The 72,089-nt window shown below is 38.4% G+C and overlaps 1 protein-coding gene across 3 annotated transcripts; it reads right to left on the minus strand.

The window, feature by feature from the left end:
* Nucleotides 1-1,518: 1,518 nt before the first annotated feature.
* On the minus strand, nt 1,519-59,967 carry LOC121517581 (neural cell adhesion molecule L1-like protein). Of its 3 annotated transcripts, XM_041799462.1 has the most exons (27): nt 59,852-59,967; nt 57,624-57,799; nt 56,938-57,046; nt 56,631-56,806; nt 56,397-56,519; nt 48,983-49,153; nt 48,620-48,658; nt 48,322-48,433; nt 48,044-48,225; nt 47,773-47,907; nt 46,930-47,070; nt 44,745-44,856; nt 43,727-43,893; nt 41,779-41,944; nt 41,163-41,293; nt 40,830-40,934; nt 36,514-36,711; nt 36,155-36,225; nt 35,839-36,061; nt 34,731-34,846; nt 27,390-27,594; nt 26,296-26,418; nt 24,438-24,620; nt 10,190-10,351; nt 9,677-9,808; nt 8,393-8,465; nt 1,519-2,029 (listed from the first exon to the last, which is right to left on the minus strand). In XM_041799462.1, exons 2-27 carry the CDS (start codon nt 57,769-57,771, stop codon nt 1,816-1,818), a joined length of 3,717 nt encoding a protein of 1,238 aa, XP_041655396.1. In that variant the 5' UTR covers nt 57,772-57,799; nt 59,852-59,967; the 3' UTR covers nt 1,519-1,815. The 3 variants fall into 3 exon arrangements, with proteins under 3 accessions (XP_041655396.1, XP_041655399.1, XP_041655398.1); XM_041799465.1 differs by lacking the exon at nt 10,190-10,351; XM_041799464.1 differs by lacking the exon at nt 10,190-10,351 and having other exon boundaries at nt 9,629-9,808.
* Nucleotides 59,968-72,089: the final 12,122 nt, after the last annotated feature.

Genomic DNA, 72,089 nt, shown 5'->3' on the forward strand with positions numbered 1-72,089 from the left:
ATCACCGTCTGGATCCAGGAATTTTTCAAAGGATTCTTTAGGGCTAATGGCGGAGGTCTGCGCTCTCCAAGTGCTTTTCTAGTTCTCATTCTGTATTTAACTCTTAAGGTTTTCTTACATTTTCATTTTCTGAATGATTTGATATTATCTTTCCCCTCCTTCATTACATCTGTGTTGTCAAGTTGCTGATAAAAAGACCATTTCTTGATGTTGCTCTTCAAAATAAAAGTCTTCAAAAATGTTTAGAATCAGAGACTGTATTGTGACAGACTTGACAGGAATCAGAAACTTTACTGATCTTTAGCATTGTGAAGCTAACAGACAGGAAGGATTGAACTGTTGCTGTTTGAGAGAGACAAAGCCACAGTCGGCTGCTTTTAATCATCCGGGACAAAAGATGAGTGAAGAATGGATTAAAACACACCTTCAGCAGGTTAGATGTTTGCTCTTGCTGAGACTTGTTCAAGTGAAAAATACATAAGTACTCCAGCTATTAGTCTGCTCCCTGACTTTAGGGTGAACAATGGGCCAGAGCAACTGGGCCAGAACAGAGAAAGAAGTCTGTTTTCTGTTACAAACCCGCTATTCTGATGCCTTTAATGACCTGGAGGCCACCATGGCTGATAGATTTGGCAAATATACCTCACAATGAACACAAACACAGCATTTATCTGGCTGTTAGTTTTCAATGAAGGCAGTGACATCAGCTAACAACAGACTGTATTTAGATAAACTGCTCATTGTAGCATTGGGGGGGTGGGGTAATTCTATATAACACCCCGTGATGTCATGGGTCCCTATATTTGCCCTGTCCAAATTAAATCTAGCCATGAAAAAGGTGAAAAAAATTTCTAATGGTTTAAATCCAAACTTTAATCTCACATGTTTACAGCAACCTTTTTCCAACATATCTAGCATGTGTAGACACAATTTTTGGATTTGACTCTACAGGGACTTTAATGGAAAGCTATGATGTTTTTAAGACAGTCAGTCACTGAGCATATTTGGTTTTACTGCCTCCAATAAACTAAAGGTTGGGTAAAAAAGTGTCCCCGCCATCCTTTATTATTTTGTATGTGGCTCTTGGTGAGCGAGCGAACATTTGGGCACCCCAGGTTTAAACCTTTGAATGGTTTTATGTCATGTCTATCTGCTATTGAAGCTGAGAAGTGAAGATTTGAGTAAATAATGCTTTTTCAGGTTTTGGGAGGTTGTTTTTTAAAAAAAAAATCTTAGATATTGGAAGGTGTATTGTTTTGTTCTAAACGGGTTAATGGATAAGATGGTATTATACACATATACATGTTCCCTTTTATGGTGGTGGTTATGTCTTCCAGGAAAAAATATGCTTTAATGTGATAAATGAATTAAAATGTTGTCAGTGTACATGTACAGTAAGTTTTTCTTGTATTTATTTCCTCATCTGAAGTATTCATTTGTATTTGAAGTATTTTTCCTGTTGTACAAAACTATTCTGAGGGATTCAAATCAATGTATTCAGCTGATAATTGTCTCTGATAGGTACAAAAACATTTTATTATCAATAATAAAATCATAAAACACTCTCATGATAGTTTCATTCTCTCACAGTATTCACTCAGACTCACACAGTATTCACACTGGTGTAAATGTGGGTGTATAATTTCCTTCCCAGTCCTTGGGCAAAGTTCTGCCTGCTGTAAAAACTTCTGCACATTTGAGTCATTTTTCTTCCCTCATATTTGGCCATTGGAGCTGCACTTAATGCCAGGGAAGCTGAATTTGAAAAGTATCTTGAAAGGATTTGAAGCAGACCGTTTCAACCAGAGCCCAGCTTTATGCAGTGACTGGGCTGGGTCCGCTGGGCTCGCTAACAGAGCCTCCGTGCTTGCGTCCGGAATATTCTCCGATAAATGAACCATCCTCATTGAATTCTCCTCCGCCGTCTGCGTAGTCCACCAGGCTGTCTCTGCTGATGCTGTCCCCCGCCGTGTCATCTCGATTCAGGGAACACAAGCTGCCGCCCTTCAGTGGCTTCTCCTCGCTGTCACTGCCATCAACGAGAACAGAGAAGGATGGCCGAGGTCAGCAGTGCAGTGCATAAACAAACACAACGTATGAAACAGCAGGCAGATGTTATGCAGCAACATACATGGCCCTAAGAGGCTGTCTTTGACACACAACAGATATCAAAAATAAAAGAGCTACATGCACAAACATGAGCCTGCAAAGGGCATATAGACTATTAAAGCCTCGGCTGAACTAACACAGACACATACACATAATACATCACTACAGGCGGCAGGCAGAGGAGGATGCAGCGGCTGCACAGCTAAAAAGGAAGCACGAGGGAGGCGGGGAGGGCTTGCTACAATCACTTCACTAATTGCTAATTGCCAAGGCTTCAGGACCAAAGGCAATTTCAAATCTCTTTAGAACCAGCGATGGAAATTGCCAGAGTGCAGTGAGAAAGAAGTCGGGTGGGAGGTTTGTGTGTTTATATGTGTGTATGTGTGGGGAAGGGGCTGAGATTGAGAAAGAGGGAGGGAAGAGGTGGGCCATATGCAATCCCAGACAAACAGCCTGTCATTCCTGGTATTCCCGAGGGGCCCACACGCAGGCCGAGGAGATTAGATGCCAATTTAAGGCTGGGCAAGTGGCCAACTCGCAGGTGTCTCGCTACAAGACGCAGGGTCACCTCAAAACACTGAGGATATTTTTCCTCCCTGTCCTCTTTTTCTAATTCCCCAAACCTTCCATGTTTGGTAACACCTCTCTCCCTCCTTCTTCCTCCTTTGGTTTAGTATTCATAACACAGAGCGTCTGCGTTCAGAGACGACGCTCTGCTGCCTGCTATATGATAGTGCCATTTGAGGCGTACTGTAGTTGACACCTGTGTCAAATAAAACAAGCTCGACATTTTGAGGAGCGTTTTAGCACGCAGACATGGCTCGAGCTAAGATTACAAATCAGGTTTCCTTCACGGGGATTTTTAATAACCAATCTTATCTGTTCTATTTCATGAGGCCGTTTACCATGCAAGCCACATAAGGTCCGCATTTCAACTCTTATCAAACCTTCTTTCTCTGACGACTCTAGAGCGCCAAAGATAAGTGGCTGTTATCTAAAAAGCCGCTGCAGCCCACCCACAGTGACTTTGAATACTGTGATAAAATGGGGCTGAGTGCTTTAAGCCCCAGCTCTCATTCAAGACGTTGGTCAAGATCCAGTTCAGGCTCAGCTGTTGCCGAAAAAAGGCTTTCCCAGAGCCCGGCAAACAGGTGAGAGATGGAGGCACATCGCCAGGTAGAATGTAATTAAATCTGTCTTGCCATTGACCCATGCTGACTTGGTTCGGGGGCAGCATTGAATCTCCAGGTGGAAGGAGGGTTTTTTTCTACCTGAAGTTGTATTCATTTTAGTGTAAAGGTGTCTGGAAGAAAACTTTCTGCATCCACCGCCTTCTCAAGAGCAGCACATAAAACTATGAAAGATGAGAACTAAGAGAAGAGGAGAAAAGGGAGTGGGGATAAAGAAAAAAACAGATAAACAAGCTGAGGAAAAAATTGCATCACACTGTTGGCTAAGAGTCTGCCCAGCTTTGACACCTGCTGTTCGAGCAGTGGACAAAGAGGCAAGGCGGCAGAGGCACGTCTCCAAAGAGAAATCATCTGAAGCATAATTACCACTTGTCGGCTCCCCAGACACGTGGCATACCAGTGGGTGGTCTATTGCCTTCAGAGATTCAAAGGGCACAAGAGACCCCTGAATCGAGCTCTAAAGCCAGGAAAACAACATCATAGTGTGGCTAAGGGCACTCTAGGGGGACAGTAGTCAGAACTGCCTCATGAAACCGAACATGAGAGGCATTTTAAACAGATAGCTGCAGCCAAACATCTGCAAGAGCTCATATCACTGCAGCCTCTCCTACTAAAAAGCTTTTAAATTGAGAAAAAAAAATCTTTATTTCTGATGATACAATAATATAAAATATATCTCGGACAGCAAATTCAGCAGATAGCAGCAGTCAAACACTTGCATGAGCTCTAATCACAGCAAAAATTCCTGAATGATGAAATAATCCTATAAGAGTAAGGCTGCTAAAGAGGTCTGTACTTCAATATTCACAATATCATGTGTTTTCATCCAGCTGAGTTATTTTGATGATTGATATTGAAGGTACCAAGATTTCATAAATAATACATACACTAGTTTACAAGAAAGTTGTGTAAGAAAGGTATCAACTTCTGCACACTGTCAAACCTGCACAAATACAGGATAAAGGCAACATTTGGGTATCTAATATGTCTTTGAGCAGATTCAGTAGTGTGTAAAAGTTTGACTTACAATTGTTGGACATTAAAAATAAAAAAGATCAAAAACTGGGTTTCAAGGACTCTTATTACAAGTATGCATATCATTTAATTTTCTAAAACAAGAACTAAATTTGAAATTTTATATGCAAATATTGTGATAACCCTACACCAGAGACAAAAAAAACAACATAACTCAGTAATCTATTAAAGTGATCATATGATGTTTTATTGTTTATTTCTCTTCCTGATTAGTGGAACCTTGAGCACTTCTGTGGTTTGAGTTGTTCTATAGTCTTTAGTGTTTAGCCTTTTTATCATTTGTTGAGATTTTCTTTCTTTTTAAATATGTTTTAAACAGTTTTCCGGTTGTCTCATGCACAGCAAAAACTAGAGTGCTGAATTGTCCGTGCAAAACATTTCAAAGTTGATTTTCACTCACAAAGTGTGATTTTAACTCCATTCTGAGTGAAATGACCTTCAGCGTTGGAGTTATATGACATTGCAATGCATTCAGTGTTAGTCCAACTCTGGAGGGAGTCAAATGATCTAAGCACCACCTATTGCATTTCAGATCTGGAGGCCTGTGTGTTTTCCAGTCATGCCCTTGGGCAAAGTATGATTAGATGTTGCCTATACAGGAATCACTACTGGGATTCCTCTGCTCGATTTTAAATATGTATAACATTTTATCATTTAGTAAAATAAACAAACCTTTATAAAAGTTCATATAACTACAGCTCTACCTGCATAAGTTTCAGAATAAACTTGACATCATGAAAAGTGTATCATGATAATAATGTTTGCTACTTTAATAGCATGACTTATAGTCGTATATAAAGTTGAAGTAAAGCTAGCTACAGCTATACCTCTACATAAGCTCATATCACCAAGGCTTCTAAAAAGTAAACTAGGTATGAGAGATGAAATCATAATCATACTAATGTTTCCTAAAATGTAACATGCTTATTGACATATTTCTTGAATCAACATTTAAATGGTGGTAAATGGTAAAGGGACTTGAGCTTGTATAGCACTCTTTAGTGTTTTTTTGCACCACAGGTTACACTTACCAATTAAAGCCAGTTCACACTTATACACACATTGATGGTTGAGGGTGCTGTGTAAGCTGTCCATTACATTAGCCGATTCTTTCACATTCATATGCCACTGATGCAGCAATGGGAGCAAATTTAGGTTGAGACTGGCCACACACTAGATGTTTTCTACTCTTAAATGTTTTTAAAATTGTGGGGGACAACAAACATCAGAACACTTTCAAACATTTTTTTCATAATCCCCCAATGCATAGAGTAGACAACTTCCCCAGACTGTGAGACCACATACCTACTGGTTGTGGTAATGATCTAAGAATAAAGACTGTATATACACAAGATCTCATAGAAATTGCATGACCAAACGTGACTTCAGAAGAAAAATAAACATCAAAATCCTCGGCTGGCTGTCCTAACGTGTTATTGTTGCCACAAAAAAATTAAAAAGGAAAAAAATATGGGTGAAATCCTTGCTGAGATGAAGAGACAGTTTTGTTTGCGAGCCAAAAAAGTATGTATAACATCTGGTTAGCAACACTAACCCACTCTGATCTCTGTCAATGGTTGCAGTGGGTATTCAGTTGGAGGCAGTCCGACTGAGAACCAAAAACATCACACGTATTTGATATTTACGGTTCAAGGTCTTGGGGAGGTTCTGACATGGCAGGGTGCAGTAAAATAATCAAACAACAAGCCTCAATCATCAGAGGGATACATTTCTGCAGAAGCTGGGCATTGAACTTATGACCTTCTGGTTGAGACAACCAACTCCACCATTCAGATCTTCCATTAGGCAGTATTTACTGGTCTTTGGCAAATGTCATGGGAGGATATCCAGCTAAATAAATGTCCTGTTGAAAAAAATGCCAATTACCAAATAAGTAAATAGTGAATAATTCCATATCAAACATGAATAACCAAAATTAAAGGTTGTCAAGAATCCTTAATGTAAACTCAAAGTCTGCGCTCTCCAAGTGCTTTTCTAGTTTAATATGTTATACCTTTTTTTGTATCTGAACAACTATTTAAAGCTATTTTGTATTCTCCCTGACAAGAATCTTATGTGGATGATGAAGTCCAATCTCATCTAATCTTATGCCAAACATAATATGATGACCAGCAGAGCTAAAATTCTCTACTATTATTCATCACTAAAGAAAAAAGTTCTTCACAAAAATAACACAAAAACTAACTACAATCATTTAAAATAATACAGATCATGATCATATCACATTCATAGCTAATGTATAGGACTATTAATTATAAGCACAACATAGATGTGCTACTGTTTTAATTCTCATGGAAAAAAAAAAACTTTAAGCCTGTTTGCAAACAGCCCAAGCATCTGAGCAGCACTGGTATTGATAATAAACCCTATTATGCGTTCACATAAATCCAGTCATTGGGTCAGTATGGGGTGGTAAAATCTGTTTATTACACCCTCAAATGAATCTATAATCTATAAACTACTCTGTAATCTAAACGCAGGACAATGCATTCTTCCTGTTTAATAGAATTATAGTCTTGGCACAAACCACAGCACTGCAATTGGCAGCAGCCACACAATGGTGAGTAATCATGTTCTGAATAATATGATGACGAGCAGAATCAAAGCAGACAGAAGAGGCTATTTTAGGTGATTTCTGTTGCATGAGCACAAACCAACACGCCATTGTCACGCAGTTCCTGCAGTGCTGTCAAGCAAAATAGGATTCAGTCGATTTCCCTAAACTGTCTCCGTAGCAGCTAAACAATGCAAACAATGGAAATTCAACAGCTATTATGAAGTACAACAGCTGTCTGCTTCAGGCTTAAAGGTTCCGTTTTTTTCCAGCCATTTGCTATGCTTTGTTTATTCCTGCTTCATTGAGTGTGAGATGTTTTCCATCAGCAATTACTGTACGTCTAGAATCAATGTTTCCATCTGCACAGGAAGCCTTCTTTATTGCAATTAAAGTGTGTAGCGCATTGAAGGTTTTCTTCAGACGCATTAATTCAAACTGTGAATCAGAGTTTAAAAGTTAATCATCATCTGTCAAAACACCAGAAGCAAACTGCAACAGACAGCAATGTTTTATCTTTCACTGCCATCCAGTCTCCTCAAATACATATTTCTACATCAGAAGTGGTGGAAACATAACTTTAATAAGTTCAGCAGGCAGCTCATCTTAGAGTTTTAATAATTAAAAACATTACAGCTGCTGTCTAGGACATGTCTTGGTGTCAATGTGCGGTCAGACTACCACCAGTCTTTTTGCTCCATCCTGCCATTCACGTTAAGCACAGCCCATCTGCTGGAGTGCAGCTGCACTGTTGATTTGTGTGCATTATTACCCAAGTTGGACATCTGATGTGTCACTGCTTTTTTTTAGTGAAGAGTGTGAGGGAATGTTGATGAACTGACAACAATATTGGCCTATTCAGCTACTCAAAGGGTGCAGAAGTGGTGTTTTTGTTTCCTTGCTTTAGTTAGCCTTGTTATAAACCAAACACATAACATTTTCTGTATAGTTCCAATTATAACTGTATAATGTTGATGAAGAGGGAATGGGTTCAGGGATGGGGTCATCTGTGCAATATACTGTAAGTCAGATGCAATCATAACAAACTCACAGTGATGCACACACAAAACAAACACACACAAGACACAACACCTTCTACTGTCTACATGACTAAGCCGACTCACGCTCAGATCAGAGTCTAGCAACAAAGTAAAAGCACATAATTCCAGCTAAAGAGAACAAATCTCAAGCTCTTGTTACCCACTACTGTGTGATTACCTAGCCCATTAAATGATGAGTACACTGGCTGCTAGGCTGATCCTGGTAATGCTCATGAACGCGTGGTTTTCTTTTGGGATGGGAGACAAAAACATTACAGTGACACATGACAAATGAGTTTCTCAGCCGGGATATATTTCACATATGGTTGTTAGATTAATATTTCTACAATAGGATTTATTTCAAAGAGATAAAAAGCGTTGTTCCCTCAGCACACTTTGGTTGTGCAGTTTTTTTCTCTGCAGAATTGAAGCTCTCAGCTCACCTGTATTCACAGAAGGTGTCATCATTCATTTCTTGAGACTCCACATCAGGATGGAGGTCCTCCTTCTCCTTCACTGCAGGGTGGGCAAGACAGGAATTTCAGCATCATTGTTAGAGTAGCAATTTCTTCCTTAGATGTAATCACTTATAACTGGTACTGTTGGGACTGACAATCAAGTGAAATGCTTCAAATTCAAATAAATATAAAGGATCCTGTCTTTAACAGTTACCAAGGGAAATTACTCAAAGAGCAGCATCTGCCTAGTGCTAGATTTAATCAAACTCTGTGATTTTCTGTCAGAGAATTCTTGGAAACTAGAGCAAAAGTAAACTCACAATAATGCTTTGTAGGGGTGCAGGAATAATTGATCTGAACTTTGAAATCTCAGGAGTGTATCTAAGAGTTTAAATTCAAAAATTATAACTGAAAAGACTGTGTAAACATTACATCAAGCCTGTACACTGAAAGCTGCTTCGCTGTGTGTATGCACAAAGTGCTACACATCAGCTCTTTGTGTAAATATGCTTTAAGAAATACCAGTTGCTTTCAAGAGAGACAAAAGAGGGGTTTCATGAAAAGAGCTGGTTGGGTAAAGGGGGAATCCAAAGAAGCTGATGAAATATTCAGTGCTTCATGTCAAAAGCTACTGCAGGCAAAGAAGTGGAGTGGTGGGGAGATGTCAGGGAAGCAGGTTGAAAGAAAAAGGAAACCGAGCGAGGACACACACTTTGCACCAGGTTCCATTGTGAGGCTGAATTTGGCTCTGATACAAGACAGAGCAGAGGTGCAGAGGAAGCGTGTGGAAGGTCTGCACTAGTTAGGAGCGGGACAAAGCTGACACTTCCCACTCGTCTAGTTCGCTATAAGCTGTGGTGAGCGAATTAACTAGCATGCCAGTGCTCCAACATATGCTTCAAGTGTCTCATGGATGTTAATGTTTACTTGGCTTTGCAGAGTAAGCATGCAGAGGGGTCTGACATGCAGGATGGGATGATGCATTTTGAAACAAAAAGGATCAGGGGGAGGCCCATTGCAGGTTTCCCTTTTACAGGAGGTCAACCAAAGTCCTTTTTAGGTATCTATCCTGAAACACTGGAAATGTAAACATTTTTGATAGACAGGTGAGCCTAGTGTAGTCACTCCCTCATAATCTGTATATTTTTTGAGTAGAACTTTGGTTAACTTCCTGAGGCGAAAACAACAATCGGGCCAAACCCTGGTCAAAGACTGACTGACCTTTTTCCATGGCGAACATGTCTTGTCGCTGGGGAGGCGGCAGCGTACCTGCATACTTGCCACCTTTGTTTCTCCGCACAAAGCAGGCCATGAGAGCGATGAGAGTTAGGAGCGCCACGGCACACATGGTCCCAATGATCCAGCCCTGGCTGGAGTATTCACTCTGCTGCCCTTCGACACCTAAGAACAAAAATAAAAAAACAGCACAGAGACACAGAGCTCAAGGTTTGACTTTACATCTCAGTGCATTTGAGCACGACAGCCCCCTCAAGCGCTCCCCAAACAATCTTTTTATTTGACTGAGAGAGAAAAACATGATGGATTCTAGTCTGAGAGGATGTTCTCACGTCCTGTTTGACTCACATTCCCCTTAGCTAAAACACAGTCTCTTGAAAGTAAAGAAAGAGAACAAATATTCAGAGATGCAAAAAAAAGCAACTAATTCAAACATGAAGTACAATTATTATAAAATAACACACTGTCTAGTGCTGCTACAAGATTGCAGACTACAAATCAGCATCTCTAAACTGAATTGACAGCAACACTGCTCTCTCGTCTCACCTTTGACTCTTGTCTGGATAACTTCTTCGAAAATGCTACTGTTATCGAACAGCCTGTTGGCCACAAGGCGTATGGTGTACATTGTCCCGGGTTTGAGTCCATCGATTACGTGGAAACTTTGAGAAGTGTTTACAGCCTCTGAAATCCACCAGTTACCTTCACCTACACAGCCAAGCACAGAAAGTGCACAAGCAGCAGGTGTTTATTAGCATTCATGCTATCAGGAAGGAGCAAAGGATGAGTTTTTGCCAAGTAGGAAACGGTTCTTAAGTTATTGCAGTTATTTGCTGCACTAAATAGAACTTTAAATACATTTTTGAGAAATCATAGGAATGATGGAGGTAGTTAATGTTAGGCTTATAATATATTTTTAGATGTTTATATGAAACATTCACAGTTTCACCTAAACATGATGCTACCTAAAAATCATGTAAATACTTAGAAAGGCGGGGACAGGAAAAGTAGCTTACGGTTATTCATATAAGCCACATAAAGCTGCGAGTCCTGCTGTTCCTCTGTGGCAGTCCAGCTGATTTTGGCAAAGGTGTCACTCACATAGGAGCTTATGTTCAACAGGACTGGAACTGATAAAGAGAGAGGAAAAATAGGAGGAGGGAAAAAATAAGGAGGAAAGGAAAACACAGACAGGCATAGAGAAAAGCAGATAGAAGGCAGGAAAAGAGGATTAGCAGAGGCAAATAGGTTCCCCCGCAGCTTGAGAACAGTGCAGCTTGCAGAAAACCCTTCAAGACGACAGTTCAAAAGGCAACGCTTGGCCCCAGACTTAATTGAGTGGAGCTGGATTTAGGCTCATAAAGGGTAGATATAGAGATCGTGGGCGGGAGTGACATCTAGTCTTCACTCTCTCTTAAGCAAAGCTGGCATTTCCTGACGCCCCCCACCATGAGCTGATATCAGAATAGATTGAAAAGACTCTGCACCTCGGATTCCATTGTTAGTTGAAAAGTTGAGGTACTAGGAGATGAGATCACACAGATATCATTGGATGTGAATGTGTGACTGTGAGCGATATATACCTAAAGGAGGATGAGTAGAATTGCCTGGGATAGAGCTGGGAAAAGAGAGAGAGCAGTTGTGGCCTGAAAGGAAAGAGAAGCCTCAGATGTTAGATTCCCGCTACAACACTGTCAGGTCTAATGCTGTATTCTGTGCAACAAGCCGGCTCCTCACACTACATGAAGGCAGGATTGTTAGAGCAGCTGGGAAAACCAGATTAATGGCGGTAACTGTGCAAGAACACTGCAAATGATGGTAAACACACTGTAACTGTGGCAGGGTTTCTAAATAATGAATGTGAATTGCAAATTGAAAGTGCAATTGTCACTTTCTGACAAGGTATTTTAGCACAAGAATGTTCCTAAACTGTTATTCAGGAGTAACTCCAACTTAACTTTTTCAACTACAAAGGACAAACTCTTGGTGACAACACAGCACAAAAAGACCAACAACCTTGTCTACCTCTACCTCTACTTCTAGCACTACTTCTATGTTAGCACACTACAGATGCTACAGGCAGAGATACATACTGCTCTGATCAGGGGCCACAGCTGGAGTCGGGGACAAATCTTCAGAGGGATAAAAAGAAAATGAAATACAGCAGAAGATTACGGAAATATGGAAAGCCAGCTTTAAGGTTTTTAGACCAGGCACAAACACACACACAAGGACACAGTTAAAGGCACAGATGTGTGTGTTCATCCACATGGACACACAAAGACGTGGGCAGAGCGGCCGCACAAACACCATGAAATGCAGGTGGGTGCCAGCATGACTGATCTGTTTGTTAGTGGTTTTCTAGATTCTGTGACTGGTGAAGAGCAGCACCACCAGTAGGTAGAGTGATGATTGACAATGATATCCCACAGTGCACTGCACACATAATTCAAAGAAGCTCCTCAATAACTCAAGAAAGAACTCCAGGAGTGCATGGCATCAAAAGGAAATGACCGCACAATACGTGTATTTTGCTTTCCCTTAACAATTTCTCCATATTTGTGAAATTTGGAAGGAAAATCAAAACATCAAAACCCATAAATACCCTTGGTATAATTTCTTAAAGCTGGATTGCATATTCATTGTCCTCTTGGGGGCAGCAGTAACAAAATGTTGACATTTTGTTCCACTTTTAATTTAAGATGGGGATCTTGCTGAAAACATTGCTTATTCTCACAAATTTGGCATTGTATTGTTTGCCATTTAATAAAATGAAGTCAAATATCCCTGAAGGGAAATATCTGGCTGTTAACAAATAAATGTTACTCAATGTTTATGAGCTGGTCAGAGACCGAGCTATAAATAGATAAACCAAAGTCATAGATTCTGCTCAATGTCATTTGATATCTTTTGCATTGTTGGAGATATATAAGCCATCTTTAACCATCTGATAGCCAGGGCTTGACTTTGAACACCTGTCAACCAGTCAAATGCAGGTAGTGCACTGACTCCCACTACACTCTGGCTGGCTGAATTTATCTTTGAATTTATCTTTATCTCTATATCAAAATACAACCAATATTGGGTCTTCCTTTCCAATTGGTGTTTGTAATTCTTAGCCTGTGACAGTGAGAGCAGTTCTTATCAATGATACCAAAGCCAGCCACAAGAGGGCGACTGAGTTATTTTAGCTACATATTTCTAGGCTGGCATATTGTCCATCACTGGGTTTGACGTGAACATGCTGTGCTGTGACTGGTGAAAAACACATACAGGAAACAGGTTTTGATTCAGATTTGATTCTCAGATAGGGGGTGTTAGACTCTCAAAGAGCCAGAGTTGCAAAGTTGACACAGCAAAGTGCAGTTGCTGTATATTTTATCATGCTGACTTACAGAAATGCTACTCTTGTCTGCCTTTTGTTTGACAGATAAGTCTGTTAGGTGAAAGGTTTTAATTTAAAGGGTAAGAAAAAACAAATTAAAAAAAAAAAGGCATGTGTAAAATAAATGTTAGATAAGAACGGCAGTGAAATAATAAAACAAAATGTTTATTGTTGGAGGACGCTGAGACAAATGGATCAGTTCAGTCATTAAAACGGAGGATTTATACTAGTTGATACTGGTCCTGTGCCAGTACTATTCAGTGCAAAACCAGCACAGCACACAATGCTTCTTTGAGAATGGTAGCTCTAGTCCTGGTTTAATATGCATTAATAATAGCTGGCAGGTAGATCTCTGTAAAATTGATCTAATGATGCATTCCTGAAAAAAGTTATTTTAATACAAAAAGATACCCCAAACACCATATTTTTCCTCATATCATTTTCTGAATTTAACAATATTCTCTGGGCCAAATTGGATGCTGTAGGTGCCAGACGTGGCTCACGGCCGCCGGTTGCTGATCACTGGTTTATAGTATACAGACAGGATTTGTAACTAAAATACAGCTACAGTTAGTACTTAATGACCTGCTAGTCCTTGAAAAAATATTAAATATATAAGTGGTTCTCAACTGGTGGGTTGGGACCAAAAAGTGGGTGGCTATTTTCAGTGGGTTGCAAACTGGTTCCTGGAAATTAAAAAAAATATATATATACAGTGCTTAACAAATTTATTGGACCACCACCCAAAGTAAGGTTTATGCCACAGCTGCCCTAAATTAAAAGCACTTGTAATTACCAAAATAATTTTCTATGTTTCTACAATGGTTAATACACCAATATGTAGAAGCTATTTAACCCAAATCATATTTTCAATTCTAAAATATAATTATTATTGTTAACCATGAATTTTCTAATTTAATGATTTACAAAAAAACAAAAAAATTGTAAAGCACATTATTATTTCTTGATTAATATGTCAAATTATAGTTATTTACTTGCATTCCTGAACAGAAAAATGAGTTTTAGTGGTTGAATGTTATGCTTGATTCATTTCTGACTTCTCAAAGAAGCCCAGTGAGCTGGCTCAAATTTGGGTATAAAAAGTTGAATTCAGTTTGAAATTCCTCATTCCTGTTCAAAATGGTAAAACGTGGAGAGCTCACTGAAAATGAAAGAGTCCGCATTAAAGCACTTCATCATGCTGGATGGTCTCTGAGACAAATATGACAGGTGGTCTAATAAATTTGTTAAGCACTGTATATATATTGCAAAATATCTAGTAGCCTTAGACTGACATGTGCCCCTATACTTCATTTTACCCTGTTTTGCTTGACAAGGATAATTGCTGAGAATCCACACTATTGATATTCACATCAGCCATTTTGTTTATTATTATGATTCTTCTGCGCCGGCTATGTCCTCCTTCATACTTTGTCGTATCGACACCGTTTAAACTTTTAAAAAATCAGTTTTGACTGCTATATCTTTTCTCATTTCTAACTTTTATAATTTTTAAGATATTCAATTTTGTTTAACAGTGTTAAACAGATAGCAAAATTTCACAAATCTGCACCTTCCTCAACTCCTCATAACTTTGGCATTCCTTGGGCTATTTTCACAATTCTATCATACTCTTTAGCTTCTTGTGCTTTTCTCAGCTATTTAATATTTTTATACTATTTATACTTTTTTAACTATTTTACTTTTTCTAAAACTAAAATAACATTATTTCAGATGGGCCAGCTCTTTAAATCCTCTAAAACTGTTTCAACTTCTAAGGCTTATAACTTCAGCTCAATTCCACATACAGACTTCATTTTTGCTTTAAAAGGTAGACAAACTCTCAGATATTTAGGAATGATAAAGATTATTGATATCTTTTACAGATTTCTTGTAATTACTGATCAAACTTCATGAATATTTGAGCTCTCTCAGACGTTTTCAATGGGGGTAAATGAAGAGGCTTAGAGTGATGATGTCACACTTCAGAGCACAGAAGCTGTGTGAAATAGAGGCAGAAATTCCCGAACAAACTGCTCTCCTGAAAAAAATATTTGGTCCTGGGGAGCAGGTAGCCTAGTGGTTAAAGGTGCTCCCCATGTGCGCGGGCGGCCTGGGTTCGAATCCGGCCTGAGGCCCTTTAGCGCATGTCTCTCCCCCACTCTTGACCCTGTTTCCGACTCTATCCACTGTCCTCCTCTATCTAATAAATCTTAAAAAAACTTGGTCCCATTTTTTACCCCCCCCCCCCCAATTTTCACCCATTTAAGCTACCTTTTGTCATTAAATACCACCTTTTTAATAGTTTTTGCCCATTTTAACCATTTCTTTTTGCCACCTTTATCCCATTTTTGCCCCTTTTCATGATTTTTGTTACCATTTTTCACCCATTAAAGCTACCTGTTTCCAATAAATACTACTTGCTTCCTCATTTTTTTGCCATATGTGGACCATTTTTGGTCCACATCCTGACCCCTTTTCCACTTGTCATCCCCATTCTCACCCCTTTTCCCCCATTTTTGTTGCTTTTTGACCACTTTTACCACCTTTAGCTTATTGTTACAATACTTCAAGCTGTTTTGCTCACCACATGAGATTGTGGCTCTTGCAAAGGTATTTTTCAACAATTAGGCTTAGGGTTAAGTAACACTGCTGTGAACAATAGCTCCACCATCTTTAGCACAATCTCACACACCTTCAGCCTTTAGACTCAAGACTCAGCTATTCTTAAGCTATTTTCAGCTATTTTTAGGCTTTTTTATGCTACTTTCAGCTATTTTTGTGCTTTTGACTATTTTCAGCAGTTCTTCCACAATTCAGCTCTCAGCATCCCCACACAATTTCAGCTGAAATTGCAATTTTGATCTAGTTCGGGTTGTTTTTTTAAATCTTGACTAAAATATCTTATTATCTTGGATGGAAATATATTGAAGAAAACTGTTTTTCCTATGATATTGTCATAATTTCTTGAGACCTTTAAAAAGTCCACTAAAATCTACATTTCAAAAGCATAACAGGCTGAAATGAAATGTTTTCATGTATGTCCTCCTAAAGTTTTGTCCTGTCTCTTTGTTTGGTCTCGTGTTTTTTTCCATCCAAAGTCAAAGTTCGTAAGTATAATAATGTCAAAAATTTCAGAAATTTTCTGTTCACATTACAGAAGTGGTGGTGAGTCCTATGGCTGGACCAAAAACCACTCACATATAGTATTTAAATTTTAAAAATAAATAGCATATTATTTTTTTTAATCTAAAAATTTATTACACCAAGAAAACCTGAGAATCTCATTAACGAAGTGTCATGGCCAAGACAAGCAGCAGCACATTTAATGGCAGCATGAACTCTGCAGTCACACCTTTTTCTTTTTCTTTACTGTTTGAAGGACTTGTTGTTGACACATGATAATAACTACAAGCTGTTTCTCCATTAACCTTGATATAATACATGGTGATCAAATGACAACAAAGTTGTCACAAGGCAAGACATTTTAAACTTCCTCTAGTAAAACTCAGACTATATGGATACCATTTACAATGCTACAGTGACAGCAATAGATGTCAGAGTACACAAATTAATTTCTCCTGCATACTTTCTAAATTGCTATGAAAGGCTTAGTCTGCTATAAAGTTGTTCAAAATCAGATTTGCAAATATAAAGTAAAATCATGATAAAACACCTAATAAACTTAGTGCATATTTTGTGCAATAATACGTACATAGATGCACTTATGTATGCTTTCTTCTTGGTGACACGTCTGTTAATGCTAACTATGTGCAATAGGGCTATGTGCAATAATATCAGCACTTTATCTAACTAGGCCTAGGGCGATGTGCAATCTCTTCTTTAAGCACACTCATGACCATGTGCAATATATCAGCATACTTGCACTTTAGCACTACAGCACTTTATCATATACCTTATGCAATATAACTGGAATGGTCAATTTATCTCTGGTCTGTCCTAAGCTAAGTATTGTTTTATTTGGGTCTCTGTATTCTATTGAATCATCTATGTTCTCTTGTTTTGGTGTTGTCTGACTCTTATGTAGATTTTTAATTTACTTTTCTTTTTTTTTTAATATATACTATCATCCTGCCGGGGACTACAGATGGAAATTAGCCTATGGCTACAATCTGGCACATTTACATGTCTATGTCCATTAATGTGCATTGTCCCATGTCACAAATAAATAAATAAAATAAATAAATTAACGGTTTATACAATGGTCTTTTGGTAACAAAAATGTGCAAAACCATTCTCTCAGGGTTTTATGAAACATTGAAGTGGATGTTGAGTTTTGGCAACAACGTGTTAAAGAAAAATTTGCGTGGGTCTTGAGGGTGACCAGCTTCTTTTCAATACAAATGAGGAGGGGTCTCAGAGGGCTCAGATTAGGCAGACTGTATTGTTTTTAATACTATGTATAAGTACATGTCAAAGTGTCAAAAAATCTGACTTCACAGAATTAAAATTAGGTTTGCCTAGAAACATACAAGCTAGATAATCTGCAACCCTAAACTGCCAATAGGTGTGAATTTGTTTGTACATGGTTGCCTGTCTCACTGTGTCCATTGTGTGATTGACTGGCTGTCTGTCGACGGTGAACCCACCTTTCATCAAATGCCAGGCTGGATTGGCTTCAGTCCGCTTTGAGCCACTAAAGATAACTGATATAGCTCATAACTAAAAGATTGCATTATGTTTAGGTTAGTTTAGTTTTCACTGTTTTAAGTCTGATAAACCTTGCTGGTAATTTTCCAGTGTTAAATACATTTCACAGATAGAATCTGAATTCAGTAAAATAATTATTTCATTACCTGTGGAGCACACCTCATTTGTTGCCATAACACTTCTGACAGTGGTGTGAATATTGTCTCTCTGTCACATTGACTGTGAGAACTCAAATTAAAAAATTAATACTGCAGTGCACCAAAACAGCCTGTTCTGCTCCGATTACTCAATCCAGCGCTAAGTGCAATGAAACTGAGTCAGCCCTTGTTAATTATGTTTCCATATAAACTTTTTCAAACATAAAGTTAAAACTATTAAAATACGTTGGAGATAACAAGTTTGGTGTTCAAATGTTGTGTCAGGGAGCAAATGATTTATTCTCAGGGGGAGCTGGTTATTTCTCTGAGACTCTGTGCCTTTTTGTCATGTTTGCAGTCCGCTTTATCTCTGCTCCTTTGTTATCTCATGAGACCTGATGCAGAAGAATAGATATTCTTTCTGAGTCTGCCACAGTCCTCTGCCATGGCTGTTAGCTCTTCTCTCTCAGCTTTTCCTGCCCCTCTTCCTCACACATTTCACCACAACCTTTTGTGTTTTTCTGCCTCTCACTTCAGCCACTGTGTTAGCATCAAAAGCTCTGAAACAAAGACAACTGGACATGTGTATTTCAAAAATCTGCAACTAGCTTTGAGCTTGTTTTTGCTGTGGTGACTAATTTTTACAGACACTTTTTAATCCACCAAACTAATTGGTAGTAACCATTAAAAGCTCATTCAGTCACAAAGGTGAAATCCAAACAGGAACACTTGATAGCCCAGGCTCAGTGTTTTTTTTTCACTGTCACTCCATCACTCCTCATCAGCGTCTCTCAACTCACCGTGCCCCTGCTCTGTGCTATTGGCATCCATAAATTTACTCTGCCGCATTGTGACTAACACACCCTGAGGATAGTGTTCACAAACAGAACCGTTTTATCTCCCAGCTGAGCCTCTACTCGACCAGATTTACAAACAATGCATCTAATGGCTCTCAGGCTGGACATCCACCTACAAGATACAGAGCCTTTCAGAGGAAGGATAAAAGCCAGAGCAGGGTGAATAACTTTGAGGGAAACATTCAGAAAGAGAGGACACATAGTTTTTACTTCATTTCTATCAAACTAATGGAGGCAAAGGTGTTAAAAGGAATTTTATGATTGAAATCCCTGAACTAATCTTCACTCATTTACACCTGCACGAATGTCATGTACACTGAATGATGATAAATACTGCTGCCAATCTTTAACCTGAATGGCTGGATAAGATTTTGACTTCTGAAACCAAGAATGTAAAGTGTAAACACAGAGTGCCTCAAAAATGTGATCTACATGGCCTAAAATTAAAGCCACTTCATATAAAGAAAAGTAAAGTGTTTTGTCTTTGGCACCCCCTGGTGTTTAAAAGAAGAAGCTGAATTGACACATGAAGATTAGAGCAGTTCTGACCAGAATTTGCCTTTTATTTCCTTAAAAAAGATAAATGAAAGAGAGTTTCAAACATTACTAATCCAAAATGCTGTTTTCATTTTAGATTCTAAACATGATACTTGAAATAAACCAATGATGTGAGAGAATGAGGCCTTCGCACTGAGTTGTTATTAAACTACATTGGAAATCAAAAGTGGACTGTCTTTCCTCATATATCAGAAAGACAGCAGCCGTATTTGCCTCTAGCTTAGAGGAATTTCTTGAATAAAACTTAAGCCATGTGTATTCAATTATAATTATTCATTAGAATTCCTACTATTTTACTGTAAATTAGCATGTTATAGTATGTGAGTAGCTGATAAAACCATATTATACAAGAAAAACTGTTTCTGGGAGTTGTTTAAGCGTCAGAGAAAGCACAGTTCAGAATGCGGTCAGCAGCAGAGGTTTTGTTCTCTGAACTTATCAGCTCATTAATTCTCTCAGTGAGGCCGGCTCAGCAGCTGTAATGGATGACATCCTGAGCAACACCTGATGAACACTCAAGGTCATTAAAGAGTTGTGCGACAGAACATCACCATGATTTATCAACTCTATCCTACCTGATCCCCAAAGAGATTATATTGAGCCTCTGAGCAGAAATAAGGAAAAGCTGATTTGTGAGTCCATGTTTATGGAGAAAGAATCAAAACTACATGTAGGACTGCCAACACAAAGAAAATATCCTATTTCCTCTTGATGATGATAATTTAACAAAACAAATAAATGAATAAATGGTTGAAAGTTAGACACTGTTGGTCCATGGCTTAGCTGTCAAAACTTTTAAACTCTTAAAAGTACTCCTGGGGAAAAGTTAAGGTATTTTCTATATTTAATTACAAATAAAGTTATAATTAAATACCCTGTTTGATTTCTTGATTTCATTACAATTGATTTTTTGAATGTGTCTATGATACTTTAAAATGTTTTTGAACATGATAAGCGTCTCCAGGGAGACTGAGATTTCTTTGTGCTGTTTTAAGGCTGCTCATCTCAGGGAAATAACAACCTGCACAAGGAGGTTCTCTTGAATTAGACACCAACCTTTCTCTTAAATGCATGACATTTGAAAAGGGTATATTTAAACAGCCAGCTCTCTGAAATTAAATAGTCTTCTGGAGTGTAACTGGAAGATCAGTTTGTACTGCAGGAGAAATCAAAGCCATATGATTTTATCTTATCTAAATGCTTTATTTAGATGTCTGTTTTAGTTTAGCTGTACTTTTCTGATGATTTAAATCATTTTACATACATGATAGGAGATTTTAAATCATGTAAGCTGTTTTACAGGGAGGAACTCTTTATTTGCTGTTGCTTTAAGCTATTTTTTTAAATAACAGACAAGACACATGGCTAAACATTTCCGTAAAGCTAGATCGGTAAAGTCCAAAGCTTACTAACATTCTGTTTCTCTGTTCACAAAAACATCTAGATGGTAGAAATCTTTCTACGCCTCCAAGAAAAAAAAAATCATTTGGACATTAAGGCCAGAAAGGCGCACTATCCATGAATCTACAGACTGAAGCCAAATTAGAAGCCACGCTTAAAGCCCCAAAGTCTTTGACTTTGAACTACACTTTAAATTGCACATCTGTTGAGTGGCCAAAATAGCACCCTTTAATCTAATCAAGTTTATATAAAGTCCAACATCTCAAACAATGTGTGAAAAGCTGCCAGAGTACTAGAGCTTTAAGCTTGCAAGCTGCTGCAAGGCTTAATCATGGTTTCATCTCTAGCAGACTATAAATGGTATTCAGAGAATGAAACGTATTAATAATTCTGCTGCTCGACTTCAAAACAAGCTATAAAGAGGAGAAACTGCATTCAAGCTTCAGATGAGTCACACTGGCTCCATACATCTTTAAGAAAATCACTTAATAAAAGTTGTCTTTCTATAACACCATCTCTGAGTGGCACAAGTAAAATCCACTTCTACATGTTTTAACTGCGTGAGGCAACAACTTGTAACAGAAACTCATTGAAATATCAAAATCTTTGCATCAGAGGATAAAATATCAAGATTCTTTTTAAGTGTTGAGTGATCTCCAAAAAGATCCCACCAGTGGCATAATGCAAGTGAAGGCCTATTCACACCTTTATTTTGTTTTCTCCGGTCTGAGTCATGGATGAGTTTGTTACAGAGATGTAGAATCATGCCAGGTTTGGTCTGTGCTCACAGGAACATTTACAAACAGACCAAAATGTAAACTTTATGATTAAAACCCTTCATTTGGTTGTGATTTCTTGTGGTTTTTGAATATACAGACAAAGGATACAAGTATGGAACATAATTACTTTGACATGAGATAAATAAATGAAATAAATAATTCTGAGTCACAAATAACTCTTACAGAAATTAAATAAATAAAATGACTGTGAGGCTGAGTCATTAATTAAGTCCTGTATGAAAATGCTCTAAAGCAACACAATAATTACAGAATTAAATCGATTACAAACAGCTGCACTTGATAAACAACAGCTGGAGATATTTACTTTTATAAGAGGGACGTGCATTTGCTATAAAAAGTTTTCAAATTCTCAGCTGTCTTTCGTTTTCCCTTCTGCTTGAGATATTTGTCAGAATTAAATTTTTAGGGATGGTAATTTTGCTCTTCTGACTTTTATATACATTGTACTATGCCTATAAAAGTATTCACCCACTGGATGTTTTATCTTTTTATTGATTTTCTAAGTCAAATCATGGTCAATATAATTTGGCTTTTCTGACAAAAAAAAAAAAAAAAAAAAAAAAAAAACTTCTTTAATGTCAAAGTGACAACAGATTTCTACAAAGTAATGTCAATGAAACAAAAATATGTCATGTAAAATAAATGACTGTACAAGTGAATTAGTGAAACGGGGATCGCCTGAGTGCAGTAAATGTATCTAAAGTGACTGTAGCATAAAGACACCTATGTCTGGAAGGTCCAGTCACTGATTTATCAGTATCCCTGGCTACCACTACACCGTGAAGACAAAAGAACACTCCAAGCATCTCAGATAAAAGGTTATTGAAAAGTGTAAGTCAGGGGAAGGATACTATAAAAAATCCAAGGCACTGAACATCCCCAGAGTTCAGTTGAAATCATCATCAAGAAGTGGAAGGAAATATGGCAAACGTGCAAATCTGCCTAGATCAGGCCGCCCTCACAAACTGAGTGACTGTACAAGAAGGAGCCTAGAGACAAACGCCCTCAAAACACCTATGACTACTCTGAAGGAGTTAACATGCTTCAGCAGCTGAGATGGGAGAGACTCATACAACTGCAGAGATAACAAAGTTCTTTGGTCTGATGAGAGCAAAATGGTGCTTTTTGGCCATCAGACAAGACAAACAAAACATCCCCACTGTGAAGCACGATGTGGCAGCATAATGCTGTGGGGATGCTTCTTGGCAGCCAGCCCTCAAAGGCTCATAAAGGTGGAGAGTGAAATGTATGAGGCAAAATAAAGGAAAATCCTGGAGGACAATTTTATTCAGTCTGCAAAAGAACTACAGCTTGAGAGAAGAGTTCTCTTCCAGCAAGACAATGACCTAAAGCATATAGTGAAAGCTACACAGAAATAGTTTGAAGACAACAGGGTGAATGTTCTGGAGTGGCCGAGTAAAAGCCCAGACCTCAACCCAATAGAGAATTTGTGGCTGGACTTGAAAGAAGCTGCTCATACTTGATCTTAATGCAAGCGGTCAGAGCTTGAGCAGTTTTGCAAAGAAGAATGGAGTAAAATTTTAGTGTCCAGATGTGCAAGCCTGACTGAGGCCTATCCACACAGACTCAGTGCTGTGATTGCAGCCAAAGGTACATCGACTAAACACAGTCTTGAAGGGGGGTGAATATTTCTGAGTCACTTATTTTACAGCTCATATTTGTTATTTAATCGACATTACTTTGTAGAAGTCTTCCACTTTGATGTTCACGAGGCTATTTTTGTAAATTTCTTTGTCTAAAAGCCAAATTATATAGACATGATTGAGTTATAAAATCAATAAAAGGGTAAAACATCAAAGGAGGTGAATACTTATTATAGGCACTGTACTGAGCATGCTCCACAGCACGTGTACATCTTTCATAGTGAGGGGCAGAGCGAACACAAAGTGTGTGTTAGATTGATCTTTATTTCCTGCATTATTTTATCAATAATAAACCTAAAAACTGCCTACTTAGAAGTTATTTCTCACATAGAAAACAGTTGATGGGCTGATGAAAAAAAAATTACACTTACAGACTTGTTTCCAAAGCTCCTTCTAGTCTACTTGTGGATTTTAACACATGTTGGACTAGCTGGTTTAACCAAAAGAGGTGTAATGTTTTCTGCACTGAGGCTGAGGCTATTTCATGTTCTCACTATAAATGAGCCCCAACAGAGTTCAAACAAAAGCAGACTGACGTCCACCTTTTCAAACAGTCTCTATACAGTCGTTTAGTCTGCACTAGGACTGGGCAATTAACTGCAAATTAGATTACCTCGCAATATGGCCTGTTGCAATTTTCAAATCGCAGAAGGTGCAGCATTTCTTTAACCTGACATCTGCGCCAAAATACCAGTTTACACTGTTTTTTTTGCAGCGGAGATGTAATACATTACATGTCATGCAATCATACAAGTGACATTTTTTTTAGAATAGTCTGCAAAAAATCCTATTTTCCTCATTTTTGTACATTTTTCTTATTAACTGTGAGAATGATATAAAAATTACCACTCCTTTCAATCCAAAAATTCATATCCGATTTGCAATACGAGTCAAAATCCGCACAAGATGTTATTTTTTTCAAAAAATTTTAGCCCATGTTTAATCTGATATTGTGTTGGTTACAGTAAAGAATGATTTATTGCTTGCGTTTCTTAAAAGTAACATAAGATGAGGAACTTCAAAAATAATGGCATAACAAATCGCAATCACAATATTGGGGAAAAAAAATTGCAATTCAATAATTTTCCCAAATCGTTCAGCCCTAGTCTGCAACAAGGTTTGACGATTGATCGATTGACAGCTTCAACCCAAGCACAAATGAACTGAATGAACATCTCCACTTTGCAGGAGTTATTAATCCATAGAGCCGTGTCTGTAGTGAACTGCTGTATGCTTCAGAAACTCCAGTGTTTTTTACCCAAACCAATGATATCTTTCTTGGCATACAACCACAACAGGAACATCGATTTCATCTACTCACGTGCTTGTGCAACGGTGCTACTCTCCTGGGCCAGCGGAGGTCCACAACCTGCTCGAGTGCACGCACTGAGGTGGAAGCGGTAAAGGCTGCCATCCTCCAAGCCCTGAAGCCGCCACTGGGAGGTGTCAGCCCCAGTGATGTTTATCTCCTGGGAATCGACCACCTCCAGTGTGGTCTCATTAACTATGGAGGAAGGAGAGAGATGTCAGGTCAGTTCAGGAGGCATGAGTGAGCCCTCGGAAGAAGAGACACAGAAAAAGTCATCACTGTTGGCTCATGTTGTATGTTAATGGAACACAGCTATAATGAGGGTCAATGGCTGAGGGAGGGAGAAGATGAAGGGATGTCATGCCAGCTCATGCAGAAAGTGAACGGAGCAGATACAAGTCGTGACAGGTGAGCTGAGGGGGAATACATTATGGAGAGAGGCGAGGGGAGATGAAAGGAGAAGATAGGGAGCTCGGGGGGGGGGGGGGGCGTAAACAAGAAGCAATGGATGAAAAGGAGGAGGAGGAGAAGAGGAGAAGAAAAAACTGAGGAGGAGGAATCGAAGGAGAAATGATGAAGGAGAAGCTAAAAAAAATACAACTGAGAAGGAGAAAAAATACAGAAACAGGTGGCAAAGGCAGAAGTAAAACAAAGAAACAAGCAAAAGAAACACAAAAGGCTGGAGCAGCAGTGGGAAATGAGAGGAGTTGCACTTACAAGCAGCATAATGTATCACCAAATTTGCATAATAGATCAAAGTACAGTATGTGTGCAGGCTGTAGAAACTAACACGCCTCTCCTGTAGCCTCCTCGGGCTTATGTCATTGCTGTGTTGATGTTGAAATGCAGCTAAAAACTGAGTGTAACTGTTTCATGTCTATTTAAACATCAGCAGGTTATACACTGACTAATTACACGGTTATTTCATGACTCAACTGTGCTTTCAGACTCGCTTATACAGCATACAATATATTTATAGCATTAACAGAAATCAGTATTTCAAATATACTTGAATTTCATGGTGAATCGGTTTAGTCTAAAAATCTCCTACACCCACAGCCTGCATTGTGTGGGAATATCTGTGTAAAACCTGACATCTGATATGGGAAAAGGCAGAAAGGAAAGGGGGACAGAGTGTATTGAAGAGCCGGCCAGACTCTGTGGGTGCTAGTGGAGGCGGCAAAAGGGCTGTCTCTGCCTTCACATTTTACACAAAAGATTTCAGAAATGTCAGCCAACGAGAGTGTAGGCTTTGAAAAAAAAAGGAAGCGTAATGAAAGCCCCTCACTCACTTGTTCGCCCTAACTGTTCTCTAAGCGCAAAGGAGGGGCATATTTTTGCAAAAAGAAAATCTTCTGAGAGATAAACGCGAACAGAATTTTGTACAAGAGGTACCAGCAGCACTGGTGTAAATGATCCTCTTTCAGAAAAACCTGCAGTCCAGGAGGATACCAGATAAGAAACACAGAGGGAACTGTCAAACCCCAGTCTGAAGTAGCCCGCACAATTGGGGCTGCTGCAGACTATTGTGTGGGTTTAGTGTCAAACAGTGCAACCTAGTGTCTGGTATGATAACTCAAAAAGAAAGCAAAGAGAAAAGGGCAGAAGACAGAGTATGAACCATATTTTCAGGTTAATCAAAAAGATATAAACTATTGCATCCTGATCCACCTTCTTCTATTTTTTCCCTGATCTTATCTCACCTATTTTAATGAGGCTACGGCTACAATCCTGCTCACACTTCGCCCACAAAACCTCATACAACAAAAACAGTGCTACAGCAGATAGAAATCCATTAATAAGAATCCAACATGGATGCAAAGGTGAACACTGTTGTCAGTAAGTATTTATTTATAGTGTGTGTACATACGGAGGTGGTACTGCAGGAGGTAACCAGTAAGGATGCCGTTTGTTTCCAGTGGTGGGCCCCATACCAGCAAAATGGAATCTGTCTGAGCATTGGAGGCGGTCAGGATGGGCACCTGCCGAGGGACTATGAAAATAACACAAAAGTTCATGCATTTACTGTAGCCTCTAGAAGCTTGTTATGTCAATCATGTCCTGAAAACATTTGTAATATTTGAGAGTTTTTTCAGCCTGTGCTGAACCATTAGGCAGATGAAAATCCCACTGCTGAAGTATTCTTGTTAGCTTGTTTGAGGTGTCCTTGTCACCTCACAAGGCTGCAGAACAGAGAAGCCTTTCAAAAGGATTTTTATGAATTTTCTGTCTTTGACAACCTCCTCTTTTTATCCCGTTCTTGAGAGTGAACACTTTTCAGTAGCTACTTTATCAAAAATTCCTCTAGATATGTTTTGAAGATAAATTAAAAAAAAAAACCTATTACTGAATATTAATTTGTTTCTGATGTGTGCTTTCCACATTCTTTAAAACTACATCTTCAATTATTTTCTATTTAAAAAGATCCTTATTCTATGAATAACATATTACATGTTTTTTTTTAATTCTCAAGTTTAACTACTCAACCAAAAATGTCTCTGACAGATTCGCTGTTAGTATCTGTTCACTAGAGGTGTCCAAATCAAACAAAGCCATGACTGATTTTCAATGTACCTCAGACATCATGAACCATTCTCTGTCTACTGCACTAAAAACTCAGATTAATGTGAGCATGAAGAACTTTTCCTCCTTCAGCAGGCGAATTTGAAAACAATCCAAACAGCCTTCAATTGTCAAACTGCCCATTCCTTATTCTGCACAGTGAAGCACAAAAATGGAAGTACTCACAATACAAAAAACACCATTGAGAGCAGACAGAGTCTAATGCAAATAAAAACTGGTTTTAAGTAAAAGATTTTTTGGTTCTGCCTGATTTAATTAAATTTCACCCCTCATATCTATGACTTTGAAAACTTGAGTGTAATATGAAGTTCTTGTATCCTTAAAATGAACATTTGAAGTGCTTTAAGACTGCCCTTATTACATGTTTTTGTGCCATCTTACCTCCCTCTGGAGTGTTGAAAGTGACCGGGTCACTGCTGGGACCTTTACCCTTCTTGTTGTAAACATTGACAGTGAGCCTGTACTCTGAGTATGGCTCGAGTTGAGGCACAATGGCGTGATTCCTCTTCCCGGGAAAAGACAGGGAGCTGCGCTCATCTAAGGTCTTACTGGGATTCAGCAGACTCCGTTTTCTCACCCAGTTAACCTGTGAGATTAAAGAAATGGAGAATGATGAACAAGTCAGAGCAGGTCAGAGGGGAGGAAGAGACGGTGAAGAATAGAGAGGAAGACAAAAAGTAATACAGACTGTCAAGGAGCAGCAAGCTAAATCTACTTTCCCTTCTAATGAGGAGCTCTGAAATCATATTCACAAACCAAACAATTTCACCTTGGAATCTGAGAATTTTATACTAATCACCAGGTAGTGTGTGAAAAATTGCAACTTTAGATGATAACAACACCTACACAGGTGACAGACTTAGGTGAGGAAAGTGGGCTTGAAAATGTTGTCTTTTAGTTTATTCACACAGAGCTTGGGGCATTATGTCCCTGTATAACCTGAATTAGGACAGCTCTATTCACACCTCAAAAGGTATACTCTCTGGAAATGTATGTGAAGCCTCACCTGTGGTTATATTTTGTAGTTCTGTTTTCATTTAGCACAGCTTTTGTGAGTTGAGTGAGAAAACCATAGCTTGTTAGTTCTCCTCTTTGTAAGACTATAGCTAGTTTCCTTAGAGTCGGGTGTTTGTGATTACCTCTAAGGTGAGTGTGTCTCTAGGGCTCAACCTATCTGATGCTAATGACAGAAGAGGGGTGGGTTTAGGCCAACTAGGGAACTAATCAGTATCATAATCTATCCAACTGTACATTTACATGTGGTTAGAAGAAGTTGAATTATAGACCCAAAACTCAATCAGAATGAATGCTAGCCATAGAAGCAGTTGCTGTGTTGTCTGCAATGTAAGCTAGAGGGATAGCTTTTGTGTGAAAAGTAAAGTGTAGAGTATGTATGAAATTTACAAAGCTAGAAATATGTCAGCGTTTTCATTATTCAACATACAAATAAAGCTTTACCACTGTCCACCGCTGTCCTCTTAGCAACTTGTTGCTAACTTGTTAGATAGGCCAAAAGGAAGAAGGTCCATTGTAACTAACGGACATATCACCATGTAGCATAGCGGGGCAGACATGCTCCCATCAATAGACAGACTTTCACACTGTGCATGTATACTGGAACACGGGCAGAAGTCCAGTTAAATGGCTTAATCAAGCTCTCTAATCCTAGATCAGCTCAGCTGTGCATGAACTGTGAGCATTCTGGTTGTCTAAAAAGTGTATTTGAATGTTTCTTGAAGTAATGTGATACACTGCATGAATCTAATCCAGTATTGGGCTTTAGTGGCAGTAGTGTACTTTTGTGGGCTATTTCAACTTAAAATTGTGAGCTATTCCTTTAACGTAGAACTATGAGCTCAGGTAAAGCACAAAAAGGTTGCCTAAGTGTTTTCTTAATCTGCAGAGTTTTCCCAGAATGCCTTTGGTTATTAGACATTTTGCACTATGTTAAGTGATTGACTCAGAGAAGTCCCTTTGGTGACATTATACAGAAGATGTACTGAACTCTCTGGAAGTGCAATTCCTCTTGTTAATATGCACTTTTCAGTCTTTCACTGTAAGACTGACCAGTAAAAGCTTGTTCAAAAAACTAAGTTGTGTTAACAAATTCCCAAACAGCTAATAGGACACATTTTTAGTTTTAAGTGAATGGTAATCAATAACTTTGAGTATTTTTCTGCATTAATACTCAAATTATTTGACAATCATCCCTTAATCTGCAGTTTTCCTGGAATGCCTTTGGGCATTAAACATGTTTGCACCATGAGTTAAGTTACTGACTAAGTTGGAGAAGTCCAGCCTGTGGGATGCACCAACATTACCCCATGAAGGGTGAAGTGAACATGTTTGAGAGCTTCCTGGTTCAGTGTGCACCTATCAGTTATTCTCACCTAGTCACTTAAATTGTTCTACATTGAGAGACATAAATGTTCAAGATTAAAGTATGTGATAGAAGTAAGGGAAAACTGTAGTGGATGGAAAGTATGTAGCTTTACAATAAATATTTAAACATGTTGTTTTGAGTTGGATTGAAACAGAATTTTTAAGTGTAGGAAAGATTCCACAGCATAGTTTCACTTAAAAATGTCAGGTAAACCCAGCACAAGTGTTTGATTAAAATTGAGTTAACATAACTTGAAATTAAATAAATTTGAACTAAAGCACTCACGTGAAAGTGGACATATTATGCAAAAATCACTTTTTCAGGCTTTTCTAACACAAATACGTGCCCCTGGCCTGTCCACAATCCCCTCAAGTAACAGAAAAATCCATTCCCTCTCCCCCTCTCTTTCTCCATCTTTCAGAAAATGTGTGCTAAAACAAGCCATTCTCAGTTTTTACATCTAGTGACCTCTCCAGGGGCCCTTAGCACCTGCCCCAGGTTTGGTGGGCACTCCCCCACTTGGAGGAAAGTTCCGCCCTCCTCTACTGATCCTCTCAACTACCAGCTGAGATGCTGGATAGCTCAGTGGGTTACCCTGCTGACTATGGTCTGGGAGATTGCTGGTTTGAATCTCAGCCTAAACTTTTGAAAAAAAGTGTCTGTAATATCACAAGTGCTGCATCCATTTCCTGAGAGGGGAGTGGTGAGGGGCAGAGTCAGACAGCTAATTACCATTTAAAGCCACAGACACAGAGATGGCTTGTTCTGAGAAGGGCTGAAACAGAGGGGTTTTTAGACATGCAAGAATCCTATACTGAAGTGTTTACTTCAGCAACAAACTTCACAGGCATGTTTTGGAGATGTCTGAGAACAATATAAACTTGTCTTAAAAGGGTAAAATATGTCACTTTTAACACAACTTGTTAATTTGAGTTGGGAAAACTTAATTCAATTGTGCATTACCACTTGCTCTGAGGCAGTGTTTCAAGTTTATCCAAATATTCTCTTTTTACAGAGTAAAATGGATGCCAATTTCTCAGAAAACCAGCAGCTTGCATTAAGTGAATTTAAGCCAAGACTTCTTTTGCCTTGCAGCATAACATCCCAGAGGTCATCTCTTGGGTCTTACTTCAACAGTAGATAGGCCTAATAACTTATACAGCAACTTCCTCCTAGCTTTTGTGAACTACCACCAATTGAAAAGGAATTAAACTTGCCATAATAAAAAGTCATTTTTCAAATTTGTAAATCCAAGTTTTTTTCAGGACTGTTCCAAAAAGAAGAAGAAACCAAGTCTTTTTTATTTTTCTTAACAGAGTTTGATCAATAAAATGCACTTCAGGTAATCAGGGACTGCTGATGGAAGAAAGTAGGTCATTTGTGTGTGCTTCACCTGTATTTGCTGTCCACACAGACATACAATGAAGGCTGCTGATATGTAATTTGTTTGTAGAGCTGGACAACAAGTGCAATACAAATGGAAACCATCCAAATAATCTAGACACCTGTGCATAGACCCTGTATTTCTATGTCAAATCTGTAAATAGGGATTTTGCCTGGACAGTCACTTTGGCGCAACCCCAATCCAAGACGTAATGCCAAGTCAAAGCTCCTGGCAGTTGAAACTGCAGCCATCAAGCAACACTCCAGGTCAGTCACCATGACACAGGACTTTCCCAGCAAGTCCTCCAAAGTAAATAAAAACAGTAGAGCCAGCTTAACAGATTTGCACTGCTCCTGCTCATTTGTTGCCGCCCAAGAGGCTCCGATGTTTGCATTCCAAGGCAAAGCTTATCAATACCTGGTACTGCCTGTTGGCCTGTAACCCCTACACATTTAGCTTCAACAAGGCCCTGGTACTTCAGTGATCTAGGGTTGCTTGACCTCTGCACAAAGCAATTCTCACATCAATGGCATGGAGCAGCGAGCGACTTGTTAAACTCGAACACATTTTCATTCTGCTCTGACAGGCCAGCATGTTGTGATCAGGACAAATGATCAGACTGAGTTTTCCTACATAAACAAGCCAGGAGAAGTCATCTTCTTCCCCTGTCAAATCTCTTTGTGTGGTTGCAGTGTCTGTTGAAGTCTCTCAGACTGCACCAGGTCCCAAATCGCTGGAACCTAGGGGAAGACCTTGTCACCATGGTGATGACTTGTGAGACAGGATAAAGGGGCGTTCTGCTTGCAGGGAAATATGATCTCTTTACACTGGGGCAAATAACCACCGCCTCTTCTGCTTTCCCATAATGAGCCGAAAGCATCTATTGGACTGGATGGTCCAACACACTTCTACATACAAAGTGGAAATGACACTGTCTGTGGAACTGGTTCCTGATCCTTGTCACCCCTTAGTTGCTGGAGAACATGTGGTATGCTGAGATATTCAGTCTGCTGAGAGTGAGGCCCTGGTAGCATCTCTTCTATAAAGATCTCTCTCTCTTTCTTGCAAGGGAAGAGGCAAATTATCTGCACCAAGGGCTGTGGCAGCTATATTTCTTGCTATTGGTCAAATTTCCAAACCAGCAGTTTGCCCACAAGTGTTGGTAACAATGATCCAAAGTCTGAGGGCATAATCCATTTTCTGTAGCCTGATATTCCTGTTTTAGTTTTCTATTGTGGACATTTTGTCTTTCCCTCAGGAGCTGCTCCATGAAAGTCACTCCTTTTTCAAATGATTAAAGACTTCCTGGCTGCTGTTTTTCCCTGTCACATTGGCTTTGATGGAGTTGCACAAGGCAATTCACTTCTCCAAATGTGTTTTGAAAGGCAGCCTGCTGGTCGAGGCCAGTAGTAAAAACCAGTGCAGTGACCCCTTGTGGGATTTGGCCTTGGAGCTGTTTTATAGACTCTTTTTGGTCCTGCTTTTGTGCCCATTGATATGAATTTTATTTTTCTAACAAGACCGCAAAGCTTCTTATTTGACCTTCAAAAAGCCACTGCTGGACGCTTTGTCTGTGCATTCCACAAGTACAAAGTTCACTTCAGATGACCCTGAGGTTACATTCTGCCTGTATGCTGTGCATTTACCCCAGATTATCCCTGTAGCCTATAGCTCCATGGCTTTTGATCTCGAGCCATTGCCCCTTTCTTTATCATCTGTGGGGGAGAAGAGGATGCTTTCCTTAGTCCTGTGGGTGTACTGCACACCTCTAAAGACTGCACTCAGAGTGTTTGTTTACATGATCAGCACTGTTTCTTTGTTTTTTTTTTTTAGCTAATCCAGCTAGTGGGTAACGCCTGTCTAAACAGCAGATTTTGGTTAAACTATGAATGTTATCACAGCCTTTTTGTTTTAACAGAGTTCAATGCTGATCCATTTTCACTCAGTTCTTTTTCATAATATGCAGTACCTATCTTTGGCATCTGGCTGTTTTTCAGGATTTTTTTTCATAAATAAGTTCTATTGGTCACCCTTTACATCTGTCAGTGGGTTTTAACAATTTTTAAAGCAATGAAAAGTGTCAAAAAGAATTATTTGAGCCAGCAGCATCTTTTTCATTCCCTGCAAAGTGTTAATTATGGAGATGGGAAGGTCGTAAGCAATATGTACACAAAATCTGTGCAAATGTCAGCACTGAGGGTGACTCCCCTTTTTTACTAAGCACATCTTGAACTTTTTAAGTAAACCCTTGTTCAAATTTCTTAAGTGATCTTTTGGTTTCTTTATCATATCTTCTCTTCCCAAAGATCATCTTTACATTTTTGTATTTTTGAAATTTCTTTCTCTTTTCATTTAATCCTGAACTATTCATCTACCAAACGATCTGTGTTTTTATAAGCTGTTTTTCTCTACTGAAATCACTTCACTGCATTAGCAGTCTGCTTAGGATCATGGTCATGCTTTAAAAGAAAACCACTCTGTGAGGCTCTTTTCAAAAGAAATGGCATGATAATGGTGGCCTAAGATTTTTGCAGTACTGTAAATATTGCTGCCAATTTAGCATCACAGCTCTATTTCATTCAGTTTAACTGTTGAGGTGTGACAGCCCCTCTGGGGGCTCATTCTGTCTCCTCTGCAAGACTGATGATGCATTAGTGTGTTCAAGGTTTGACACTGATGACCAGCTGATCTTTACTGAAAAAATGTCCTATGGTATATGTTAGAAATTGAATTTACTTGAACAAAACATCTTTGAAGACTACAACTTTAGCTCCCTTAATGTGACGAAAGAGGTAAAACACTTGAGGGATTGCAGTATCTAAAGTTGGACCACACAATGTACAACAGGGACATCTAAACCCTGATGTTTGTAACAGTAAAGTGTGATTTCTCTGTGATCTGCTGTTTGAACAGTAGATTTTAATATTACAGTAGCAGTTATTTGTGACGATATTTGGGGATGGAGAGGTGATGCCCTGGTGCCCCGTGTGGACGTAGCATATACTGTCACCCACAGTTGCTGAAGTAGATACTAAAAGCAGCAAAATAAATCCCTGGAAGACAATCTTATTCAGTCTGCAAGAGAACTATGGCTTGGGAGAAGATTTCTCTTCCAGCAAGACAATGACCTGAAGCACAGAGAGAAAGCTACACAGAAATGGTTGGAAGACAACAGGGTCAATGTTCTGGACTGGCTGAGTCAAAGCCCAGACCTCAATCCAACAGAGAATTTGTGGCTGGACTTGAAAAGGGCTGTTCCAACTGATCCCTATGCAACCTGACAGAGCTTGAGGAGTTTTGCAAAGAAGAATGGAGTGAAATTGCAATGTCCAGATGTGCAAGCCTGATTGAGACCTATCCACACAGACTCAGAGCAGTGATTGCAGCCAAATACTGACTTGAAGATGGTGAATATTTATGCAGCCACTTATATTACATTTTTGCTTAATTGACATTACTTTGTTGAAATCTGATTTCACTTTGACATTAAAGATGTTTTTATGTACTTTTTTCCCTAAAAGTAAAATAACATTGACCATGAACGATTTATAAAATCAATTAGAGAGTAAAACATCCAAGAAGGTGGATACTTTTTATAGGTACTTTAGTTTGCCTGATGTTAAAACAATACAAGTATCTGATGCCTAGAGAACATATTGTTTCATAAGATTCTATTGATATTTTCAGCTCATTTACTAAATTGTAGTTTATCTACTTCACTAGAATCTTTTGGTAACAAAAGGCAGGTAGCACACCTCCAGGCAAGGCATATGTTACTACATAATATTTCATGAAATTTACTCTTAGTAGTTCTTTGGGGCTATTTAATATAAATGCTTAGTCATTTGTGCTATAAACAGCAACGTTGTGGCATCCAAACTTCCATGATTGAACTGAGAGTTTTTTTAAAAGAGCAGGCTGAAAGAAGTTATTCTTCAAGTCCACGAAAACTTACATTGTAGCCCCCGAGATGACCTCTCACTGTGGCGTGTGGAACTGGGGTCCAGCTAACTCTCAGAACAGTTGTGTTGATCACCTCCACCGCTACATCCCGTGGTGCCGCTGTAGGGACTAAATAACACACAGAGGAAGGTCAGGAATACAGACATTCTGCAAACAACAGGCCACCTTTTGCAGACTGTATAATATTACCACAGAAAAGTTTGAAGTAAATGTCTGGCAAAATGTTAAATTGAATTGACACATTATGTAAAGCCACAGTTCTTGTTCCTGTACAACAAAAGCAGCCTCAGTACAGTCTGAGCCTTTGCCTTTTAAGGCAGAAGAGCTCATTCATTTGATTTAGGCTTTTCAGAAATGATCTGATGTGTGTAAGCATAGTAAACAAAACCCTGTTGCAAGTAGATCAGTATAAATGTGCACAAATCAGCTGGAAACCAAATGAGGCAGCTTTGTGCAGAGCTGCTTTTATTTTGTTTTACAAAAGAGACAGATACAATATCAAACATAAATGGGTAATGCTCTTCGTATGCTCTGCTCTACATTGCTTTGTTAGCAGTGGGGGAGGAAGGAAGCACAGCAGAAATGAGAGGGAGAAGCCAACATTGTGCCTCAGTGGGCCTAAATCGCAAGGTTCCTGGTGATCTGTCAAATCTCCCACAGCTTTAGACAGAAGAGGAAATTTGACATCCAACTACTCTACAAAGGTTATCTGCCACCTCCTGGATTGAGCAAAGGTTTTTCTCTTTTTCTTCTTCATTTTTTTTTTTTTTGTTTTTCTGGAGGGGGGTTGGAGGGGTCTCTACTGAACACCTGCACAGGGTCATAATCATGGAAAAAGGAAAAATAGAAAGAACTTAACCTGATACATTTTCCCGCAGACAATGCCAAAAGACAACTGAACAGAGGGTGGGACAGCAACACAAGAAGTACATATTAAGTCACTGACTAAACAACAGTTAAATATGTGACTTCAGCCTTGGGTACAGCTACATACACACATGCTGAAGTAGCAAATTCCATTACTAAACAACTATCGAATAATCAGATAAAGGAAAGTGTACTGTGCATATAATAAAGAAAGCAGTAGGTCTGTAACTCACCATCTTCTCCAGAATAACCAGTAACAATATTAGGTTCGGGTCCCCAGCCGTAGCTGTTTCTGCTTTGAATTTTGATCTCGTATGGCACAAAAGTGGAAGTGTTCCTCACAATAAATGAATGTCTTTTGACCAGATGCCAGCTCCAGTCGTCATCCACTCCGAGCCTCCTGTAGCTCACCTTGTACTCAAGGCCTGGGCCATTGTGTTCAATTGGCAACAGAGGCTACAACAGATTAGTGTATCAAGGAGTTTAAAACCTAGAATAGACCTTTAGAGTACAATATCATGCAGTAGATACTTTTGATATTTCTAATACCTCCCAGCTGATGTCCATTTGATGAGGAAGATGGCCATGAATTTTGATATTTTCTGGGTTCCTACCAGGTGCTTTGAAGAGAATTAGCACAATCACATGTTAAAAAAAGAAAAAATAACAAGCATGCTCTTTCATTTTATCTTAAAATGTTGAATTGTTAACTCGTGCTTAAATAATGCATGCTCTACAATGTCTTCAAACCACTATTCTACTGTTTCCTTCCACTCCATTGGCCAAAGTCAACTCACTCCACATGATACTTCACTGAAAACTTCAAGGGAAATGTTAAAACTTTCAATGCTTTTACAATCCACAGATAACCACAGCAGAAAATGTTAATTAAAGGGAACCAGCCTCACCACCAGGGGGTGTTTTGTGTCTCTCAGTCGGCTCACTTGGGGGTCCAGGTCCCACCGCATTAACAGCATACACTCTGAACTGGTAGTTAAGATGCCCGTGTAGTGCCAGCTCGGCTGTTGCCTGGTTACCAGGGACTTTTTGTAGCTCCTTCCACCTGCCAGGCTCCCATTGGCTCTCCTCATACTCCACTATAAACTCTGTGCTCAGAGAAGACAGAAGAGACATACACATGCAGTTATCACCATGCAAAACATTATCACATCTACTGAGAAAGAAAGCCTTAGACTACATGCATTTATCTAATTTGGTAAACAGATAACAGACATTAGTGATAGACTGTTACATTTTAAACACTTTCATTAGAGTATTTATTTAAGGTTAAATAGGTGCGGGGTTTTTTGGTTAGAAAGATAATTAAGAGGACTTATCTTTGTGCTTTACTAAAGCTGTAGTCATAAGCAATAGCTCAGCTTAGCATGAGGGTTAAGGGATGTTTGGGAGCTTTCTTAGGGTTTTAAGCTTGTTTAATTCCCTCCTGATTTTATATTCGTACAGTTAAGCCAGATAAGATAAATCTGAAGCCCCCTTCTACTGTATGGAGCTTCAACATGAGTTTCTGTTTGAGCCTTAAATGTTCTGATGTGGTTCACCGTAATTGTGGTTCGAAATTTAGCAAGAAAGCTCTGAAACTTACTCGTCACAGCACTCTCAACATTATACAGTGTACATATATAACTACCAACTGGCTCATTCAAATAGCTGTTTATACATTAGCTGAGGAATATTTCATATCCTTCAGAAGATGGTAGAAACCAAAAACAGAACTAAACAGAGGTGAAAGCAACTAGGATAATAAAAAATAGGCCTAAAAACACAAGTCTTTATCAGTGAAAAGCCATGCCATACCTGTTAGATGTGTGATTTATACATCAATGCCTGATAATATCAGAAAGATATTGGTATTGGCAGATAGTAGCTTAAAAGATAAATGATTAGTATCTGCAGATACTAAATTTTTGCTGATGTTTATTGCTGATATATCTACCATGCATATCAGTAGTAAGAGATAAATATTTAGAAAAAAAAAAAAAACTACAATTGAACGATTTTAAGAAATGGACCAGGAGGTACGTCTGCGTTCACAAATCGCCATTAATAGGTGAAAAGTTTTTTAGTCCAGTTGTGTCACAGACACTACTGCTTTCTTTCATTTTTGTAATTTAATGGTGGTTAGCACGCAGCTTTCACATGTGCTACAACTATCATCAGGCACTACTGCATCAAAATCAGACTGTTATTAAATAATGGAAAAAATGCATTTTAAACAAATAAAGCAGTTGTATGAAATCTGCCATCTTATTGGTATTAGCAGAAATGAACATTTCTACCGTTATATACAGCCAATATATCCGCTATACATATCAGCAGTATCAGTCATATTTCGACCTTAATTATCAGCAAAATGTTCAACTGTACCATCAGGTATAGGTGGTTTCCTATGGTGCCACACACACAAGGAGACCCACTGTGAGTCCTGAACGTTTTGAATGAAACCCATCCATCCATTTTCTATACTGCTTATTCAGTTCCGGGTCATGGGGGGGCTGGAGCCTATCCCATCGGGTGAGAGGCGGAGTACACCCTGGACTGGTCGCCAGTCAATCCAGGGCTGACATATAGAGACAGACAACCAGGCATGCTCACATTCACACCTACGGGCAATTTAGAGTCACCAATCAACCTAACGAGAATGTTTTTGGTGGTGGGAGGAAGCCGGGGTACCCGGAGAGAACCCACACGTGCATGGGGAGAGCATGCAAACTCTGCACAGAAAGGCCCTGGCCCTGACCGGGAAGCGAACCAGTGACCTTCTTGCTGTGAGGCAACAGCACCAACTCCTGTGCCCAGTTTTGAATGAAACCCAAATGTAAAACAATCACCAGACTATATCTATCTCCCTCTTCTCTCGGCTCAGCTTGACTCAGTCTCCCTTTGTACAGGAGACTCTTGGTGTTAACCTCTGATCCCTAAGCTGTTTTTTAACCTTTTTGTCTCGCCTGGACTTACTGTATTACAAAACTTGTAGAACATCAATCCAGCAGTGCACAGTCAAGCTCCAAACATCTTTTTTTTCTTTCTTTTTTTTTTTTTAAGAAAACCTGGTTATTAAGAATATGAGTGCTGCAGTAATGTCATTTGATTTATTATAAAGTTATGGGATTGTAAATAAAAAAGAAAAAACTGAAAGATTTTTATGTTTGACACACAATAAACAAAGTTACTAGGACTTTCTTGTACAAACTTGTTCTCCCATTTCTTGGGGACTAAAAACAATATGTTGTTCTGTGACAAGAAGTCTTAAAAACATTCACATATTTACAAAAACATTCTTGCACGAATTTGTGTCAGCTTTATTTGTGCCATTATTCAAAGCAGTTCCTGTCTGCAGTGACATAGAGGTCACTGCCACAGTGGAACAGTTTGCCATTGTTACAACCCTGTCACAATGCATTAGGGGATAAAAAAAACAGACAAAATTGTAGACAGCATTAGCTGCTATCAGTAGGAATGACTGTAATATTGATTGAAATGGATAAAAAGACGTTCAATATCAGAGTTACTGGTGTGGATTTAATTTTAAAGACCTAAGAAAGTTACCCAAGTTCCAGGCTCACTTGAAACACCTCCTTAAGGCATGGATAGCATCATTGGATTGGCAAAACAGAGGTCTTTTAGAGGGAAAAAATTAAGTGGCTATGATTTATGGTTCAAAAGTTATTTCATTTTATATAGCATGTGTTCCTTCTTCTCATATACAATGTTGGTCTGAAAGGGTTAATATGTATCAGCATCAGTAAAGTATCAGCTAAAATACATTTGGAAGTCTCGGCATATCAAATATCAGCAAAAATCCAATATTGTTCATCCCCAGAACCTTGAATACATCGGCATTGGCAAAAACTGGTTTGGATGTATCAGCAAATATAACATGTGCACCCCCTATTAATACATTGTTCAATAAGAAATTTGCTCTATCAAACCAAAGGGTGATGTCTGGCAATGGTTCCTCTTTACCGAAGAGACAAAAATATCTGTCTACGCAACTTAAACTGAACTCCTGTTAGCCCCCAGAAAATTGCCTGATGTACAGCCTCACTTTTTCTTTTCTTAAAATATGCATGTATAAATTAGTAATGAATCACTACTCCAGTAATCATGTTCAAAACATTGACATTCAGGCATATCCAAAATATCTGTCACTCCATAAGAGTACCAAACCCATCAACTTATTATGTCAGGAATTATTAATGAACAGGAGACTGATTTCAATCACAGCCAAATCTTTTGGCAATTTCCAGAACACATGAATCACTGTAAATGAATATTTAAAAACACATCCACCTGGTGCTGAGCCAGACTGTGATCCACAGCTATTGTTTTACAAAGAGCTGCCCACCAAACTGATGTCTGTTACTCCTCAAAGTTCAATTAAACAAAGAAAACAACTACACATTTCAATATAACAAAGATCTTCATCTGGCATGTTAATTCTAATTCCTGTTCAGAGAAAAAACGTATCAAAGCTAACGACATTACAAAGCTACAACAGGATACATTTTTCAGTTGATATAAAATCTCCTCATCACTTAGTTCCAAAAATAATTTAGTCTCTTTTTGAAGCACAAATGAGGCACAAGCTTCCCTGCCAGGATCATCAGCACTTCACAGATTCAGTGCTATTTGCAGCCATCACTTGTTAAAGAACTTAAGTAAGCACTCATCAGTGATCACAGCTGCTGGTTCTGTTCATGTTCCTTTGCACAACAGAGGAGCCTCAACAACATCTAATGATTTACAGACCGCACAGCCAAGATCAAATCAAATCCTGTATTTAACTTTGTGGATTTAAATATAATTTAATTCAGTTTAACATATCTGTTTAATAGAATACAATCAGGTAAATAATATAAAGCACAGTTTCCAATTCCAAGATCGTTTATGCATTTGCCTTTTTTATATGTTATAATAAAGGCTGTCTTCTCAGTGACTGTAGCAGAGATAGCTTTGGCTATTTCTATGCTATTCTAATGTGTTCTACTTACCAGGGTGTGTCCTTGAGCTAGGCAGACAAGCCTAACTTTATGCTAATTTTGTTTTGTGATTGAACTTTAATAAAATAATAATTACATCATTATCTAGGCTATAAAATGCAATAAGCAACAATTGATACCCTGGGTGTTTGACTGTTATATTCTTTATCAGCTCCATCCTTCTCAGACTTATTTTTTCCCACTTCTTTTGTATGAACCTTTACCTATTACAGAGCTGTTGTGATCATTTCCAGGCACCCAAGACAGGCTGATATTCCTCGGACTCCTATGTTCAGTTTTTTGCACATTTGTTGGAGCATCTGGAACATCTGCGAAACAAACACAACTGACCAAATTAATTTTTCAGCAGCAATGGTCAATTTGTCTGCAGAAATTGTAGATGGTTTAACATGATAATGGGATTCACACCACAATGTATCACATCCTTTAATCATTCATGTCACTGTCTATTTCATGCTGTACACATACATATGACAACCTTCAAGAAATGTATTAATAATAAATGATTTTCCATATTATTTACATAACTCTCTTACCTAGTACAGTAAGCAGTGCAGTTGCATTGACCTCATCCAGATGAGTTCTAGCAATGCATGTGTAAAATCCCTGATCACTTAAGTTAACATTCATGATCTGCAGCATCCAATCATCTGCAATATATCTGAACCTATAAAGACAAGTGTTAGCACATCACTGAAACATAAATAAACTCAAAAAGACAATAATTACAAAGCATTTTATTGCTCAACAATTACCTTCCTCGTTAATTTTCAAAATATAAAAAAAACATTTTTTGATCTACACCAAAGTCTGAATCTGTCTGGATCAAACTGCACCGATTGACAGTTTATAAAAGAACAGATAGTTTTACAACTCTCAGATTTTTCTACATTCAGTTTTTTTCAGTAACAGGTGTCACTGAAAGTAAAGTATTCGTCAATGTGAAAATGCAACTTCCTTAGCAGGGCTGGTCAACCAAAAGTTCAGGAAATCGATGTCTCAAGAGATCAGATTAATTAAAAAGGAAAAAATTTTGGGACTTCCGATGCACTTTTCTTCCTAAGTAGAACCAGATGATAAAGACACTGAACAAATCTTAAATACGTCACCCCTGGATACTAATGGAAATAAATTCAAACTGCAGCCACCTACCTAGAATTTCCCTCAAAGGAAAGCGGGATCTCGTCCTCATCCTTCCTCCAGACCACCTCAAAGGTGCCCTGCAGGCTTCTGTCAAACTCTGCCTGGCATGTTAACTGAGCTGTGGTCCCACTGATGATCTCCACATCCTGCGGAGGGATTACTATTCTTGTAGGGGCTAAAGATGAATAAAAACAGGGACAGAAGCCCAGAAATAAACAGTTAAATTTAACTAATAAGTCATGTTCATTTATAAGTGCCAGTTTTGATTTGTCATATCAGGAAACTAAAATTATTTGATATTGATTTTGTATAACATTAAGCATTAAAACCCATGTAAGGTGAAATCGAAAATCTGTGACTAAAACACTAGATATACTGGAATAAGGCTACTGTAAACATGTAAAAACACTGAGATCTAAATGTGACTAATTTTTGTATCTAGACCGTACAAAGCTTTCCACCTCTCTTCTGGCTACGTTTAAATTTAGAGGCAAACTTCAGCACAGCTCTCCATCCAGTGTTCCTGGAGGAGATGAAGCACACATCAGCTGGGTTTTCAATGGTAACGATGTCACGAGGGGACGTTCATAGCCCCGCTCCCCTAATACTACAACAAAATAAAATCTCGGAGCAGCTAATCTTAATACAGTCTGTTGTTAGCTGATGTCACTGCCTTCAGTGAAAAATAACAGCCAGCTAAATGCTGTGCTTTTTTAAATTGTGGAGTATATTTGCCAAATCTATCAGCCACAGTGGCCTACAGGCCCTTAAAGGCATCATAATGGGGATATTTATGACAGAAAAAGACTTCTGTCTCTGCTCTGGGACAGAACCAGGCTCTGGCCATAGTTCACCTGCCGGCCAGGGGGCAGGCTAATTGCTGGAGTACTTGTCTATTTTTCACTTGAACCAGATGCAGCAGGAATAAACATCTTACCTGCTGAAGGTGTGTTTTAATCTATATTCCACTTGGCTTTAGCCCTGAATGGTTAAATGAAGCAGGCTGTGGCTTTGTCTTTCCCCAAGCAGCAACTATTCAATCCCTCCTGTCTGTTAGCATTGTGATGCTATAGTAAAGTATCCGATGACAGACATGTACTGTTCCTGCCAAGTCTGTCACAATAAAAGTCTCTGCCATGACATAAATGTGTCTCTTTCTCTGGTGGCTTAAAAAGGAGAGTTGTAAGATTGCAGTATAGCAGACAGACGACTCCTCTATTGAGGCTGTAGCATTTTTTTGTTTGTTTTTTTTTTTTACACTGGTAAGAATTGTCTTTCTTCTGAGTGGGCTTGACTTTGGTGCATTCAACCAACATGCCCACAGCATCTTAAAGAACACATCAGTGTCCTCTTTTTATGATTTTGAAGCTAAATTTTACATACTTCAAGATGTTTTTCATGAAAATTGGCCTGTTGGTTCATGAAACAGTGGCCTGTCGTACAACAAACCCAAATTACAGATTTTCTTTTATCCACCTTACAGGGACTTTAAAGAAAAGTCTATGAAAATTTTATTTGGAAGTATGTTCCCTCACATCATAATTCATACTTCATCTATTTATATCAGCACAGAGAAATTAATCTGAAGTCTAAAAGATTAGATGTTTTATGGTATCATTCACAAGCACGTTTTAAATGACCTAAAAGAGATGGGCAAACCATTTTTAAAGGGCTCATATTAACTTTCATGTGGTTTTACAAGCTTTCCATTAAACAAGTGAACTGTAAAAAAGCTCAGTCATGTGTCTGTTGTAAACCCATGTTCATAATATAAACACTATAACCTTACTTTTAAAGGGTCAGTTCCCAGAATGACAAAAAGTTTTCTCTGACTTAGCCCAGCAGATCATTTAAAAATGGTGTGTCATTCTGTAGAGCTGGCCTTGTACCGACTAATGGTGTGCAGTGACTTGAACTACTCCAGAGCAAGAAGGCAATAATCATGTTGTTGAGATACCTTTCACATCCAGCGCAGCAATGACAGCTGACTTGCCCTCTGTGTTAACTGCAACACACACATAATTCCCACTGTCGTCCTCTTCTGCATTGATGATTCGCAAAGATCCGTCGTCAAGTTCAGAAAAACGCTGACCCAAAAGGGTTTCATGAGTCCCATCTTTGGTCCTAGGAAAAAAAAAAAAAAAAGAATCACGGGTCGTTTTTAGAGTGGCTATACAATAAAACCAAAAAGCCAGGGAAAACACAACTTATCCAGCTACCTGAGTGAAAGGCATCAAAGCTCTGATGCAACATGTATTGGATTTTTTCACATTCCAGCAAAGTTAACCTTTAAATCTACACCATGTCTACTCAAGGGATGACTTCTCTTCCATTCCTTCATCTTGGATTTATTTTAGATTGTATTTTTTGCTTTAACTGCAAAGTCCTTGCATATTTTCAATTGACAGAAATTTTTATTTATTTATTTATTTATTTATTTGTATTTTTTTTGAAAATTGCTGTCATAAAGTCTGGTAAGAGTATCTTAACAGGATCAGAAAGGGCATCCACAAGATTTTCAGGGTCTTTGTAAAGTTAAGAGGGTGTTGTCATGCTCTGTCTAAGATCCAATTTCCCTTTTGTAGAGCTGTAGCAGAGCTGCAGTGGTAGTTAATGGGATTTAATTAGCCCACTTTCAAGGAACGGGAGAGGATTATCTCATTAAACAGACATACATGTCAACATCAGACTATGTCAAGCAGACACCTGAAGCAGGGTTCGTATTAATCTAATGACTCTCAGCTATGCGATATTCTCTCAGCTTTATACTTAAGGCTAAGGCACAGATCTCTGCAAAATCCACAGAAATAAGTGATACAGTGGTATAAAAAAGCTGACAAAAGATAGCACATTACACTGAATACAGGTTTGATCTTCTGGATACAATAACAAAATGTGTCAAAATGTTCTGTGTAACTTCTCACTGTCAGTTGTCACTAAGACCTGAACACCTGCTGAGCTTGTATATCACCTACCAAGAGACGGAAGGTAGAGGAGAGCCGAAAACACTGCAGTTCATGGTAATGTCACCTCCTAGTACAACAGCGTACTCCTGGTTGTCCCTTGTCAATATCTGAGGCGCCAAATCTAAGAGGAAAGGGGAAAGAGGAGGAGGTCAGAACCGCTAAAATGTCAACGTATTGTCAGCAGGTTCTAAAGAAAAACGGTGCAGAAGACTGGAAATACATGTCATTCAGAGGCAGGCATGAGGAACCCAGTCTTCTTTAACACTTACAGGTGTGAGATCTTCTTACAGAGGATGACATGGTAGGTAAGAAAACTTCATTGAAAATCACACGACATTTGTAAAAGAGCCAAGTACAAATGACGAAGACTAATAAAAACACAACAATAAAGGATTTTGTTGAATCAGTTTATAAGTGAATCAAATGACAGCTCATTAAATTGTAAAATAACCGATGAAGTGATTTTAAAGCAATGGTTACATTCTTCATCAAAAATTAATTCCATCATCATTAGTAAAAAATAAAATATGGTTGCTATTTTTGACAGTCACTATAGAGTATTTAACCACTGGCTATTGCAATACTGTCTTTTTTTGGTTGTTTTTATGTTACCCTGAGGTCTGAGAAATCAGTGTAAATATATCAATAAATCACTGAAAGAAATTTCAATAAAAGCCAAAATCAGTCAAACATATGTTTTGGTTTTAATTTGAAGGGCCATAGGTATTTATTTTTATCTTTTCTTATCTATTCTTGCTTTTACCATAGGTAATCACACCTTCTCTCCCTTTACCATTACCTGTGGTTTATTTTCTATTTACCCCTTATCCAAATCATTTAGCACCACAAAGTATCCTATCAGTGCTATGCAGACGACACGCAGATAAACCTTCCGTTAAAACCTGAGGACCCTAAAAGCCTAGCTGCTACCACGGACTGCCTGAATGACATTAACTGTCGGATGGTACCAAACTTCTTTCAACTCAACCCAAAATCTGAAATTACATTGTTTAACCCTAACTATTCCCATTCTATCACCCCTGGTGTCTATGTCTTTTGTTAGGGGTTTGTTGCTTTGTTTTCCTCTGCACCTCAAAATGCTTTGAAAACCCTTGTTTTTAAAAGTGCTGTATAAATAAAGTTATCATTATTATTATATTATTATGGTGGGATTCCCATTGTAAAGCCTTTTATTCAGAACTACAGCAGAAATAAATTCTGAGTAAGACATTGCATTGACTTACAGATGCTTGTAGTCAGCCACACTCTTTATGTAAGGGCTTCTTTATGAGGCAAACATCTACTCCTCTAGACAGTGACTCACACAAACAGAGAGAAAACAGTAAACCATGCCAAGAAAAGACTGCAAAAAAACTTGGAGCTTTAAAATCTTCGAGAGGACTGACTGGTTAAATCCCCTGCCTTGAATCCATAAATTGCTCCCACTGGTCAGTCCAGTGGCTTGCCTGCCATGCATCGCTCTCACTATTTGTGTGAGTGCGCTTGTGAATGAGAGTAAAATTGTAAAATGCTCCAGATAAAAAGCGCTTTATGAATGCAGAGAAGATCCAGTTAAGACTTCAGCTCAGGGAGAAAACTCTTCATTCATGAGTAGCTGAGAGCTTAAAGCAGCATGCAGTGTAACATCTGTAGCTGTCAAGTATACAGGGGTAGAAGTGTATGGATTAAGGTGTGATTTAGTTTTATTTATGGAGGCAAGAAACTGCTAATGACAACAAGATAAGGTCATGAAGTGACAGCAAGCATGTCAGCAGAGGTTGGTTGTCAGAGGGGTGAAAAACTGTTTATCATGTAATGATAAAATTAAACCTTAGGCAAAGTCTTCCAGGATAGCAGCAACCATAATACTGTTTGGAATCAGATAAAACAATGTTGGTTTGGGAATGCAGCATCTCAAAGCCTGAAGTATCTGTGAAACATTCACTGAACTCTGCTGCACTTGAACCAACCTCATCAGTAGAAGTTTCAGGCTTTAAAAATAACCATTCAGAACTCATCTTATGGAATATTTATGCTGATGAACTTGTTTGCATTTGAAAGTCATAAACATATATCAATAACCAACTTAAAATCTAACTGCAGGAGTATATAAACAAACCCAGACAGATCTTTAAATCATGTCACAAGGTCATTGCTGTCTCCTGCATATCAGGTTTAAGATTTGACTACTTACTCATGACCATGATGTTGATGTTAGCCAGAATGGTGCCGTGATTGTTGGAAGCTTCACACTGGTAGACGGCACTGTCCTCTGGCCTGGCATTATGTAGCACCACAGTGTCATCGAGCACTTGCTTGTTGTTCCCAGGGTCATCTGACCGCAGCAGGGCACACAAAACATTAAAACAAGTTCAACAGAACACAAATTCAAACAACACAATTTGTATGCTGATTCTTACACCAATATTGGAAGTTTCAAAAAATTGAATCAACAGAGGAGCTGAAATGATTAGTTTATGAATGAATAAAGCAATCAAACAAAAATCTGTGGTTAAAGCTTTGTTAATACAAAAATGTGCTGCTTTATTCCATTTAATTATGAGTCATACTGAAATCATTTGGTTTGGGACTGCTGGTCTGAGAAAAACAACCCACAATTAAAACATGTGTGACTATTTAATTAACATTTTTTCACTTTTCTGACTTTTTTCATACCAACAAAAGATTCATGAGCAGAGAACTAAATCAAAGGATAGATTGGGAACATTATCAAACATCTGCAGTAAAATGATGCATAGTGTCTCAGCATAAAGCACCCTAATGTCACATTAGTGCATCTATTATTAGCATTAATCAGCCGAAATTAAAGGCAACCTTTATTAGTTTGCCTAAAAGACATTTTTGTAACAACATATGAACATTGATTTCTTTTATAAAAATTATGTCTTATGCTTAATATTTGGCAGAAAGCTGATATTGGACTTGAACTGCATGGTAGAAATTTGGCGTACCTGCTCACTATAAAAGTCCTACTGCCCAGTGTCAAAAGACCACAGCAAGAGTGATTCCCACTCACCTTTAAAAACTTCACCATTCCTTCTCCATGTTATATCTGGTATTGGTCTTCCACTGACCGAGCACTTGATGTGCACATCAGACCCAATCACAGTCAGCTGGCTCTGAGGAGGCTCTGGCAGCCACTCTGGAGGCTCTGGGAAATGTTAAGAAAAGCTGCGTTGGTCTAACCCAAAACAACTGTCATCTCTGTGTCAGCAGCTTGCTCTTTGACACAAAAAAACAAATGCCCCCACAAGTACATGCATAATTATCTCCGGGTGCTGACCTACCTTCCACTGTTACATCGAAGTAGTGCACAGCCTCTCCAATAGAGTTCTTGGCTGAACACATGTATTTCCCTGCATCCTTCTCCTCTACTGCAGATATGGTCAGCTGCTTTCCAAAGTTGTTATATTTTACCCCTGGAGGCATTTCGTCCCCTAATTTCATCCACCTTATCTTGGGAGTGGGACTGTGACAGGAAACAGTGACATTTATGAGTTATAATGGAAGATGGTAATGATAACACTGTTGCAGTTAGCTGTAATGATGTAGCATGTATACATACTATCCCTCTGGTATACACTCCAGCTCCAGACTCTGTCCCTTCAACAGCACCTTCTCTGTCTGAACACCAGAGGGCAGCAGAAGGCCAGGCATCCTCAGTGGGGGGGCTAGGGCTACAATGCACAAAGAGAAAAGTCTTCATAATCTAATGTAATTTAAATCAATTAGTCATAAAACTGACATACATGCTTGGAATTAATCAGCTTTTTGCAACTTGCACACAAACAAATTGCCTCTTCTATACGACAAACCTACTGTTATTTATGCTGTGAAAGCTTTGATGTGAGAAAATTACTCACTGACATTGCTGCTGTGTGTTGAATCATTGTCAGGTTTCACTGCAATGAAAGACAAAATAACGTGAGAATAATGCTGGTAGTGGTAGTGATACTATCATCATGTTCACTGGGACAAAAAGGAAAACATAGTGAGTGTAATACTGGTAGTGGTAGCTTTGCTTTATCCAGTTTTATAGCAAAGAGCATAAACATGACACAACAAGCCCTGCTTCTCGGTATGCAGTTGAGGAATCTCTTAAATACAACAGTGAAAATACCTGCACATAAATCCTGTCCTTCATATGATGATAAATCTGTGAGCTACAGTAGTTAAAGTTGCATGTATTTTAGTAAATACCAGACTATTCTGAACAGTCAACCTACAGCTTTTGACCACAACAGCCATGGCAGTTTTCTGGACGATGGTGCGTATTTTGGAGAAGGCAGCAAAGCAGCAGTAGTCCTGCCGGCTGTCTTTCTGTAAGGCATTAGAGAAGTACAGGTTGCCATCACTGCCCATGGAAACCCTCTCATCCTGCTCAATGTGTTGGAGACCTGGAAAAGAGCAGGCTTGTATCAATGATTTGCTATCAATGTAAGCTATGAAAATGTCAACCTGCCAAATGTTTTGAGAAGAATTCTGCCACAAATAAGACAGAACTTCTCACATGAATTTGTCAGATGAACCACAATGTCAAGAGAAAATGAGAGGAAAAAATAAATAAATCAAGGTCACATTATAAAAACCAAAAAAGTCTCAAATGAACTAGACTTTAATGGCACTACCCTCCCAAGTACTGAGCCAGTGAGAACATAGGGGGGCATATTTGGTTTACAAAGAGTCACTACTTATGTCATAGTGTAGTGATGCTGTGCACCAATCCTTGGTCAGTAAATTCACAGAACTTATGCTATGTTTAAGACTTTGCCCTAAGATGTGCTCAGCCAAGATATGACAAAAATGTCCTTAAATGACTTTTTTTTCCATGAGATTAGACAGGATGATAACTAGTAATGACTTTCAAAATACTGGACCGACATGGAACCAGTGCCAATTCATCCGAGATGTACCAGACTGAATTACAACACAGATATTGATACTTCATTTCAATACCCCGCCATCCCAATACAATCCCCTGCCACTCCAAGTGAAGGGGAAGAAATACATTATGGAATTTGTGTGATTTATGCGCACTCACTTGTATGAATGTATTTAAATTGTTTTGCTGTCTGAAGAAATGTCTCTGCTCTGCTTGCATTTTTCAACCGAGGAAATAATCACATTGACTGATGCATTTACTTTATCATCTCTGATGCAATGCCAGTATATGAATTTTGTTTGAGCTTACACAAAGTAGTTACACGGGTTTCCTTTTCTCACCCCATGTTCTACTGGCATCTTTTAAGGATATTTCTGCAAATCATTTAAGATACACAAACAGCTTTTATTCTCACGCCGAATATCAAAACACTTTTTATCCTCTCAAAAACACTGACTCAGGCATCGGTTAGGCACTGGCACCGTTAAGAAAGTATCGATTTAGCATTGGTATAAGAAAAACCCCAAGTGATACCCAAGTCTAATGATAGCAAGCTAAATATACATCTTTTATCATAAAAACTCTGAGTAAAAGTAAGTTTAGTTTTAGTCACTGAGCCTGAATGATTCTATGATGTTAGACATCCAAAATCCATCATATGTTTCCTCTGTGCATATAATCTGTCAAAACACAAGCAGAGATGGTGTGAGCAAGCAGGAGGAGGAGCATGTAGGTCTATTTATCTGTGTGTTTGTTTCTGTGTGAAGCAGTCTGAAAGAGAGAGCATGAGCTGTTAGGTAGGTTGAATTAGGTATGCTAGGTAAGTTAACTCTTCTGTATATACCAGTGGTAGTAGCTGCATTAACTTAAACCAAAATATGGTACCTGATTGAAAAAACTCTGCCTACTACTGGTAGTAACAGACTCATAATATTGACAGCAGCTACAAGACAATCCTCTTAGTTAGCCTCAAACCTTCTATCAAGTATCATTATTTAAAATAGCAATCCAGTGTTGAAATTTGTGTGGTCCACACACACCATCTCGCAACCTTTGGTCTTCAGAAACTTGCCTACTTTTCATAACCATAGCCAAACTCCGAACCTATGGAGACAGAGCCTTTAGCATTGTAGCCCCCACCCTCTGGAACACTCTGCCTGCAGACATTCGCTCCATCTTTGGACATTTTCAAAAACTGTCTCAAGCACCACCTGTTCACCACAGCCTACAGTCTTCACTAAACCACCCCTTACACCATCCTATCCCTCACATAGTCTGTCCATGTCATACGTATGTGTTTTTGTTAAGTGGCTTTTGGTTCCTTGAAAGGCGCTATATAAATTCAAGCTATAATAATAATAATAATAATAATAATAATAATAATAATAATACTATTCTCATAATCATTATTATTATTATTATTATTATTATTATTATTATTATAATCATTATTATTATTGAAACCAGCAGGATAAACTTGATTACCAAAGGAGGTATATGCTGCATTATGATGCTTTCAAGGTCAGGTCAGTAGTAATAATTACTTGGTGAACGTAAATAAAAAGTCAGCATGATGTGGTCAAATGTAACTTTAAGAAACAAAAATTCAGGCTTTGGCACAAGAATTTAATAAATTCAGTTGTATGGATAAGAAATGTGCTTAGAGTGTAAATCAGATAAATATGTTTTGTTTAAAAAAAGGCAAAATTATTGATGTAAACAATTAAGACTTGAATTGTTAAGTAGTTTCAATATAAATGTATATATATTAGTAAAAACATCAATATTATATGAAATAAGTGACAATATTGCATTAACAAGTGTTTTACTTTATAAAATTTATACAATTAAATTATGAAGTATGTCTAAAGTGAATAAACTAGGGCTGTCAGGATCAATGCATTGATTGCAATCAATTAAGGTTACAAAAAAATCATGTTTAAGTCTTTTTCAACACATTTTGGTTACACCACGGCATCGCCTCTTACAACCACAGTGATGTAAAATAAGTCCACCACTTTGTGTTGATGTCTTTTTTCACTGTAAGAATCTCACAGACAGCACAGTGGACAAGTCAAAAGTCATCTGCACTGTGTGATGCCAAGGATTCAGCTGTTTCAGTCCGTAACAAGTTCCTTCTCCGTGGTTCAGTTCATGACTTAATCTTTAACCCGAGGTTCCTTATTATCTTTCAAAATAAAAGCAGGTCTGGGGTGCTCACATGGCCTAGCAGTTAGGTCATGCCCCATGTACGCAGGCTGTCTGGGTTCACGTCCATCTTGTGGCTCCTTTCCAGCATGTCCCTCCTCTACTCTCTCATCCCTGCTTCTGATTCTATGCACTGTCTTTCTCTAACATGAAAACAGTTTTAATGCAGTTTTTGTGTAATTTGAAAAATGTGACCAAAGGCAAAATTAATCATGGTTAGCTACAGCAATTATGAAATTAATCAATGATTGAAAATTTAGTACTAGAATAATTTGACAACAACTTAAAAAAAATTAAAAATTTAAAGAGTGAAAATGGCCAAAATGGGACTAAACTAACAAAAATCTTAAACCAAAAACTAGAACTAAGACTAAATTTATAATGGTTGACAAAATTAATATTAGCTTAAAGTCTTTTTTTTTTCAGTGTTCAAGGTATGGTGATTAAAAACACACATTTTGGCATGAAATGGCTCCTGATGGAAAGATTCTCCCTCATATAAAGCAGATAACCGTTTTTTTAAATCCTTGCATTTAAAGAGTTATGCTGAGGGTGACTTCATTACTGTTTAATTTAAAGCGTTTTCAGACAAGCTGTTGTGTAAGTCTAAATATCCATTCACACATCAGCTTCACTGGTATTTGAAAATATGTTAAATTCTAGAAAATACAGCGCTTAACAAATTTATTAGACCATCTGTCATATTTGTCTCAGAGACCATCCAGCGTCATAAAGTGCTTTTATGCGGACTCTTTCATTTTCAGTGAGCTCTCCACGTTTTACCATTTTGAACAGGAATGAGGAATTTCAAACTGAACTCACCTTTTTATACCCAAATTTGAGCCGGCTCACTGGGCTTATCTGAGAAGTCAGAAATTAATCAAGCATAACATTCAACCACTAAAACTCATTTTTCTGTTCAGGAATGCAAGTAAATAACTATAATTTGACATATTAATCAAAAAATAATAATGTGCTTTACTATTTTTTTTTTTCATTGTTTTTGTAAATCAGTAAATTTGAAAATTCATGGATAACAATAATAATTATATTTTAGCATTAAAAATATCATTTTGGTTAAATAGCTTCTACATATTGGTGTATTAACCATTACAGAAACATAAAAAATGATTTGGGTAATTACCAATGCTGTTAATTTAGGGCAGCTGAGGCATAAACCTTACTTTGGGTGGTGGTCCAATAAATTTGTTAAGCACTGTAACTATAGAAGAAGAATTTTACCTTCCTGCTTTATTCACTCTACCCCCTATCTCTGGGTCATGCCCTTCTGAGGACTGATAAAAACATATATCTCTCTTTCTCACATCAGACAGGTTTGTTGGAGCTCTGCTTGAGGAGTTCTCAAGAGTTTGGTCAGAAAACTCTGCTCCATTTGACAAAACACTTCAGACAGAACCACTTTCTTCTTGCAGTGGGGGGGGGGGGGCTGATGTGAGGCAAACCTGTGTGCCCTGAGTGTGTACCTTTTCTGACAGTCCATCTTATTGTCACTGTAGACTCCACTGATGGCCAGTGGAGAGTGAAGACAGCCTCCTGCCTCACAGCTCATCTATAAGAAATTTCAGGGAGGTGTGATGCAAACATACTCCTCTCAATTTCCAGCCCTAGAACCATGCAAGGCTCTGGTGCAATGAAATGCACATACTTTATCAACCTGTCACTCACAAACTGCCAACACAACCTTGTGTTACCTTTGAAGAGCAATCATCCAAAAGTATACGGTCCACATTTGTTTGATCAAGGCAGAAACTCTATCTTTTCAGTTAAAGCACAGGGAAGACTTTGCAGTTGTCTTCCCTTGAACACAGCTCTTTAATGCATTCACTATTCCAGTTATGATAAGGTTTTTTACATGTTCTGATGCGTGCCCTGCATGTAAACCACATCCTGGTTTCAGTAATCTAGATAAGCCCTTATCCTAGTTGTATGAAACCTATCTGAGCTGCCTGACAACTCCACTAGAAACCAGCAAACTATGGACTAAGATGATGAAAAGTCAAAACAACTTCATAGAGATGAAAGAAAGCTCTATGCTGTCATGATCATGTAAACACACACAAGACGAACCTGAATTTACATGTGTGATGTGAACATTGCATTCCGAATTTGATCAGAACCAGGACTAAAATACGGAAAGTATTCCACAGGTAACTGGCTGAATCAGTTGCATCTACTACAACAGTTTAAATTAATTTTCATGGAGTATTACTCAGGAGATGCTGGTCAACATGGCCCCAAACTTGAGAATCAACATAGAAGAACTAAACGCAACTGCAGTCACTAAGAGCTTGATTCACAAAAAGATTGTGCTGCCTTTGCAAACCATAACCTGTGTAAATGAGAGAAATCAATAGCATGCAATCAACAAAGCATTAGCAAAGAGTGAATGCACACAGATTTCACACAAACCTGACTGCCAAGCAGGCAGCATCCAGGGTGCACCTGTCCCATTTGCATGTATGTACATATGAAAATATTCAAAATTGAACACAGATTTGCCCCCATTCCTACTCAAATACACCTTGTTGCAGTTCACACCTAATTCACAAATACAAGCACTACTGTCACAAGCAGTTGGAATGATGCTATTTACCACCACTGAGATCTGTGTGTCATTAGACACAACTTTATTTGAAATGCATCTGTCTCACTAGAATGAGTATCAGTTTATAATTAATGAACAAGTGGAGCAGAAGCTGTTAAGTAAGATACAACATTGTTCATTGACTGTAGTACCAAGGGTGGCTCCATGATCATGAATCCACAGTATATAGATCTTGAATAGGTTAATATATTCTCTAGCTTGGAATATATCCCATCTCTGCGGAATGTTGATTTTGTCTGCCTTTTTCATTCATGTGTATCGTAGGCATTATTTATGTGGCAATGATGAAACGCATGTGTTTCACTGCTTTAACTACACAACAAAAAGTCATGTTAGGTTTTGAGCAACCACCAGTGTAAACATCAATCAGCGACTTCTTTATGTCCTTATAACAACTTCCTCTTGACTCAAGTTTGGATGCATGTCTCTGCACTCTTGTGAGTAAGGATTCTGAGTTCTCAATCTGAAACTGTACTTTTCCCTCTTCTGTTTGACTCTGTCATTGTCCTGTCCACTGTGATCTTGGTACAAAGCTACTGATTTGCTGCATGGCTAGTTGCAGTACATGCGTAAATTGTGCTCAGCTGCAAAACTTAGTGAGTGTGTTAAAGCCAGCATATGATTGTCGTAAACTCTTCAAATGCTAAAATGGGGCAGATAGTGATGCAATTCTGTGCAAATCATGGTGTGCTGTTTATAGTGGATTAGTTAATAATAGCTGAGCTGAAAAGGGAAGACACGTATGTAATCCATCTTTTGGAATTTCCACAACATTACTTTGTTTATGGCACAGATTCACTGTTTTGACTCATGCATAACGTTCCACCTAAAGTGCAACAGTTTATACCTTGATGCTATTATTACTGAGGATATGTAGGAATATCTGATGAACCAGATTATGCAGAGGAAGAGTTTCTTCAGATAGAGACTCAGAGTGCCAAATAATAAAATTGAAAAACTGTAAGAATCAAGTGTAAAATTGTCTTCAAATTAAGTATCCTGCACCCACTTCTTTAATTTTTATTTAATAATTAGTGATGATGTGTCACATCTGTTAAGGAGGAAAGAAGAGCTAGTATAACAGTGCCCCCATTACTGTACATTACTGTTCTGTATCTGCAGGGCAATGTTTGCTATAAAATTATGTTAAATTAAGATACACTACTATCTTCCCTGAAAAATAACACTGTACTTTGTATAAAGATGCTCACAGAACATCACTTGCATTTTGAATTGTTTCACTTAATAGTGTGTAATCATTGCTGCTGGTGCAAAGGTTTATCGTTGATGAGATAGGTAACACCACCATCCTAGTATAGTGTATGAATACAGGGTAATACGGGCAGCAAGAAGCTGATGAAAAAGGGTTGAGAAGACAGCATCCAATATGAGAAGTGGCATCTCAATCGATGCATTTACAGGAGAGCCATAGTAGAGGATGTTATTTACTATAGACTTTCTGACATGAGACTGGCATCTCCTGTTGATTATACCCACACTTTTGACAAAGCACCTCACACAAACTCACTTAAAACAAAAGCCTGAGGACTGAATTGGTATTCTACTCTTTGGTTCATTTTGGCAAAATCTTACAATTATTCAGTGAAACCAAATTAAAGTGGCACAGTTTCTTAAAAAGTCTCAATGGGAGCGCAGATGGTCAAGTGGTTTAAGGCGCTACCCATGTACGCAGGCAGCCCGGGTTCGAATCTGGCCTGTGGCCCTTTACCACATGTCTCTCCCCACTCTCTTCCCTGTTTCCAAATCTATCCACTGTCCTTCCTCTGTCAAATAAAGGCATGAAAAAGCCCAAAAATAAATCTAAAAAAAAAAAATTCTCAATATTTGAAGAACACTGCCTCCTTTTCAGGTTGATTGATCACACAAATAATGAATCACGCCAAGTTGTTGCCTCTTATCTTACCAATAGACATCCAGTAGATCTGACGTGGTGGGATGCCTTCAGGAGGGTGACAGTGCAAGATGATTGGGTCTCCTTCATCAACAACAATAGGATACATTGTCTCCTTTGGAAACTTGGGAACACCTTGTTATAAGGAACAAAATGAAAATCTTGTCAAGAAAACTGGAAAACATGTTTCTTTAATGATAATGCAAACGGTGGTCTTGGTGAAGTGCTTCATTGAGGGGTACTCACTGGGAACTATCAGCTTGATCTCCTCTGTCATGGCTGTCCCTAGCTTGTTTGAAGCATAGCATCGGTATTTACCCTGATAATCGGCCAGGTTCTTGTTGTGAAGCACTAAAGTGCCACTTGTGTGGTCTGTTCTGTTTGGGGGGGTAAATTCTTTACCATCTTTGGTCCATCTATATCTGTTGAAGCAAAACATGCAGTAGGTTTTCATTAAGTGATAACGAATGTTTGTGCAAGTTCTGATCTTCTGAGTCTGCTCATTTGAGTCCAGTTTATTTAATCTAAACAGAGATTTACTGGTTTTACTTACTCTGGTGGTGGGTTGCCCTTGGCTTTACACTTCAAAATGACACTGGGGTCAAAAGGAAGTGCAATAACAGTACCGGATGTTTTAGTTGTGATGGTGGGAGGCTGCTCCACTGTAACATGAGAAAATATGATCACAAAAAAGGTTCATGTTAACAGTCATGAAGAAGCTGTGACAATAGAAAGCATTGCCAGCAAGTGATAGAACATTTCCTACTGCCCTGCCCCTGTTCCCTAAGGTTTGAAGTCACGGCATGGCAAAGTTTTATGTAAACAACACTGGAAAAGCTGTTTAAATAAGGTGCCTCAAGTATAAAAGGACCTAAAAGTGCACTCCAGGACTTGATTGCAAAGCACTCTTGGTCTGGTGCAATACAGGCAACCTAAACAATTTACTTTAGCTTGTTTTTGTTAGTCATAACATAGCATTTATACTAAAGCAGGATGGAACTTCTCGAAGGATGAGTACACAGTTTTGGCAAACTGTTTATTACTCACAAAAGAAACAGGTACAATTAAAGTGTACACATCCAGCAGCCGCTGATGCATTTTACACATCCAGCAGACAATACATTATGTAAAATAAATAAAGGACTCTTCAACCACAGCAATCAAAACTTGTAAATTAACTCTTACTGGGGAACTGAGAAGGTGCACATTGCCATATTAGGTGTTATTTTGTAGTCCTACCTTCCAAAGGAATATTGAGACCTGCAGCTCTGGATGTCAAGGCCATGAGCAGAAAAAGCTGCAGGCAGCCCTCCAACCTCATCCCCCTCCACTGGATAATGGAGACAGCAGAGCTCAGGAGAACGTGCCGATGCAGATCAACTGGCATCACTTGGAATGTGTAAGGCACAGAGGACCTGAAACCAAAAACAGCATCACAAGTAGAGTTATTTACCGTTCAAATAAGGGCTCTGTGTGAATCTGTTACTGCCACAGATGAACAGTGAGCAGTGTTTTAGGAACATCATGTGTTTTTCTATAAATAGTCCAAAATCAGGTAGTAATGCTGATATCAGGCACTTTATAAAATGTGGCTGACTGCCAAGAGAAAATAATAAAAACCAGAAGGCAAGAACATGAATACCTTGACGATCTGATAACATTAAAGCATGTCAAACCCACATTCTTTGCTGTGCTTTTCTATGACAATCTGAAGTGAAATCCATTTAAGTGTTTTGATTATTTCATTTCAATTATGCTGTGCCTCAGGGTAAGAAGGTTGTTTTCATGATGCTTTGCAAGAAATGCAGATTACCCAAAGGGCATGTATTGAATGAATTTGAAGGCTTAGCACTGGAAGGCAGAACAGCCGCAGAGAAGGACTAAAGACTATTAGAAATGAACAAGTGATATATTTAATTATATTACAGTCAGTTGATTCCTTTAATTACAAAACATTAATTTGAGCAATTTCAGCACATCTAATAACTCTGATTTGAATTTAAAGTTTTCTCTCCCTTTTCAGACTCTTGTGCTTAATTTATGCAAAATCTCCTTTTGAGTAAACTACCCATTTAGAGGCAGTTGTCCCTCTTTGTTGTGATGTCGTAGCACTACACAGCAGAGCACTTGTCTGGAGATTACCCTTTGAACTGTAAAGCCTGGCTGGTGGCATCGCATGGCATGCTTACAGTAAACCCTACTGGCACAAAGCTGCTGTCTGCTACGATCACTGGATCCAAAATGGCAGACGATAAATTGGTTTAAGCTCGTCAGTATTTCACGGCTTACCCCTCACAGTGTTGAGACTGTGGCTGTAGCACTGGCATTGCCAAATGGGTTCAAACCCCCCCACCCCCCCAAGCTAATCCAGCTATCAAGAGAATGAAGGTAGGGGCGCTCCGACAGTCATACAGTACGCTGCTTAACAAAGACTGAGTGCTACTTAGAGTTCTTCCAAGGACACAAAGCTGTATGTGCTGTCCCTTCTTAGTGAGAAAGGTTAATATGGTAATTGTTCAAGACTAGATGCAGGATTAAGCTGCTTGAGTTTAGAATCAATTAAACAAATTGAGAGATAGTTGCACAGTATTATTTACAACAAGGACATTTTCTGAGATTATCTTCTACTGTGTTGGATGTTAAAACAAAGCTGTTAGATGTTTGATCCAGTGGAGTATGTACACGTTTTGATGTAATAAAGCCGTAAGCCTCTGTCATTCTTAGCCTGGTGCTTTTTTATACAGTATTTCACAAAAGAAAACTGCACACAGATAGCTGAGAGACCACCTACAGCACTATAAAAACTTCAGTGACAGTGTTTTGGTTTAAATCACAGACACTTCCCACAGCAGCCCTTGTTAAATCAGAGGCCCAGTGTAATAAGGTATGTTCATGATGACAACACATCTACAAACAAGCAGGCAACTTTCAGTGGTGAGCAGCAAATCCACAGCTGGTGCAGGGGAAAAAAACTGAAAGTTAGATAAAGCTTTATGCATACAGAGATCTGCCAACCTCTCCTCTTAATCATAGCTCACACAAAGCTCACACAGCCCATTAAAAGGCAGAATCCTTCAAGCGCAAAAAGGGGTGGAGATCCTGTGTAAATATGTATCGAAGCATTTGTTTTGGGAGTAAAGGATCTATTACCTGAGCACATGGCAGATCATAGCCACAAATCCGCAGGGATTGTGTTCAGTAAGCCAAAACTTGGCCAGGGCACGACAAGTGTGACTACTACAGAGCTAATCCCTGCAAATACACACTGTATACAATGACTCCCACCCTTCCTTTTAAGCTCACGATTACTACAACTTCTCTTTACCTGCTTGCACCCACACAGAGACAATTATACCATATAGACAGAGAGAAACATTCAGGAGAGTAATAGCTGAGAATGTATTTTACTCAAAGACAAACACCAACAAAGTTAGGGACAACTTTTAGTAAATTTCACCAAAACTTACTGGTTTTTGAGTCATTCCACATCTCAAGTCCACCTAGCAGTGGCCCAGAGCAGCTGCACTACAAGTCCACAGAAAAAGAAAAGTTTGTGACAGGACTATCAGGGGATCATTCCTACAACTCTCTGAACCAACATCTCTGACATGCCCTTCCTCCAACGCACGTTGCTCCTCTGCTGTCGCGCGGACACGCCTCCCTGCCCGCCCCTCCACTCAAGCAGCTAACAGGAGACTCACTGAAGTGACATATGTCGCCAAAGCCTCTCTCTTGGCAAAGAGGCTCTCTAAGCCTGTGACAATGACTGGGACAAAGCCTGCACTGCGGGGCTACTCACCGAGCATTAAAGAATGGGAGGAGAGGAAGTATAGGCATGTCTCTCCCTCTCTTTCTCTCTCACTCCCACCCTTTTGCTCTCTTTCATAGATCTGTCCATCCTTCAACAAACTACGCACGCCCATTTACAATCAGCTCCATCTGAATGACGTTAATGCAACGTGTCCCAGCTCCATTGAAAAAGGAAGGGAGTCATCTTCTCCCAGAGGAGCCGGGCTTTTGTTAATGTGTACTTTCATTTCCAGTGCTGCAGGGTATTGATGGATGAAGGCAAGGGAGAGCATGCCTGAAATAGACATGATGCTGTGATATCAGGCCACTGGGCCATCTAAACAACATGGCTTGTCTTTTCTTTTCTCTCTTTAAAGTTCTTTATTATGCAGGTATATTTTTTTATCTGGAGATGAGTGTTCAGCCTTTATTTCTCTCACATTCCTTAAACACTCTTCATGTAGAGGTCTCCGATCTTATCTATTTGTAATTCTCTCAATAGACTCATTTATATTCCAAAGAGTACAGAGGGGATTTGCAGTATAGGTAGCATAACAGACACAGCGCTGAGTTTAAAGTGTTTTCCAATTTGTTTCCTGATCTGCACTGTAGGAATAATGGAGATTTTATCTACAACATAATTTTCTAAGCCTAATGGAGACATAATGACCGCAACAACTAAGCAATCTTCACATTGCCCTGCAGGGTCAAACACCCAGCAGGAAAAAAGAGTTTACACTAACAGCTTCAGTATTTTAAAGGCTGAAATGAAGTACAGCGAACCTTACCCAAGAGAAGAGCTGTTCTGGAAACAGTCTAATATTTTAAAGATGGCTTTAATTAGAGGCTCTGGAGGGAAAACAGTCGTAACTGCATTTATTCTGCCTAATAATGAAATATGTCTTCCAATATTCTCGCTTGTTTATGTGTTTAAATGTTTGATATAATTAGAAACATATACTTTGTATAATGTCCATACAACCTCAAACTTTGATTTACTCAGACCTGCCTCTAAGTCCCTGTAGATCCATATGGCTGAAACATGAATAAGCCGACCATTTAAGCCATTTGTCATCACTTCTAATGGGTCCTTTCTAAGAGCCGGGCCTCAGTAAACAGGGGGAAAAACCTAAAAGGCAAAGCCTAGCAGACTTACATGTTCACTCACAGCTAAGCATGCAATGCAGACATAAGACTGTGAGTACAAAGGATGAATGTAAATGAAAAGACAATAGCTGTAGCATGGCCAAACAAACATGGTCTGGTCAAAGCAAATAAATGCTCAGAGTCACCTGGCTGGCTGTTTTTGGAATAAGGACAAGAACAGAGAGAGCTTAAGAAAGGGGGAGGTAAAAACTAGCACGTCTAAATGATAGAAATCTATAAAATGCATGTTTCTGACCAGCATGTTTTAGCAATTATTGTGATTATAAACACTAGGATGAACTGTTAATTTCGTCGACTTAATGTGTGGCTAAAAATGTATGTCCAAAGCCATATTTCAATGAAGAAGACTAGACTATGACTAGCCAAAAATAGACGTTTGATGACTAAAACTGACTGAAAGTAAGTTTAGTTTTTGCCAAGATGACTTAAACTAGACTAACATGTTACTCAGTTTTCGTCTGACATTCAAATTTCAGGATATTTCTCCACAAGGGATGCAACGATTCGTCCCCACTGTCGACAATAATCAATGATGACTTCTGTCGCCGACAAATTTTATTGTCGATGATTCATTTGTTGTGTCCCCACATCTTTTTAATCATGCAGCGTGTTGCTATTGTGTTTGCAAAATGTTGTTTTTTCTTGAGCTGAGAAGCTTGGGAGTGATCCATCTGTCAGTCATACTATCTCTGCCAAGAGTCGCACATTCACAACAGTGAACGGCAGGAAAAGAAAAACAGAGAAACGGCGGCACCTGATGCAACATCTGCACATCCTAAAACTTCAAAAGTCTGGAAATACTGTACTCTCAACAGTTCAAAAAGAAAGACTGCTTGTAAAATATGTAAAGTAGACCTTACATATCACGGGAGCACATCAGCAATTTCTTTCTTACATTCTGTGCTAGCGAACATTGGTCATCCACTGGCGATGTCGTCCTGGCTTTTAAGATTAATGTAACACTACAGCGCTGCAGACAGAGCCTGACACATTTCCCTTTTTACTTCTAACTCAATAGTAAAACACCACGTGGCTTTTTTTTTCCTTATCCCATTTTCTACCTCTGATGTTAACAAGTTACATAGGGAGTGATGCATGTCAACACTTAAACAGTGGAGCAAACTCTAACCAACATACAATAATCAGCCTCTACATTTGTAAAATAAAATCATTCAACCTTCCTTCAACACTAATTATGTTAAAAGCCAAGACAAAAATATTGCTTGAAATGAAAGTTAAATAGTATTTCTTTAGTTCAGTACTGTTTCATAAAGATTATATATATATATATATACACACACATATATATATAATGTTTTTGAATGAAGAACTCTTACTTATTGTGTTTACATTTAGTTCATAAATGTTTGTAAGTACATAAAAGTTCTTTTTTAAGCTCTCAGTAAAAAAAAAAAAATTGAGCCATCAAAGCCATCAAGGGATTCCACAACACGCCACCTGGCTAAACTAATCTTTTTAGTGGTCGGTGACCAGTCGACTATATAGTCGTTAGTTGCATCCCTGTTCTCCACTGTGAGTAAATCTGACAAAAGACAATGCATCTGTAGCTATTCTGCCTCTCAGCTGTAGAAAGCAGGGACCCCAGGTTTAGCAGGGTGTATAGAACACACCACCATGGTTTGGTACTAGATTCAGGCAAGACAATAAATGCTTCAACTAAAAGTTCAGACTAAAATGTGAGGACTTTTATGGACTGAAACTAAACTAAAATGTCTTTCTATTTCAACAGTATTATTGACTTTTCATCAGATCACTTTAACCAATCAGATCACTCATTACATATGTTCATGTAAAAACACTGTATAGCCACATAAACCATGTACGAAGTTGGACATGGAGAGATGAAGTGCATCAAAGGTATTTAAAGCAGTATTTCCAAGTCATTATAAACAACTAGGAACAACAATAATTATTCTGAACACTGAAAACAAAACAAAACAAAAACTAGCTGGTGGGTGTGGGTTGAGGGGTATGCAGGCTTGACTAAAATGTTTTTAAGTTTTTGTCGACTAAAACCATAAAGAGTAGAAATAACTAAAATGTGACTAAAACTAAAAGGCATTTAATCTAAAGACTAAGACTGAGACTAATATTAAAAATAACTGTCAGAATTAACACTGCTAGTATGGAAAACTATGTTATTAAAAACCTACATCTATTTCATTAGATAGATGCTTAGGGATCCATCAATGATTCCTGACAAACTCCAAAAGGACAAGACCATAAAGACTGAGCTAAGAAAACAGCACCCTGGGTGTGCCTGCTGCATTTACATCCATAAAAATGAGGGGAAATGAAAGAATTCAGCAAAAAATTGGTGATTAACTCAAAAAGGCAGGTTAAACTGCTACACCTGATTAAAGTGGTGCAGTTTTACACTAGATGAACCCATGTATGAAATCAAGACTATTTCCCTCCATCCACTCTTTCTTCCTTCCTCTTCACTTACTAAGTTGTTGCTAAGTATCCAAAGTTTACTTTTCATGTAACCTTTAGATGAGGTAATTTGTGCTTAGTGGTTATTTCAGGCACTGAAGTAGTCTGTAACTTTAATAAGCTTCCCAAAAAGTCAACTCTCTGCTTGACGGAGCTTACCATTGTTGTGCAACATGAAAATGAATAAAATTTAAGGCCCATCTTTATCTGTTTTAAAGCACATGGAAGATTGTTACACATTCCCAGATCCAATGATAATACATTTATTTTTTACATTTGTTATATTACCTCTGGGAGCCGGGGGGGGGGGGGGGGGGGGGTAGAAAGAGGAAAAGAGAGAGTGTGCCATAGATTAAGAGAAACCTCTGTCCTAATGTAACTCAGTTTAACTGTGAAATCTATAAATAATGCTTCAACTATAAATCACTTCCAGCACTCCTGTGCAGTGTTCATTTTGACAGCTATCTTTAAATTCAACTCTTAGTCTCAGTCTTAGTCTTTAGATTAAATGCCTTTTAGTTGTAGGCACATTTTAGTAATTTCTACCCTGAATAGTTTTAGTCGACAACAACTCAAAATCATTTTGGTTTAGTTATAGTTCATACAAAGCCCTTATATTTTAGTCTTTACTTTTAGTCCAAGCACTTGTTTTCTTTCCTAAATCTGGTTCCAAATCATGGTAGTGTGTCCTATGCACCCTGCCAACCCTGGGGTCCCTGCTTTCTACAGCTGAGAGGCAGAATAGAGCTGCAATGTGTTTTGACAGATTTACCCACAGCAGAGAAATATCATGGATTTTTAATGTCTGACAAAAACTAAATTACATTTTTGTCTAGTTGTAGTCATCTTGATGAAAACTAAACCTACTTTTAGTCAGTTTTAGCCATCAAAGATCTTTCTTTGGTTAGTTTTAGTCTTGTCATTCTCATGGGAAAGAGGTACAAAAATTTTAAGTCATAGTTTTAGTCAACGAAATTAACAATGCTCCTGTAAACGTTGCCTAAGATACTTCATTTTTAAAGACTCCAAATGTTTTGTCAAAGGTATGAGTGAAGCGTCAGACAGGGTAGATGCTGTACATGCATATTAATACAATGTGGCGATTCCTTTGAATGCAGCCATCTAATAGTGGCAGTTTTATCAGATCTGGACCGTATTTCTTTCTTGACAGAGACGATTTTTGCACAGACCGGCCTTGGCATGACCATGACAGCACCTGCCTGCCAAGTTCATGTTACTTACTAGACCTGCACATGCTTACAACCTCCTTTTGTCTAGTTGCTCAGATTGGCCCATAATGAATGTGACAGACAGAACGTTTGTTCATTTTCCTTCCATGAGTTTTTAAAAAAGTCTTGCCCTTTCTTTTGTGATGGAGCTTTCCATGATGAATGTGAACTCTATCCCATGCAATGCTTATATGAACAGTCTATCTGGTGTGTCAGGTTAAATCTTTCCTGCAGAGTAAAGAACTCTTTGTGCACACACTGAGATGTCTGACACATTGAGATGTTTTGTTTTCCAGCACTAAAGGACTCAAGATATTTAATCATTCTGTCAAGCAGAGAAGAAGCAGCAGTATTTTTTCTATTTGATTATTTTTTTAAAGGGAGAGTGTGAGCTCATATGGACGACGGAGGGAGTGTCATCATGCACAGCAGTGGAGAGAAAATCAAAACTGCATCAGTCCTTATATAGTTCAGTTTAGCTGTAAAAGTGTGTAAAGAACACTGAATTGTGTGGTATCCTACTGATGCTGTCTTAAACAACTGTGGCGTGTGTATTGGTCAGAATATTCACACATCATCTCCTGTTCTGCATTAAATAAATGTCTCCTTAATCCTCTGTTCAATACAAACTATAACTATCATAGCCTGTTTCTGTCTGAATGTGCATTGTGAAGTTTGGTGTGTTTTGCAGTGTGAATGGCTGTTAAAACTAGTAAAATATAATCTTGAGTGTTTAAATTTGTGCAGTGTAATTAAAACTTTTTGATTGTAACAGTAGGTACTTAGGACTTCTATTTTTGTTGTTGCAGCTTGTGAAATAGGTTTTGATTTGCTGGATTTTCTACTGATATCATATGAAGTTTAAAACTCTGTTATGATATATCAACAATTTATTTCCAAAGTTGAAACTTTACTCAATTAGATGATGATAAAGTTGACAAAAAATTAACTTGCAAATATTCATGTAATCACTTCATTGTTTTTATAGTTTCTATAGCAAATATGCCAACCAGCAAGATCAAGCTTGTCTGGTTTGAGGATTACTTGTCTTTGTATATTTAGTGGAAATACTACGTTTTGGTGTCTTAGACTGTTATCTAACCAAACATACAGTCCTCTGTTATGATCTCAGAAGCTTTAATGGAAACATCTTACTGCTTCTGTCTTATTCCATTGATAAATGAATCAAGAAAACATCCTGCAGCTCCTTGATTCAGTCTCTACATAATTTGATATCTGGCAGGATCCTGCTGGGTATTTTCTCCTTTCTACAAATATTTATGTTCATAACCTATAATTATGTAGATAAAATGTATGTATCAAATGATATATTTAAACCATAATTTGAGATTCAGAGTATACTGTTGTTACAATGGCCCACAGCTTGAAGGATGACACCTCGGCGCCAGAATAATGACTAACAAAAGAGAATGGCGTTAGATTTTGCCAAGTATTTTCAGAATCTCCCATCATGACCAGTTTTATTGTGCTTGTTTAATCAACAGGAACGTTAAAACAAGCCAGAGACAACTCTCATTTGTGAATTCCTACTTCACGTCTCCAGCAACATCTCAATCCCCTGTGGTGACAAACTGAAAAGGTTGCCCTGCCCCGAGCCTTTGTAGTGATGCATTTCCTCCCCAGCAGTGTCCGCCACTGGTGCTTTCTGATAATTACAAGTCTTTAGCTTAAGTCTCCACACAAAGCCCACAAATGCATAGTTATTACAACATACCTTCGAAACAAGCTTTAGAAAAACCCGACATACTTCAGCGTAGATGACTGAGTTTCAAAGGTTGTGAAAATATTACACTCATTACACATATCTGTGTGTGTAATAGGTATTCAAAGAAAGGGTGGAAGGCTACCTGGACACGTCAAAGTATTTACTGTAAACAAATTATAACAAACATTAAAGGTCATGACCCATTCTTGGTTTTGTTTTATTGTTTGACAATTGAAGAGTTTCAGTGGGTGTTAACCTATGCTCCATACAGGCCGTCATAAGAATGTACGCACAAAAGAGAGACGCATCATGTCATACTTTGCTGTCAACAACGCTGACAGTGACAGCAGTGACAGAGGAGGGTTCAGACGTCCTAAAAACATCTGCTGGGCCTGACAGACAGGAAGGCAGCCTGCAGACATTTCAATTCATGAACAAATAATGGAGTGCTTTCCCCCCGTCAACTTTGTTTAAGCAAAGTACATAAGTACACCAACCCTTAAAGGTCTGTGGGAGGGCCTGCTCAGTGTCTCATTCTTAGACTTCAGCATGCTTAACAGAAATATGATAGTAAACAAACAGTAATTACGCCCATTTTCTATCTAGAACACAAAACTACTTGCGTGAGTCCACGCTGCTCTGTTATTTATGAGAGCTATTCAAACTATTTGCTACCTTTGGTGTCATTAAATGTCATCCTGCTCAGATAATTTTAAGCACTTCGCTTTAAAAAATAAAACAGCAAAAACAACAACAAAAGGCTGTGAGTGACACCTTTATGTTCTGACAAATTACTTTTTGAATAGGGAATACTGTTTCCTCTTTAACAATACTGTAGAGCTCAACAGTGTCCACACTAAACAGCTGCCTTTACAACTCTAAAGCATCTGATTAGGTGCAAAAATGGCTTTTCAAAAATAGATAAAAGCAGAGGTGCAAGACTGTGTTCAAAATTCTGTACAGGGATGAGGGAACTACGTATCCCACAATCCATTGCGATTCATTTTATTTGTTAACTAGGGATGTAAGAATACTCAACCCATGATTCTGTTCCAATTCCAAGTTTTCTTTAAAGAAAACTATAAAGCAGATTCATTGGGAACCAATGTTTTAAACCATATGCATACTTTTTTTACATTTTTCTTTATTGTAGTGTTCACATTTAAAATAATAATGTCATTCATTTATCATAGTTTGCATATTTTGCTTCATGCTACGGCAGTATGAATGGTTGTCTTTGACAGTCAAAAGTGTTTGTTCGCGAGGGTGGTATGGACACAAGAGACCAATCACAGATGTCGCTGTGACACTTGAGGATTGTGGGTAGTGTTGTTTTTTTGGCAGAGATTGAAATAAACTGTTTTATTTTTTATTTTTTTAAAAGTTGATATTTTAAGAAGTGTTGTCTTGTACAGGAGTTTATATCTAAGTAGCTCACCCTAAATCTACCTTGGATATTTCTGACAATATGGCTAATAATTCAATCTGCTATGGAATATCTGAATTGGCTCTATCACCTCACCTACCTCTACATTTATCTGTTAACTGGGTTTGCACAAACTGAGCTGACCCCTTCATCCAGCATGATCTAAAGATACTACCTCTTAATGTTGGTGATAGTTATTCACATCTGTTTTTTGCCTTAAAGAATATAAAATACAAAAAGAAGGCCTATGCCCTCACATTTGTTTAATGCAGTACATTTGCTTTCAAGCCATTACTAATAAAGTGAAATATCAATAAAATCACAGATAAATCTTTTTTATTTTCAGTCTCAATGGCATATCATATGTGCTTTAAAGCTTCCAGTGTCTTTCCGTTTAAACACACCAAGGTCTTAAGTTACTTAAGGTCATAACAAACATTTCCCCTTACCTCTGAGGTCAACGCGTCTTTTCCCCATTACTTGTTGGTGCAGTAACGTGTGCCTGTTTCTGTTTCAGTCCCTGAGCACTTCAACAAGCTAGTAATCATGTACGCCTGGAATTCACACAAACAACTCTGACACACATCAAACACCTCCACATCAAACCTGTGCGCCCACTATTATGTAAAGAGGCAGGAGTGCTACACAGCTACATTGTACACATATTCAAGCATAACAGGTTTCAAGGAAAGTGTGTAGCGGCTCATGTTTCAAAACCTTAACACACACCAACAAAAACACTGTAAAATAAGCCTGTCAACAGCTGATGATTAAAACAGTAACATATGAATGCTTTTCCTGTGATAAATCTCTACTGCAAATTTGATTCACAATGTAAAAACCATATTGGTTTAAGATCATTAAGACATGGTTTTTCAGTTCCACTGCTAAAGCAGGATGGCCATTTCCTCGTTCTTTAATATAAATGTTACTTTAGCAGTGCACATGTGCTGCTTAGAAGTTCGAGGAGGTGTCTCGCCTCATTTAAAAGCCGCCAAGCTTGAAGTGGTTCCTGGGCTGGCAAACACAGCACCGAGGAATGTCATTTAAAGAGCTGCCTCCATAAACACCATTAAGCTTGGCACGCAAACAGATGGCACGCTATTATATTAATCTCAAATCTTGACATCAAATCACAAGCATAAGGTTGGGTATTTTCTATTCAAACAAATATCCCCTCCTTCTCTACTCCCTGCCTTATTTGTAAAAACATTTCCTCCATACAGGAAAAAACAGATATTCAAATGAATTCTCAATTTAAAAAATAAGGCTGCTGAATGACGCAGGGAAGGAAACAACTTCAATCACTATGGAAACACGCTCCTTGTACAAGTGAAGAGTGACAAAGAGTGGCATTCAGCAGCTTAATCAGTTTACCACAGCTAGCAGCAAAAGGAGAGACAGTGTGGAGACAAGCAGTCACACTCAACTTCCTCCCTTCAAACACCACGAGGCCACGAGAAGACCTTTTCACACCTTCCTTCACCCTCACACTTTGTTCATCAGTGTGGCAGAGAGGCAGATAAAGGGAGCAGTGCTGTGCTCTGTGGTCTGAACTAAGCTGGTAATTAGTTTTATGGGATAATCCTGAAGGCCAAAAGTGGTATTTAGTTGGGTTGATGAAGTCTTTTTCTAAAAATTCCATCAAACAGTGTACATTTTGCTTCAACAGAGGCCGGTTGTGTGGGTCCACACATTCAGTCCCTGGTGAAATAATGAATTTTTTGAATAGGTTTGCCTAAAAATCCTTTATATGGGACTGTACTTTTAGGTTAATGTGTTGTAATGCAAATAATGCACTCTTAATATTTCCTTTTTGTGGGGATTTTGTTTTAAATTATCTTTGTTTTACCCTGTTCGTCACATTATTAAGAGTGAATTCACAACCTAGCCCAATCTGATCAGGTAGCTTATCATCAGCACTATGATCATTGTGCTTATCACTATGAGCGAGTCTGCGCACATACACAAACTGACAGAGACTGCATAGGTTTCCAGCAGCAGCATTTCATCATTTCACACCGTTATTATGAACTTATTATGCACTTGCGGACCATGAGAGATGATTTCACCTCGATGAGAGATCTTGAGACGTTTTGATCTCGCAAGATCTCGTGGCACCAGATCTTGTCACACCCCGAGTAATGAATGGTGCAGCTTGTTGGTGGATAAAGCTCATGCCAAGGCTGGTCAGGAGAACAGTGAAAACATCTTCAGTGTGGCTCTTTGCCATTGGTTTAATGAAAAAATGCAGGTCTAGTTCTGATAAAACTGCAGCAGTATTATCTAAGCTATCGCTACACCAGCAAAAGCCACTGTATATACCTAGTTACAGTGCAACTCAACCTGCCCAGAACAATTGCAAACTCATGCCAAAGCAGTCCAAGAGAAGAAAACATCTTTTCCATCATGAAAAGCTTTCAGAGCTGTTCTTTGCACTTTATTCAATAAAGAAATGTGGTCTAATTCTTATAAAACTGCCACTATATTATAGCTACTTCAGAGTTAAACGCTACCAGCAGCAGCCATTACTTTTTATGTTTCTGGGTTTTTTTTCTTCCTCTGTTATTGAGTTTCAATGTCTTATTTGAAGCACCATGAATTGCAAAGCTGCTGAATGTGCAAATTTAAGTGTGTTGCCTTGCCTTGCTACCCTCTCCTGGTACAACAATTAGAGCTTTGCAACATGGATTTACCTGTTCACAGGCATGAAATCTCGCCAATACATCTGCTTTGCAAGATTTATCATCTGCATACATGCAGAAATTTCCAATGATTAAGCCTCAGTAAATCGTTGTGTTGCCTTGAGAGGCAGACACAGATTTGTAACACATACAGGATTCCATACAGGAAAGGTTAAAGTTATGTGTACTCAGCTTATCAAAAAAATGATTTTTTTTTTTGTCATTAACTTACAGGTGGTTAAAGTGATTGTGGGGAAAACATCTTTTTTTTTTTACATTTAACAGCATGAGCTTGACAAACATGACAGGTGCCAAAAAAAAACACTGCATGCCTGTAGAGAGAGGGTAGATACACAAATAACTATCAATGTAACCTGATGTTTTAAATCAGTCACTTATTTATTTTCATGTTTCCTTCTTTAACCATGAGAAACAACTTCTCTTCAGACCACTTTAATTTCTTTCCTTTCACATACATCAGTCACACAAACACAAACCGCTGTCTCAAACATTACCCAATGCAATCAACAGAACATTTTTCAGTCGGTTCTTTGGTTGGGAGGCCATGCCAGTTTTAGTAAGATTCTACCACCAAACATGTAAGAGACAATTTGGAAAAATGCTTAACTCTTTGTAACTTTTTGTCTCTATGTGCTAAATCACTGCAGACTGGACTGGAAAATATTCCTTTTCAAAAATTCTGTTCTATTCACTTGCTCTAAGCGACAAATGTGGTCTTTCCCTTATTTCGAAATATTACTCCAAATATGGTCAGTATGTGAGGTTTAATGGGATCTTTAGAGCTGCACAGCAGAAAAGCCCAGCGTCCAAAACAAACCAGTGTTTTTAAAAGTGCCTTAGTTGTCTCCTGATCATGACACAACAATCCTTCCGCTATCACAATCTTCCAATGAACATTAATGGAACAGAACTTTTGAACATGGCAAAAACAGCACCATTTCTCTAACCTTTGGCAGATCAACCTGACCTGGCTGAAAAATTCCCCTATTAGTTCTTAAATGATGTGTCTCTCCTATTATTATATAATTATCCCCTCTATCTTAAACAGCTTTTGGTACCATTCTCCTCCACTTATCAACTGAGACCTACAACACAGCTATTTTTTTTTTCTGTTCCTGAGGTTTCTAAATCGATAGCTAAGAAAGCATTATGTTCAAAGCTCCCTCAGCAAGGTCTAAAACCTCTTTCCACTCCTTTAAAAATGCC

This window comes from Cheilinus undulatus, linkage group 11, assembly GCF_018320785.1.
Source record: "Cheilinus undulatus linkage group 11, ASM1832078v1, whole genome shotgun sequence".
Lineage (NCBI taxonomy): Eukaryota > Metazoa > Chordata > Actinopteri > Labriformes > Labridae > Cheilinus > Cheilinus undulatus.

What these genes read in the sequence shown, in the direction of transcription:
- LOC121517581 (XM_041799462.1), bottom strand. Translation starts at nt 57,771, where the DNA reads ATGCCAGTTGATCTGCATCGGCACGTTCTCCTGAGCTCTGCTGTCTCC. An exon ending in CCTCTACCTTCCGTCTCTTG is followed by an intron (nt 43,894 to 44,744) that starts GTAGGTGATATA and finishes TTTTTTTCCTAG; the next exon opens with GACCAAAGATGGGACTCATG. An exon ending in TAGCACCGTTGCACAAGCAC is followed by an intron (nt 10,352 to 24,437) that starts GTGAGTAGATGA and finishes TTGGCTGTGTAG; the next exon opens with GTGAAGGTAACTGGTGGATT.